General features: G+C 42.9%; 1 protein-coding gene across 4 annotated transcripts; it reads right to left on the bottom strand.

Moving 5' to 3' along the window:
• Nucleotides 1–8,232: 8,232 nt before the first annotated feature.
• On the bottom strand, nucleotides 8,233–57,806 carry P4HA1 (prolyl 4-hydroxylase subunit alpha 1). Of its 4 annotated transcripts, none has more exons than XM_087702669.1 (14): nucleotides 57,662–57,806; nucleotides 55,473–55,569; nucleotides 54,147–54,298; nucleotides 49,559–49,696; nucleotides 43,815–44,057; nucleotides 42,352–42,560; nucleotides 39,460–39,636; nucleotides 36,172–36,242; nucleotides 25,009–25,108; nucleotides 22,760–22,813; nucleotides 18,161–18,226; nucleotides 14,615–14,683; nucleotides 11,062–11,158; nucleotides 8,233–9,312 (listed from the first exon to the last, which is right to left on the bottom strand). In XM_087702669.1, exons 1-14 carry the CDS (start codon nucleotides 57,747–57,749, stop codon nucleotides 9,245–9,247), a joined length of 1,629 nt encoding a protein of 542 aa, XP_087558795.1. In that variant the 5' UTR covers nucleotides 57,750–57,806; the 3' UTR covers nucleotides 8,233–9,244. The 4 variants fall into 4 exon arrangements, with proteins under 4 accessions (XP_087558795.1, XP_087558796.1, XP_087558799.1 ...); XM_087702670.1 differs by lacking the exon at nucleotides 36,172–36,242 and adding an exon at nucleotides 33,836–33,906; XM_087702673.1 differs by lacking the exons at nucleotides 8,233–9,312; nucleotides 11,062–11,158; nucleotides 14,615–14,683; ... (1 more) ...; nucleotides 22,760–22,813; nucleotides 36,172–36,242 and adding exons at nucleotides 22,433–22,698; nucleotides 33,836–33,906.
• Nucleotides 57,807–58,243: the final 437 nt, after the last annotated feature.

The raw sequence follows: 58,243 nt of genomic DNA, 5'->3' as shown, positions 1-58,243 counted from the left end.
TTACTACAACAAGCCTTAAGTGCTTCAGTGGCAATTCAAACTGCTGTAGCTTTTAAGATATGCCTAAACTGAATCCACTTTCTTTTATTTAAGAATGAATTTCCCTATACTCAGTGATGTCAGATTGTTATGTGTAAAACTGATCTGTTTATCTGGTTCCTGTTGCTGACCAAAAATACTTGCTTAAGCATTCAATGGTTCTTTGTATTCTTTTTTCAAATATACAGTAGAACCTCTGGTCACGACCATAATTCGTTCCATAACTTTGGTTGCAAACCGATTTGGTCGTGACCCGAACCTAATTTTGGAAAATTGGTGCTTACAAAAAAAAAAAATGGCATGGAAGAGAAAATTGGCTGCGGGGGGAGGGAAAAAATTGTGAATTCTTTTTTGAATTATTTGAACCCGATTTGGTCCTGGTAAGAAGTGTTCGTGACCAGAGGTTCTACTGTATTGTGGTAAGTTGTATTGAAGTGTTTTCAAACTAAGCAGTCTAAATATAAAGAGCATTGGGTCCTATCCAACTAGATACAGTTTAGTGAGCAACGAAGATGATTAGGGGAGGGTAAAACATATGAAGAACGGTTGCAGGAACTGGGCATGGCTAGTCTAGTGAAGATAAGAACAAGGGGAGACAAGATAGGTGGGTTCCAATGTTTAGCAATAGCAATAGCAGTTAGACTTATATACCGCTTCATAGGGCTTTCAGCCCTCTCTAAGCGGTTTACAGAGTCAGCATATTGCCCCCAACAACAATCCGGGTCCTCATTTTACCCACCTCGGAAGGATGGAAGGCTGAGTCAACCCTGAGCCGGTGAGATTTGAACAGCCGAACTGCAGAACTGCAGTCAGCTGAAGTAGCCTGCAGTGCTGCATTTAACCACTGCGCCACCTCGGCTCTTTGAAGGGCTGTCACAGAGAGGAGGGGATGAAGCTATTTTTCAAGGCTCCCAAAAGCCAGAAAAGGAATAATGGATAGAAATTGATGAAGGGGAGATTCAATCTAGAAATAAGGAGAAACTTTGACAGTGAGAACAACCAACCAATGGAACAGAAGTTGCCTTCGGAAGTTGTGGGAGCTTCATCACTGGAGGCTTTCAAGAAGAAACTGGACTGCCATCTGTTAGAAATGGTGTAGGGTCTCCTGCTTGGGTGCGTGGGGTTGGACTAGATGTCTTAAAAGGTCCCTTCCAACTCTTGTTATTCTGCAGAGGTATAGAATAGGGGAGGGCCCAACCTCTTGGCTCAACAGTAGTAACTGTGAGAGGGATTTAGGTCCAGGGGTGGGATTCAACCGGTTTGGATTGGTTCGGGTGAAGGATGCGCTCAGCGAACCGGTTGTTACACCGGTTGAATCCCACCACTGTTTAGGTGTCCTAGTGGATCACTGCTTACGTGTGAGTCAGCAGTGTGCCAAAAAAGCTCTAGACTACATCAACAGAGAGATAACATCAAGATCGCGGGAAGTGATAATATTGCTTTATATTGCACTGATGAGACGACACTCAGAACGTGGCATGACAAAACCGCGCTCGACTAAAGCGCACCCGATTAAACCGCGTCGCTGATGTAATCAACAGGGCGACAACAGCGAGTGCGGAAAAAGAAGGGCGCTTTAAATAGCGCTTTGAAAGCAAGCTGATTCAAGTTAAGGTAAGGGTTAGGTTTAGGGTTAGGTTAAGGGTTAGGTTTAGGGTTAGGTTAAGGGTTAGGATTAGGTTTAGGGTTAGGTTAAGGGTTAGGTTTAAGGTTAGGGTTAGGTTTAGGGTTAGGTTTAGGATTAGGTTTAGGGGGGTTAGGTTTAGGGGTTAATTTTAGGTTTAGCATTTACAGCGTGCTTTTTTCTCCGCGCTGTTGTCGTGTTGTGATGACATCAGCTATGCGGTTTCATCGAGCGCCCTTTAGTCGAACGCGGTTTTGTGGTGGAACCCACTTAGAATACTGTGTCTAATTCTGGTCACAACACAAAAAGATGTTGAGGCCCTAGAAATAGTACCGAGAAGAGCAACAAAGATGATAAGGGGCCAGGAGGCTAAATCATACAATGAACGACTAAGGGAACTAGGTACTGTTGAGCAGTGGTCCCCAACCTTTTTATCGCCGCGGACCAGTCAGCCTTTGATAATTTTACCATGGCGTTGTTCGCGACGACACATTGTCGCAGGTACACGTCAGCTTTGGGCCACACGTGCGTACCTGCGCGGGGCTCTCTTCCCTGGAGCCTTTGCGCACGGCCCAGGAGCTTTTGCGCACGGCCCAAGAGCCTTTGCGCTGCAGCGATCATGGCCCCTGGCCGCTGCAGCGATCATGGCCCCCGGCCGCTGCAGCGATCATGGCCCCCGGCCGCTGCAGCGATCATGGCCCCCGGACGCTGCAGCGATCATGGCCCCCGGACGCTGCGCGGCCCGGTGCCAGGTGCTCCACGGCCCGGCACCGGTCCGCGGACCGGGGGTTGGGGACCACTGCTGTTGAGGATTCAGTAAATCCTCCACTTACGACCGGGAGGCCAGCAACAGTCTAGGTTGCGCCCTGATTGGCTGAGGCGCAGCATAGCCTGTTGCTAGCCAGCCGAGCCAACCTGATTGGCCAGGGTACTGCGTCAGCAGTTGCTAGACGCTCCTAGGCCTCCCATTGGTCCTTCTATTCAAACTAGTGTATATAAATACCTTGGCGCGGAAAAGTTACTTTTGAATCGCTGTCATCTTCTCTTGAATAAATCTGTTGCTGTTGTTGAAGTCCTGGCTCTCAGTTCCACCACAAAACCGCGTTCGATTAAACCGTGCTTGACGAAACCGCGTAGCTGACGTCATCACAGCGCGACAACAGCGTGGAGAAAAAAGCACGCTGTAAACGCTAAACCTAAAATTAACCCCTAAACCTAAACCTAACCCCCCTAAACCTAATCCTAAACCTAACCCTAAACCTAACCCTTAACCTAACCCTAAACCTAAACCTAACCCTTAACCTAACCCTAACCCTAAACCTAACCCTAACCCTTAACCTAACCCTAACCCTAAACCTAACCCTAACCCTTAACCTAACCCTAAACCTAACCCTAAACCTAACCCTTACCTTAACTTGAATCGGCTTGCTTTCAAAGCGCTATTTAAAGCGCCCTTCTTTCTCCACGCTCGCTGTTGTCGCCCTGTTGATGACGTCAGCAACATGGTTTAATCGGGCGCGGCTTAGTCGAGCGCGGTTTTGTCGTGCCACGCTGGCTCTCGTGTCGTCTCTACCCTCGATCCATTAAAGGTACGTTTAGCCTAATGAAGAGTGGCTCAGGGAGACATGACAGCAGACGTATGACTGGTCCTTGCACTTATGACCAATGTAGCATTACCATGGTCATGTGATTAAATTCAGGCACTGTAATCATGATGGTGACAGTGTCCCAAGATCATGTGATTGCTATTTGCAATCCTCTCAGCCAGCTTCCAAAGAAAGCAAAATCAATTAGGAAAGCCAGATTTGCTTTATAACCGCATGATTCACTTAGTAACTGCAGTGATTTGCTTAACAACTGTGGCAAAAAAGATCATGGAACCGGGCGCGGGTCACTTAACAAACACCTTGCCGAGCAATAGAAATTCTGAACCTCACTGTGGTTATAAATTGAGGACTACCCACAGACTGCAAATATATAGAAAACTCCAGAAAATAAGATAAGGGATGTCTGCAATGTCATGAATTGTTTTCCAATTCAGTGTCATGAATTTAAGTTTTATTATAATATAATGAAGTTTTATAAAGTTACCATTTTATAAAGCCTTGGTAAGACCACATCTGCAATACTGCATCCAGTTTTGGCCATCACATTACAAAAAAGATGTCGAGAAAGAAGTTCAGAGAAGAGCAACTAAGATGATCAAAGGCCTGGAGGCTAAAACATATGAAGAATGGTTGCAGGATTTGGGTTTAATTAGTCTAGAGAAAAGAAGGACCAGAGTAGACATGATAGCAATATTCCAGAATTTGAGAGGCTGCCACAAAGGGGAGGAGTCAACGTGTTTTCCAAAGCACCAGAGGGGAGGTCAAGAAACAATGGATGGAAACTAATCAAGGAGAGAAGTAACCTGGAATTGAGAAGGAACTTCGGACATTCCTAACCAATGGAATAGCTTGCCCTCAGACCTTCTGGGTGTTTCATCACTGGAGGTTTTAAAGAAGAGACTGGACAGTCACTTGTCTGAAATGGTATAGGAACTCCTTCTTGAGCAGGGGGCTGGACTAGAAGACCTCCAAGGTCCCTTCCAGCTCTATTCTGATTCTAAATGATTCTGAAGTTCCCTTCTCCCAATCCCTAAATCAGCTGTGCACTAAAAAAAAAAAAGAGGACACAAATAGCTTGGGTTGGGGTAGGGTGACCTAGGTAAATACCTTTTATTTTAGAAACAGGAACAAAAATGAGCACTTGCTTGAAACACATGGAGATAGAACCAGCAGGAGGAATCGTGAAAACATTTGACTCAGTGACATTTTTGGGCATTATTTGAATTGCAAAAGGTGGGAGAACTCACTTTCATGGCTAAAATCCATCTGATGTGTTGCCTTCAGACATCTGCAGGAGGTGGTAAAAATATGTCAAGATAGCTGTTCTGACCCGTGACCCGTCAAAACTGCAGTCGACAAAAGCGCGCTCGACGAAAGCGCGTACCTGACGTCATCAGCAGCGCGACGAAAAAAATTAAAAATAAATTAAATTGAAATTAAAATAAAATTAAAGCAAGCCGATTCACATAAAGGTAAGGGTTAGGTTTAGGTTTAGGGTTAGGTTAAGGGTTAGGGTTAGGTTTAGGGTTAGGTTAAGGGTTAGGGTTAGGTTTAGCGTTAAGGGTTAGCGTTAGGTTAAGGGTTAGGTTTAGGGTTAGGTTTGGGGGGGGTTAGGGTAAGGTTTTTGCTTTAATTTTAAATTTACCACTCACAGCACGATGTTTTCGTCGCGCTGTGATGACGTCACGTACGCGCTTTGGTCGAGCGCGCTTTTGTGGTGGAACCGTTCTGACCTAGGCTTCACAGAATCACAAAGCAGACTCCTTGTCCCAACAAAACCCCTTTTTATTAAGCTGAGGTGAATTCCTCTCATACACATCCAGCAAAGTCCCAGCAATCAGTCTTTCAAGGGTGAATTTACAATTGCAGACCTTATCAGGTTTGGAGAGCTGCCAGGCTGATATCTTCCAAATGCAATGCTGTACAAGAAAATACTTGGCAAGGAGTCTCTGAGAGTCAAGAACAAATCTTCACACTAATTGTCTCCTGCAAATTCCATTCCTCTTTCGCTCCTCTTTATTCCCTATGGGAGGGGGCCATCCTCCTGTGCCTTTACTCCCAAGTCGGCTCTTGTTGAGTGGTGGGATTCAATTTTTTTTACTGCTGGTTCTGTGGACATGGCTTGATGGGCATGGCATGGCTTGGTGGATGTGGCAGGGGAAGGATACTGCAAAATCTCCATTCCCTCCCGATCAGTTGGAACTCAGAGGCAGAGAATAGATGGGGGCAGGGCAGGGGTGGGTTTCTCGCCCCGTTCCAACCGGTTCGGTTGGAATGGAACCGGCGGCGTCCTCGTGCACGCACGCAGCGCATGCATGCGTACTAGCATCTGTGCGATGCTCCAGCTGCTCCTGGAGGATCGCGCAGGCGCTATATGCGTCCTGCGCATGCGTGGAAGCGCAGAACTCGTCAAAACCGGGTAAGGAACGCGGCCGGGCGGGTGGGCCCTTCGCCGTTCCCGGAAGTTACTTACTTCCGGGTTCGCCGACCAACCGGTTCGCGGGGACCGCCGCAAACCGGTTGAAACCCACCCCTGGGGCAGGGCCAATCAGAGCTGGTATTAATCGGTTCTCTGAACTACTCAAAAGTTCTGGTACCGGTTCTCCAGAACTGGTCAGAACCTATTGAATACCACCTCTGCTCTTGTTCCTTAACTGTTCCCTTCTCCTGGAAGCTCTGGGCATGTGCACACTGGGAACAGGCTCCAGCTGTCCTTCTGCCCCACTGATCTCCAACTCCAAAGGCAGCTGACAACTGACAGACAGCCCTTGGCCCCATCTCTGCCTCTGACGCAGAGCCCTCACCAGAGCCTTCCCCAGACTCCAGGACTGGCCCATGTTCCTCCCCAACCTCCTCACTGTCGGACTCTGCTGCCAGCTCCGCTGGCGGGCCACAATAGCAGCCATGACTGCACAAGTGCCATCTTGACTTTTTTTAACAGCCTGTTTTCAATACCTCTGTTGCTCTTTTACCTGATCTGGCTGTTTTTCAAATACGAAAATGCAGCAGCATTAATGGATACAAGAGCCGAGGTGGCGCAGTGGTTAGGGTGCAGTACTGCAGGCCACTTCAGCTGACTGTGATCTGCAGTTCAGCGGTTCAAATCTCACCGGCTCAAGGTCGACTCAGCCTTCCATCCTTCCGAGGTGGGTGAAATGAGGACCCAAACTGTGGGGGCAAGTTGCTAACTCAATTTGCTAAAAAATTTGTAAACTGCTTAGAGAGGGCTGAAAGCCCTATTAAGCGGTATAGAAGTCTAATAAATAAATAAATAAACAAACAAACAAACAAATAAATAAATAAAGTTCATTTTTCCTTCAAACTTAGCTCAACACCGAATGATTTTGCTAAAAAAATGCAGCCTGTAGCGATTTGGGAAACAAGTCTGTCCTGTTACAGAGCCAAAACAATGATTTAGAGAGAGCCGAGGTGGCGCAGTGGTTAAATGCAGCATTGCAGGCTACTTCAGCTGACTGCAGTTCTGCAGTTCGGCTGTTCAAATCTTACCGGCTCAGGGTTGACTCAGCCTTCCATCCTTCCGAGGTGGGTAAAATGAGGACCCGGATTGTTGTTGGGGGCAATATGCCGACTCTGTAAACCGCTTAGAGAGGGCTGAAAGCCCCATGAAGCGGTATATAAGTCTAACTGCTATTGCTATTTACTGCTCTCAGAGGAATCCTGGATTAAGCTGGGAAGCTTCATAACTAAATAGGCTCATGTGAAGCAAGAGGTCCTTTTCAGTGGATTCTAGCACAGCAGCTCCTTCTGCTTGGAAATACTGAATTTAGCAACTAATGAATATCAATGTACCTGAAGTTATTAATCATCCCTCTTTACTGAAATGTAACTCTTAAGAAAGATTAAGGGAGCTAAAAACTCTTCGTTGAGGCCACTACAAAAATATTAAACAAAGCCTGAAATATAAAACTAGAGAAGCTTGTTGTATAGGTATAAGCAGCGGTGGGCAGCTGGGAGTTTGGGTGAACCTCTAGCTAAGATTTTGTGCAGTTCAGAGAACCCTCAAATCCCACCCTCCCCTCCCCGGATTCCCCACACGGCCCATTTTAGATGCAGGCAAGTGCAGGGCGTGCGCGAAGGCTTGGGGAGGGTGCAAAATGGGCCTACCAGAAATTTGGGAAGACCAGAAAAGGGCCCATTTCCATCCTCCAGAGCACGGGAGGCTGTTTTCGCCCTCCCGGAAGCGCGGGGAAAGCTTCTGGAGTCTGAGGGCAAAAACACCCCCCCTCCCTGCCACGGCGCAGGACGCTGACCAGGCCACCGCCCACCCAGCAACCGGGCAGAGAACTCCTTGCTAAAATTTTTGAAGCCTACCCCTGTATATAAGCCATTGGTGGCACAGTAGTTAGAACGCACGATTGCAGGCTAACTCTGCCCATTGCCAGAAGTTTGATCCTGGCCAGCTCAGCCTTCCCTCCTTCCGAGGTCAGTAAAATGGGACCCATTTTTGTTGGGGGCAATATGTTGACTGTGTAAATTGCTTAAGAGAGGGCTGTAAAGCACTATCGAATGGTATATAAGGGTTCCACCACAAATGCGCGTACGACAAAAGCGCGTGTGACTAAACCGCGGTGACAAAACCGCGCCATCAAAACCGCGGAGATGAATGAGCGCTGAAGCGCGCTGACAACAGCGCGCCGACAGAAGCGCGCTGTAACATAACCCTAAAAATAACCCTAAACCTAACCCTAAACCTTACCTTAACTTAAATCGCGCTTCTGTCGGCGCGCTGTTGTCGGCGCGCTGTTGTCGGCGCGCTTTTGGCATCGCGGTTATGTCTTGCCACGGTATATAAGTGCTATTGCGATATGTACGTTTTTCAGAATTATTTGTACTTAGCATTTCTGACACCATCCTGTATGAAGAGAAACTTTGTTTAACAATTTCTATCAGAGACAACGCATCCCTGAGGCTCACAACATAAATCATTCTCCACGCCGCGAAGAACTTTCAAAAAGATTTTGTATTATAAATATATTGTCTTTTTCACAAAGCCCCTCCATTGGAAAATAAGTTTGGTATTGTTGGTAAGGGGAGTACGCATTTTCTTATACATATGGTTTCATACAAATTCAGACTCGGTAGATAAGGCACAGTGCTCTATGTTTAAGTAAGAACTGATCTTGTCTCCATGCCTTCGCGGGGTAAAATTGTTCTTCCTTACAGAATAAAAGCAGCAGTACATTTAAAATTACAATCTTGAATCACAGTGAAATTTAAAAAGAAGAGCCGTACTTAGACACACACACAAAAGTCATTTTCTACAACCTGCCTTCAAACAGCATCCTCCGGCATACTCAGACAAAGCACAACTGCAGTTCTGTTCAAGCCTTTTATATGTGGACAGTTGCTGGCACATTTCTTGGAATTAGCTCAATTTATTTGTGAGGCATAAGGGGGAAAAAACTATACTGGGAGGGAGAATTTGTTTCTGAAGTTTTTTGGCACTTGAAAAAACCGGACAATCAGGAGTGAAGGTCCAGAAAACACAACTGGCTAGTAGAAATTTTGAAGTCAATCAACTCTGGTTTATGACCCTTAGCCCCAGTTCTACAGAAGTGTTCGGGCATTTGAAACCAAAGAAACAAGTAGAAGTGATATATAACACCTTACCATCCAAGCAAAGCACTTGCCAGATGATGAAAAGTTCATATATCCATTCTGCTTCCTTCCCAAGCTTGGTGTCTCTGCAGAACATTTTTAGCCATGGCATCTTACGGTTGTTAGAAATGAAATATATCGTTCAATTAAAAAAAACATTTAAATGGATATATCTGCAAAATATATAGATGTATATATATTTTGTCTGTAGATAAAATATTTCATGTAGACGAAAGAGTGATTGGCACTGGAGACAAAAGTTGGAGTGGAATATTAGTGTAAACTATCACTGTTAATCAAGGCAATGAGAAAGGGGGAAATAATTTGGACTAAAAAAATAAAAAGGGGACTGATATCATTCAAACTCTAAGGCACACCGTCTTCGAAACTCTTGCCCACGTTCATGGATCCATTTATTGGACACTATAAAAAAAGAAGAAAGGAAGTATTGGTTAGCTCATAAAACTTTCATCCTGCCTTCCCTTCAGAAGCTCAAGACAATGTACACAGCATTTGTTCCTCCAATTTGTCCCCACAGCAGGGCTGTCAAACTCCTGGGCCATGGGCTGGATGTGTCATGCACTGACCACGCCCATGCCCGATTTAGCGAAGGGGGGGGGGAAAGTCCTGATATGTTCAGCAACCACCAAAAGGGTAGGTTGGGCTGAAAGACAACAACAGATCCTGAATTAGCGAGTGAGATTTCATGGACGAGGGTGAAGATGAACCTATTTCTCCCCATTTCTCAACCAAAACCCTAACCGGTGATTTACACCTGGTTATATTTAATGATCAATCCACCTATAGAAGTGTCACATAAACTGTAGCACATAGAGAAGGGAGGGAGGGAGAAAGGAAAGGGAAAGGAAAGGAAGATGGAAGGGAGAAAAAAGGAAGGAGAGAGGGTAGGAAGGGGAAGAGGAAGAGCAGGAGTAGGAGAAAGGTACGGGAAGAAGGAAGGGGAAGGAGAGGAGGAAGGAGGAAAGTAGAGAAGGGAGGGAGGGAGAAAGGAAAGGGAAAGGAAAGGAAGATGGAAGGGAGAAAAAAGGAAGGAGAGAGGGTAGGAAGGGAAAGAGGAAGAGCAGGAGCAAAGGAGAGGAAAGGGAAGAAGGAAGGGAAAGGAGAGCAGGAAGGAAGAAAGTAGAGAAGGGAGGGAGGGAGAAAAGAAAGGGAAAATAAGGTGGTGTTACAACAGGAGGAAGGGATGGTAAACAAAGCAACCCAAACTGTATATTATAACCTATTAAATCAAATAATAAATGTATAAGAATGATAAATGTTAAAATACCTGTAACCAAACGGCATGCTGTATGTGATGATGGTTTTTTTGTGTGTGTGGTTTTTTTTTAATTGTTGTGTGTATGTGTTGTCTATGTAGTAAATATATGTATATGTGTGTGTGTGTGTGTGTATTCATATATATATATATATATATATATATATATATATATATATATATATATATATATATATATATATATATTTATATATATATATATATATATATACGTGACCCGTCAAAAGCGCGGACGACAAAAGCGCGATCGACAAAATCGCGCCTTTGACGTCATCACAGCGCGACGAAAAAGATCGAAAAATTCAAATAAAAATTAATAAAAATTAAATTAAAGCAAGCCGATTCACATAAAGGTAAGGGTTAGGTTTAGGGTTAGGGTTAGGGTTAGGTTAAGGGTTAGGGTTAGCTTTAGAGCGTTAGCGTTAGTGTTAAGGTTAGGTTAAGGGTTAGCGTTAGGTTTTTCGTTACTTTAACGGTTAGGTTTAGGGTTAGGTTTAGGGTTAGGTTAAGAGTTAGGTTTAGGGTTAGGTTTAGGGTTAGGTTTGGGGGGCTTAGGGTAAGGTTTTCGCTTTATTTTTACATTTTTCAAAATTTTTCGTCGCGCTGTGATGACGTCACAGCGCGCTTTTGTCGAGCGCGATTTTGTCCTACGCGCTTTTGTGGTGGAACCATATATATATATATATATATATATATATATATATATATATATATATATATATATATATATATATATATATATATATATATATATATATATATATATATATATATATATATATATATATATATATATATATATTCATATATATATGAATCCTCCCATACAGGATTTAAAAGCAATTAAAATCTTATCTTTCAAATTTCATACATACCCCATTTGTTACCAACTAATACCGGACATGCGGCGTGCCGGGTACTGTAGTCACCTTCCCCGCTTGGGAAAAGATTGTACCAAAATACCGCTGTCCCCTAGTAAAACATAAAGTAACAGCAAGTTATTTTGGGGGATTAACTTTTGAAAAATACAATACTAAAGAGGAAATATTGTAAATGTATAAATATTCTCCAAGTGCCGGAGAGGATGGGGCAAAGCACACTCCATCACCCCTGCCTGCGTTGGTTTCTAATATTTCTCAAATGCTACATTTCAGAGGATGAGCAAGATATAGGGAGTTCTCAGTTAACAACAATAATTGGAACTGGAATTTCCTTCGCTAAGTGAGGAGATGCAACATCATGTGACAGAACTGCTTAGCACTGGCAATCCTGACACTTCCTAGTGCCGTTGTTAAACGAATCCCACCCAGACATTAGTTGAGGATCCACCAAGACCACTTCCACTCACCCTGCCAGGACAAATTACCAGAGTATAAAAAGAGAGCAAACCCCATCCCCAATCGGCACTGATGAGGTTACCTAGTTTGATAGTGAAATGTCTGCAAGAAAGCAACCAGGTTAAGAGGATCAAGGACCTCTCATTTCAATCCTGAGCTACAAAGCAACCAGGTTCAGAGGATCAAGGACCTCTCATTTCAATCCTGAGCCAAGGTGGCGCAGTGGTTAAATGCAGCACTGCAGGCTACTGCTAGATCAGCAGGTCAGCGGTTCAAATCTCACCGGCTCAGGGTTGACTCAGCCTTCCATCCTTCCGAGGTGGGTAAAATGAGGACCCAGATTGTTGGGGGCAATATGCTGACTCTCTGTAAACCGCTTAGAGAGGCCTGAAAGGCCTATGAAGCGGTATATAAGTCTACTGCTATTGCTATATTCTCCTCTGTGAGGATCAACGCCAATACAAGCCATTCCTGGTTTGGTCCATCCCAGCTGTGAGGCTCAATAAGGCAAGAATCTGCCATCATTTCAACTCCTCTGACCCACTTTATCTTCCACCCCCTCCACCTCTCCCCTTTTCGCCATCCTGAACTCCACTGCCTCTGACAGTGAAGATCCAGGTGATCTTCACTGTCTTCTTCCTCATGTTCTGACCGAGGCTTCCCAAGAGTATGAAGCAAACTCCTGGTCCCAACAAAAAATCCTTTTTTATTAATTTACTGTGAATTCTGCTCATTCACATCCAGCAAAGTCTTTCAAGGGGGAATTTACAGTCACAGACCTTATCTGGCTTGGAGAGCTGCCAGGCTGATGATATCTGCAAAACTTGGCAAGGAGCCTCCGAGAGTCACGGACCAATTAAGCGAACTAATTGTCTCCTTCAAACTCCACTCCCCTTTTGCTCCTCTTTTATTTCCTCTGGGAGGAGCCATTCATCGCTCACCTGCGGCCTTACTCCCAAGTCGACCCCTGTTCTTTAGCTGTTCCCTTCGTCTGGCAACACTGTGCACACTGGGAACAGGCTCCAGCTGTTCATCTGCCTCACTGATGTCTGACTCTGAAGGCAGCTGATAACTGTCAGATGCCCCTGGCTCCATCTCTGCCTCCGACACAGAGCCCTCATCAGAACCTTCTCCAGACTCCAGGACTGGCCCATGTTCCTCCCCAACCTCCTCACTGTCCGAATCTGCTGCCAGCTCCACTGGCGCTGGCGGGCTACAACACCTCCTACTGCTGAAGAGGCACATCTGGCTCGGACCTGTGCAAGGCAGTTGCAGGCTGAGCCAGGTCTTCTTCCCAAGGACACTTGTGACCTTGTTTAAATAATGTGTAGCTTACTCTTGAGGCTTTGGAAGTGGAGCATAGCGCCGTGATGGCAAACCTATGGCACATGTGCCAGAGCCGTGACCCGTCAAAACCGCGCTCGACTAAGCCGCGCCCGATTAAACCGCGTCGCTGACGTCATCAACAGGGCGACAACAGCCAGCGCGGAGAAAGAAGGGCGCTTTAAATAGCGCTTTGAAAGCAAGCCGATTCAACTTAAGGTAAGGGTTAGCTTTAGGGTTAGCTTTAGGGTTAGGTTAAGGGTTAGGGTTAGGTTTAGGTTAAGGGTTAGGGTTAGGTTTAGGGTTAGGTTAAGGGTTAGGATTAGGTTTAGGGTTAGGTTAAGGGTTAGGTTAAGGGTTAGGTTTAGGGTGAGGTTTAGGGTTAGGTTTAGGATTAGGTTTAGGGGGGTTAGGTTTAGGTTTAGGTGTTAATTTTAGGTTTAGGGTTTACAGCGTGCTTCTGTCTCCGCGCTGTTGTCGCCCTGTTGATGACGTCAGCTACGCGGTTTAGTCGGACGCGGTTTAGTCGAGCGCGGTTTTGTGGTGGAACCGCCAGAGCTGCCACGCAACACCCTCTCTGATGACACATGAGTCGCCCCAATTCAGCTCTGCAAACAGTTGATACCACCTTAGTTGGCTTCATAAGAAGATATAAAGAATTCCTTGAGCCAATATATGATAAGAAAACAAAATGGAATGAATGGATGGATGGCCTGGTCTTTTCTTATCTTTCCTCTAAAAGTGTTACTTCCAAAACCCAACTCTTATTTTTCTGCCAGCAAAAATGAAAAGATACCAGAACTTTGATGAGGTACATAGAGCCGAGGTGGCGCAGTAGTTAAATGCAGCACTGCAGGCTACTTCAGCTAACTGCAGTTCTGCAGTTCGGCTGTTCAAATCTCACCAGCTCAGGGTTGACTCAGCCTTCCATCCTTCCGAGGTGGGTAAAATGAGGACCCGGATTGTTGTTGGGGGCAATATGCTGACTCTGTAAACCGCTTAGAGAGGGCTGAAAGCCCTATGAAGCGGTATATATGTCTAACTGCTATTGCTATTTATTTATTTCTTTCCTTTCTTTTCTTTCTTTTCTTTCTTTTCTTTCTTTCTTTCTTTCTTTCTTTCTTTCTTTCTTTCTTTCTTCCTTCCTTCCTTCCTTCCTTCCTTCTTTCTTTCTTGAGCCAAGGTGGCGCAGTGGTTAAATGCAGCACTGCAGGCTACGTCAGCTGACTGCAGTTCTGCAGTTCGGCTGTTCAAATCTCACCGGCTCAGGGTTGACTCAGCCTTCCATCCTTCCGAGGTGGGTGAAATGAGGACCCAGATTGTTGTTGGGGGCAATATGCTGACCGCTTAGAGAGGGCTGAAAGCCCTATGAAGCAGTATATAAGTCTAACTGCTATTGCTATTTCTTTCTTTCTTTCTTTCTTTCTTCCTTCCTTCCTTCCTTCCTTCTTTCCTTCCTTCCTTCCTTTCTTTCTTGTGCCGAGGTGGCGCAGTGGTTAAATGCAGCACTGCAGGCTATTTCAGCTGACTGCAGTTCTGCAGTTCGGCTGTTCAAATCTCACCGGCTCAGGGTTGACTCAGCCTTCCATCCTTCCGAGGTGGGTAAAATGAGGACCCGGATTGTTGTTGGGGGCGATATGGTGACTCTGTAAACCGCTTAGAGAGGGCTGAAAGCCCCATGAAGCGGTATATAAGTCTAACTGCTATTGCTATTGCTACATGGAGAGAATGGCCCGATGGTCACTTTACATGCACACCTTCTGCTTACCTTCTTTGGCCAAACACTGGCTCCGACTTCAGGGAATACAGTTGCTCCTCCCGCTGCCACGTCACTCATCTGAAAAGGAGAAAAAGTGACTATCCATTCACAACTCTCTTCGAACCCTAGCTGAAAAGCAATCCCACAGATCCCATCAATCAAACCGATAAAGCAAGGTAAAATTTTGACGGCACCAAAATTATTTATGCTAATTGGTATTGGATCTGGGTACTTGAGAGACCGCCTACTGCCAATCACCTCCACTAGGCCAATAAGATCCCATAGATTAGGCCTCCTCCGAATCCCATCAGCCGGTCAATGTCGACTGGCAACTACCCGGAGGAGAGCCTTCTCGGTGGCTGCTCCGACCCTATGGAACGAACTCCCCGTGGACATTCGTACCCTCACCACCCTCCAGACCTTCCGCAAAGCCCTTAAAACCTGGCTGTCCCGACAGGCCTGGGGCTAAAGACTTTAACCCCACCCGAATAGTATGACTGTTGTGCTTTTTTAACGATGTAATGTCTTTATGTGTGTATTTTGTTTTGTTCTTCCCTCCCCCTGGATTGTGAGCCGCCCTGAGTCCCCTCAGGGAAAAGGGCGGCATATAAATAAAGTAAATCCTAAATCCTAATTGAAAGAAAGCAATAATTGAAGATGGCAAAAGGCTGCTTTGGGAAAATAGTAAATATAACTCAGTAACACAGAGGTACACATATATGCTGATCGTATGAATGCTGATGGAACCATATTGTTAGGTTGTGGACAAGGGAAATGCTTTTAGGATCATGGTGGAAAACTGAAAGAAAAAAATTTGTCCTGTGGATATTTGCTCTGAAAAAAGACAAATTCCATGTTGGGAAAATCAGGAAGAAGAAAAAAATGAGAAAGTAAAAAAACCAGCAACATCACCATGTCTTCATAAAGCTTACAATATAACCTTATTTGGTTCATTTTGTGCTTTTTTGTGATATAACCTTGAAAAGGGCCAGAAAAGAATTTTAAAAAGTAATTGGATTGGATTTGGATTGGATTTATTTCATTTATATGCCACCCTTTTCCCCGAAGGGGACTCAGGGCGGCTCACAAATCAGTCAGGGAAGGGGGTACAGACAGGGAATAAAAGACGAACATAACAATACAATTTAAAACACACAACAACCATACCATTCGAGGAGGGGGGGCAAAAACTCTTTAGCCCCAGGCCTGTCGGAACAGCCAGGTTTTAAGGGCTTTGTGGAAGGCCTGGAGGGTGGTGAGGGTTCGAATCCCCACGGGGAGTTCGTTCCAGAGGGTCGGAGCAGCCACAGAGAAGGCTCTCCTCCGGGTAGTCGCCAGTCGGCATTGGCCGGCGGATGGAATTCAGAGGAGGCCTAATCTGTGGGATCTGATCGGTCTATTGGAGGTAATTAATCATCCCAAGCAACACAATAACAAGGAAAAACTCCATCCAGAGTTACACTGGGATAAGACAGGTGGCCAATAAATGTAATAAAAAATAAAATAAAAAGTGAACACAGGTGAACATAAGGGATATGACAGTTATAAAGAAAGCCAGTTAAGAGGTATTTCCTCTCATTTTCTCAGAACTAGAACTGAGATCTTCCAGTGAAGGTGAACAATGGGAAATTTAGGATAGGATAAAAGAAATGTGTATGACCCCTTCTTATGAATACCTCCACTATCAACGCTTTGGAACATCTTGGCCCACAAGTCGAGATCCACTCCCACCTTCTGACCTTCCATAAGGACCTGAAGATCTGGCTCTGCCAATTGGCTTGGGACCCCAATGGGAGTACCGTATTTTTCCGTGTATAAGACACTACTTTTTTGTTTAAAATGTTTACTTGAAAATGGAAGGGTGTCTTATACACTGGAGGCCGAGAGGAAAAGGTGTGGCCCATCCCATTCCTCCAGCTCTGCCAGACGAGCCTCTACCTTATATGCAGTTCTATCATTCATCTCTATTGTAGTTGTTTCCTGTATCGCGTTGCTCTCTAGGTTTCACCTCTATTTTTCCTGTGATGCATTTCCTGTTCTTGCTTTTTATTTATTTATTTATTTTATTTTATCAATTTCATATATACATTCACAATTATATGATCTCATAACTGTTATTAATAATATGTATTTATAACAATTTTCCCTACTGTTGACAATATACTTGAAGATTGCTTTTTTATCATCCCATAGATCCATCTTATCTTACAACGGTCCTACTTCTTCTTCCCTCCCTCCCTCTTTCCTTCCCTCGTTTCTTCTCTCCTACTCCCCTTCCTTCCCTCCCTCCTTCCCTCGTTCCTTCCTTCCCTCCTTTCTTTTCTCCTTCTCTCCTTCCTTTCCCCCTTCTCTCCTCCTTCCTTCCCCCTTCCTTCCCTCCTTCCTTCCCTCCTTTCTTCTCTCCTTCCTTCCCTCCTTCCTTCCCTCCCTCCTTCCTACCCCCCTTTCTTCTCTTTCTTCTCTCCTTCCTTCCTTCCTCCTCTCCTTTCCCTTCTCTCCTTCCCCTTCCTCCCCTTTACCCTTCCCCTGTTCATTTCCTGTTCTTGTATTACTCACTCTCTAATAAGATGTCTTCTACACAGTGATGGCTTGTAGTGTGCTTACTTACTCTACATAAAACATGGGGGTGTCCTACACATGGTGGCATCTTATAGATGGAAAAATACAAGGTAACATGCTGGAAGTGGTTGGATTAAGAGAAAACCTCCCCCCCACCCACCCATGCATCTTGCTCCCTTCCTTCCCATCTTTTTAATTTAATATTTACTGTTATGAAAAAATATTTATTCTTCTTGGTTTTACTGGCTTTCATTGCTGTAAGTTGCCCGGAGTCGCCTTGAACTGAAATGGGCGGCAAACGAATCTTACGATTTTCAATATTTATTTGAAGGGGGAAAAATACAAGAGGAAGAAGAAATCTTTTGCTCATGGCTCCTTGATGGGTTTTCCCAGAAGCATTTTGGTTGGGCACCACGATAACAGAATAATGGCTTAATTGGCAGCACAATGGTAAATTAATGTTTCGATGTACAAAGTTCTAAATCTTCAATTAAAAGTCACAGCTGAAGTACTGTACTGTGAAAACTGGTTTGTCTGCTTGACAGACTTCAGGGAAGCGTTCTAATTTAGAGGTGACAATCTTAATTTAATGTGCCAATTCTCTGACTTAGAATATGTCCAGCGGTATAGTCTGGTACACACACAGCACTGAAGGGGACAATCTTTGATTTGATCAAGCACATATATTATATTCTTACTGGATATTTATGATAAGGGATATCTAGCTAAGGACACTGTTTTATAAAAATTGGTTCATTCCATTCACCTTTAAAAACATAACTCATGATGTACAATACAGAATGTTTCTCCCAAACGGCCGTGTGTAATACAAAACATTTGACCTTCTAGGCTGCCATAACAAATCAGAACACCACCAACACACACACACACAACCCCTCTGTTGTGTTCTTCAGCAACTGATATTTTCTTTCCCACTGAGACAAATTCCTTGACTGCATTGTAAGTGTGGACATCCTAACATCTTATCTTACTTACGTAGAATAGCCACGTAGCAATTCTATTGCCGGTCCCCAGTTCTTTAAAGGCATCGGGTTCATCTTTCTGTGTTCAAAGACATAGATGGTATTAGAAGTAAAACAACAATGGCACCCAGAGGAAACATTTTCAAATATAACTCTTTTTGGAATGTCTCAAAAGCAAGAAAAAACTGTGGCAGGGTTTTCTCCTTGAAGTTAACATTGTTTTATTCGGGTTTTATCTGAATAGCTGGGTTACGTAGCTAGTCCACAAAATTCTTAAGATGCAAAGCAGGTTGTTATCCCTCTACCTTATGTGCAAGGGGAAATCTGCAACACTTACTTGTTGAAAACTCCCTTCTTTTTGGAATGGATAAGAGAGCCTATGCTCATGAAATTGATCAACAACATTTTTTTGAAACCTACCCAGGGTTGGCCTTCAAATAATTTAGCAAGGGGTTCTCTGCCTGGTTACTGGGTGGGTATGGCCTAGTCGGCTTCCTGCACCACGGGGGGGGGGGGGGAGGATTGCCCTCCCTGGCCTCCAGAGGCTTTTCTCGTGCCTCTGGGTGGGCAAAAACGGTTCCACCACAAAACCGCGGTCGATTAAAGCGCGCTCGACGAAACTGCGTACCTGACGTCATCACAGCGTGACGAAAAAAGCACGCTGTGAGCTGTAAAGCTAAAATTAACACGTAAACCTAAACCTAACCCCCCAAAACCTAACCCTAAACCTAACCCTAAACCTAACCCTTAACCTAACCGTAAACCTAACCCTTAACCTAACGCTAAACCTAACGCTAACCCTTAACCTAACCCTAACCCTAAACCTAACCCTTACCTTAACGTGAATCGGCTTGCTTTAAAAGCGCTTTTTAAAGCACCCTTTTTTCTCCACGGTCGTATTTGTCGCGCTGATGATGACGTCAGGTACGCGCTTTAATCGGGCGCGCTTTAGTGGACCGCGGTTTTGTTGTGCCACGGGCAAAAACGGCCTCCCCAGGTTCCAGAAGCCCTCTGAACTTCCGGTAGGCCTGTTTTTCGCCCCCCCCCCCAAGCCTCCCCGTGCACTCTGCACTTACCTGCCTCCAAAATGGGCCACGTGGGGACTCCTAGGAGGGGAAGGGTAGGCAGGGCCAGCCAGGAGCGGGATTTGGGGGCTTTCCGAACTGCCCAGAATCTTAGCTACAGGTTCTCACAAACCCCTAAGAACCCCCCCCCCAGCAGCCCATCTCTGAACCTACCCCAACAATGCCAAGATATGTAGTCACATGCTATCCATTTATGTTGTCTTTGTAACAGGTCACTGTCATGCAAAGCTTCACTATTTTGCAATCTCCTAAAATTGCAGCTCTTTTGAGCCAACATGTTATGAATGCCTGCAACACATCAGGGATAATAGGATCTACCAGATCCTATTTTTCCTATTTTACAAGATCTGATGTGTTTTGGGAAATTCATTATGCAGTTGCCCTTTAATCTTCTGTTGACATTTTTAAAGCCAGTTCCATTGCTTGAATTGATCTGGATGTACAGTGGAACTTGAAAGATTAATGGTGATATAAAGTCTATTGTAAGGTACTACGATTCCAACGCCACAGGCATTACTGAACAAATTCTTCTCTAAAGCACGTGGGTTTTTCCAAATAGTCCATAAACAATCAATCATCAGTAAACAGAACAGACTTATGTAAATCTCTTTATGCCCAGCTTCCAGAGTGCTACAGTTCCTACAAAACGAAGTCTCGCACATCTAAAAATAATGTTTTAAAAATCCAGACAAGAAGGGATTGTATGCTGTCCACTAGCTGCAATTCAAATCAACCAAACAGCTAAATTATACTTGTCAGTTTAACCGTGTTCTGCCAATGCAAACAGAATGTCTTTCATCCTAGAATTACAAGATAAACCTTTTCTTGCTGGTAAACTTAATTACTTTCACATGCAGATGTTTAAAATAGTTTTAAGCATTGCAGTGCTTCCTCCATACTATTAAGTACCGCAAGTTTCTTCCCTGTGCGTAATTTAAATCGGGAGATTTTATCTTTAAATGTCTAGGGACAATCTCACCAGCAGGAAACGCTTTTCTATGAATAGAAAAGATCTGTCTTTTCCAGGAAAAGATCTTCTTTAGAAGCCCTCCTTCCAGGTGTAGAGAAGCATTTGAGTGGTGGCTTATTAGATTGACTTACAAGCAGTAAGCAGTGACCATTTAAATTTACGATGGCACTGAAAAAGTGACGTAAGATTATTTTTCTCCCTTGCAACCGTTATGGCATTCTCACGGTCACATGATCAAAATTTAGACGCTTAGCAACTGGCATGCATTTTATGACGGTTGCAGTGTCCCAGGGTCATCTTTTGTGACCTTCTGACTAGCAAAGTCAATGGGGAAGCCAGATGTACTTAGCAATCGTATTACTAATTTAACAACTGCAGTGATTCACTTCACTGTGTGCGGCAAGAAAGGTTATAAAACAGCAATAGCACTTAGACTTATATACCGCTTTATAGTACTTTACTCTAAGTCAGTGTTTCTCAACCTTGGCGACTTTAAGTCCTGTGGACCCATTAGATCACACAGGGTTGGCCTCCTCCGGGTTCCATCTACCAGCCAATGCCAACTGGCTACCACCCGGGGGAGGGCCTTCTCTGTGGCAGCTCCGGCCCTCTGGAACGAACTCCCCGCAGAGATTCGGACCCTCACCTCTCTCCAGGCCTTCCGAAAAGCCGTTAAAACCTGGCTGTGTCGGCAGGCCTGGGGTTGATGAGTTCCCTTCCCCTCTCGATCTGTGTGGCTGTTGGCTATTTTTAAATGCTTGTATTTGTATTTGTAGCTCTGCTGGCTGGGGGATTCTGGGAGTTGAAGTCCACAGGACTTAAAGTCGCCACGGTTGAGAAACACTGCTCTAAGTGGTTTACAGAGTCAGCATATTTCCCCCAACAATCTGCGTCCTCATTTTACTGACCTCCGAATGATGGAAGGCTGAGACAATCTTGAGCCTGGTCAAATTAGATCTGCCAATCTGCTGGCAGACAGTGATCAGCAGAATTAGCCAGCAGTATTACACTCTAACCCAGTGTTTCTCAACCTTGGCAACTTGAAGATGTCCGGACTTCAACTCCCAGAATCCCCCAGCCAGGGGAATTCTGGGAGTTGAAGTCCGGACATCTTCAAGTTGCCAAGGTTGAGAAACACTGCTCTAACCACTGTGCCATCATGGCTCAAAATGGGACAAACTCACTTAATAACTGTTTTGTTTAACAGAAAATTTGGGCTTCAACTATAGTCATAAGTCAAGGACTACCTGTATTATCCAGTGATCTCGGGGAGATTTATGTGACACCTGGGCTCTAATATTTTTCAAACCATGTATGTACAGTATGTATTAGCTATTTTTTTAATCTTGTTTCAGAAGCTGGGATATTATTTGATTAACGATGTTGCTGCTGCTGTTATTGCATTTATCTTCTAATTATTTTGCACTGATTTTTCATTTCATGGTTTTCTTTCTTATAAATCACTATTTTATTCTAAGTAGCCCTGATAAGGCCTGTTAGTGGCTGGAATAAAAACGTCATTAAATAAATAAAATATTAAACTGAAATACATTGGGCATGTTATGTAGCATAGTAGAATTTATAACACAACACTATAGAAGTTCACAGGTGCACTGCAAAAATATTAGGACAGAAATTAAAGTTATGCATGAACACAGGTTAATACACTGTTGATTTTGAGAAACACATCAGGGGATTTTAAGCAACAGGGTGAATCAAAGTTTGATCTTGTGTTAAGGCAAGAATTTTTTAAATTACTGTCGGACAGGCTGGTTCAAGAAAAATGTTAATTGAAAATGTTACTTTACACCAATGCTCCATAAATCACCATTTGAATTTATCCACGTTTGATTAAAAGATAGTTCACTAAGAAAAAATATAAACAGGCATTGAAATGCAGATATACTGAATTTCAAAATCATTCTATTATTAGTTTTTGGATCAGCGCAACACTTTAAACCAGGGGTACAAACTGTGAGCTTTTTAATGAGCTAAATTTGACAAAGTTAATATAATTAAAAAACAAAAGCTGACCATTGCTGTCTCTATGCCACTGATATAATATCAAGCTTTATCACTATTCCCAATGATTCAGCAATCTTTTTCTTAAAGCACTTTCTATGAAGTGACACTTTTAACTCTTTCCTTAAGGCAGTGGTTCCAAAACTTGGCAACTTTAAGACTTGTGGACTTCAACTCCCAGAATTCTCCAGCCAGAGTTGAAGTCCACAAGTCTTAAAGTTGCCAAATTTGGGAACCACTGCCTTAAGGGTTCACTGCAACTATCTTTTTATCGTTCAAATGGTGGTTTAGAAAGCTTTATCCATTCAGATGGATTAGATCACTCCAAAGCCCAAATTTAATACATATATAAGACACTTTGGACAGCATCCCAAAAGCCTAAAATCCGCAAACTTTTCCTTCACCCATCATTTTACTTGCCCGAGCAAAGTCATAGTGAGGCTCATATTGTCCTCCAACTCCATAATTTGCTACCTGGAAAAAAAAGAAAGAAACACAGCACATATGAAGGAGCCCACGATGAGGAAAGACTTACCCTTCCAAAATCAAAATGAGGCTCGTACTGGCCTCCTACTCCGTAATTGGCTACCTACAGTAGAAGAAGCACAAACATCCTGTGAAAGATCTAAGACGGGATCTCATACGCTTGATTCATTTCTAAGGGGAAATCTGGCTAAAAAGACAGTAGAACAATTTAAGTCTTCAGAGTCTCCCTAAAGCAGGGGTGTGAAACTCAAGACCCGTGGGTCACATCCGGGCTGCGATGTGGTTAGATCTGGCCCGTGGGGCCGTCCTCGAAAATGTATCAGGCCAGCGTGGCTTCGGCCCGGTCTACCCAATGCGAAGAGGAAACATCAGGCCCGCGTGGCTTAGGCCCAGTCTACCCAATGCAAAAAGGAAACATGGCAGCAGTTTGGGGGGTGGCCTCAAGCTGGCCCCACCCACCCAGTTGGCCCCACCCAGTCGGCCATGCCCACCCGGCCCACAGAGGTCAACCATAGCCCTGATGCAGCCCTCAATGAAATTGAGTTTGACACCCCTGCCCTAAAGGCATGTCCAGCTAGTCCTCGACTTATGACCACAATTTAGCCCAATTTCCATTGCTAAGCCAGACAGCTGTTAAGCGAGTTTTGCCTCATTTTGCAACCATTCTTGCCTTAGTTGCTAAATGAATCACTGCACTTAAGTTAGTAACATGGCTGTTCAATAAATTTGTCTTTCCCATTGACGTTTCTTTGTCAGAAAGTCACAAAAGGGGATCAATGACCTCGGGATAGTGCAGTAGTCATGAATACAGGCCAAGCATATGGATTTTGATCATGTGACCATGAGGATGGCGCAACGGTTGAAAGTGTGAAAAGGAGACATAGGTTGCACCTTTTTTTTGCAACTTTGGTCACTAAACGAATGGTTGTAAGTCAAGGACTACCTGTGTGGGCAATTGGAAAAACTAAAGCAGGAACTATTGCAGACTTGCAAATAACATTTAATGCATTAAGTGTTACTGAAACATATCTGAACGTATTATTTCAGCAGCCCTCACAGGTGCAAAGTTAAAAAGTATTGGAATGCTTGATATGGAAGGGTTTTTTTTAATGCTTTCAATTTCATTCAACGTAAAGTGAAAGTTTATCTACTTTGTTCATTTTCAAGTTTCAAGTTTATTAGAATTAGTATGCCGCCCCCTCCCATAGGGACTCTGGGCGGCTCACAACAGACAAGAAACATTTAAAATTTAAAAAATAGAAATAAAAAAAATAAAAAATACAGTATTAAAATTCACATCACCCATTCCATCTAAGCGGGGCTGGATATCAATCAACAGCCCCAGGCCTGATAATTTTGTATCTGATAATTTTAATGTTTTTAAACATTTTATTCTGAAAGCCACCCAAAGTCATTTGACACAACATGAGTGATAAATAAATCAATCAAATAAAACAAATACATTCTGAGCTAGGTTTGATTATATGTTTAAGAGTTGGGCATCAACTACATTCTCTATTTTTAAAAAAATGAAAAAAAAATCAGAAGGAAAGTTTGAGAAGGTTAAATAATGAGCTTGTGCTACTTTGCCTTCTTTTTCCTCTAAGAAAAAAACAGAACAACAAAACAAAACTGATGAGTGACCATAGGATTGTCTAATACAGTGGTTCCCAAACTTGGCAACTTTAAGACTTGTGGACTTCAACTCCCAGAATTCTCCAGCCAGCAGAGCTCCAGAGCTGGCTGGAGAATTCTGGGAGTTGAAGTCCACAAGTCTTAAAGTTGCCAAGTTTGGGAACCACTGGTCTAATAGGATTAGAATTTAGCAGTTTACCTGTGATGAATATCATATATTTAGACCAGGGGTAGTCAACCTTTTTATACCTACCGCCCACTTTTGTATCTCTGTTAGTAGTAAAATTTTCTAACCGCCCACCGGTTCCACAGTAATGGTGATTTTATGAAAACCTAATGAAAATGTTTTTAAATAATGCTATGAATTTTTTTAAAAAAAGTCAATTAAATTTTTAAAAAGGAAAGTGCTTCAGTATCGGGCAAAATCCCTACCATGAAAGCTGGAACGCCCACAAATGGGCAATAGGGACCAGGTTGACAACCACTGATTTAGACAATGCCGATAAAATACAAGACTAGAGCTGTATCACAATGAAGACAAGATCCTCAAATTTACAAAAAGTGTGGAGATTTGGCACGTGGCTCTTTGTTGTTCAATCCTTCTTGAGGCCATCATGCTAACCTGGTCGGTCACATACTTCCCCACTCCCACCCCAAACTCACCTGGAGTTCCTCAGCTGTTGAAACATCCAACCCTGTCAGATCTTGTATCCTTTTATTGATACGCGCCACTACAGGGTTTTCATATCCAGAGAGCCAAGCACTAAAAATGAAATTAAGAGTATTGTTTATGAACAGTAAGATCTGAGTATTAATTTTTTTTTATTTTAGTATATTTTATTTTCATTTTCATACACTCACATGTATACCCCATACAGTATTAAACAGTAATTGCATCAATTCCTCTTGTCGACAATGCCCCAGAAAATAAAAGCCCAATATACCTCTTCCATCCTCCATACACCTCTTTCTTCCACCACCCTCCAACTTTCTATCTTCCCTCCATCATCCCCCTCTACCCTACTTCCCCTCGCCCTCTACCACTCCTCTCTCCAGATCCGCTCCCCCCCTTCCCTTTCGCCTTCCCCCCCACCCTCTCTCCCATCCCTCTCTACCCATCTTTCTTCTTTCCTACTCCTCCTCCCCTCTGTGTATTTCCACTATATGTTAATGTATTTGGCTTATCCTATTTTAAAAGAAAAATTAGAGAAAAACAGTATACATGTGAAGTCACATTGCATTGAGAACTAACACTTCGTGTCTAGCCTAATGTATATCCCTCCCTCCCTCCCCCCCTCCCCCCCGACCCCCCTCCTCCTTCCCCCCCCCCCCGACTTCCCAGAACCCGTACACGGTATAGATTTTTAACAAACACACTCTAAGATCTATTGAGAAAAAAAGAAATAAAGAAATTAATAACATCTCTACATTGATCTTAGCTTCTTCTTGTTAAGCTAACTTTAAACAATTTAAATCATTCCTGATCTTAAGCATAGGCTAACTGGAATTTCTTGGTCCCGTATTTATTTTGTATATAGTCAATCCATTTTTTTCCAGTCTCGTTTATATCTCTCATTTGAGTGATCTTTAATATTAATTTTCATGACCAATCACAAACTAATTTTAATTGTGCAAAGTTGTCGATAAAACTTAAACCTAAATGTAATTTACAAGAAATATTTTTAAGTCCACACACTGTTTCTGCATGTAATGTAATTCAGACTTGTTTTAGCCAGAGCACATCCATGATTAATTTTAAAAAAAAGAATCTGCTTAGTTAAACTTCAGATAGTATCATATCTACTACAGTGCAACAGGATTTTATAGACCTTTAGGAACATTATATTCTGTGAGGAATGTATTATTTCCTGCATAAGATTTCTGGGGTAATGTAAGTGAAGTAAATTAGTGAACTCAGAGTCTCTTATGTTGTATGTGTCAGAAAAAATACGAATTCTATGAATCAAACTTTTCTTCCCTTTCTTTGGTGCATCATATAGGTAGTCCTCAACATACGACCAGAACTGAGCCCAGAATGTCTGTTGTTAAGTGAATTTTGCCCCATTTTTTGACCTTTCTTGCCCCAGTTGTTAAGTGAATCACGGCAGTTGTTACGTTAGTGACATGGTTGTTAAGTGAATCTGGCTTCCCCATTGACTTTCGCTTGTGAGAAGGTCGCAGAAAGGGACCACAGGACTAAGGGACACTGTAAGCATCGTAAATGCGAGTCAGAATCCGAATGTAAATGATGTGACCATGGGACTGTTGCAATGGTCATAAGAGTGAAAAATGGTCACATTTTTTTGGTGTCGTAATTTCAAACGGTCACTAAACAAACTGTTGCAAGTTGAGGACTACCTGTATTCTGGGGTGCACATTTCAAAGAAGACTGAATGACCCAAAGCTGCAAGAGAACCCAGGATTGCTGTCAGAGTGCGCAGTGCGACTACTATTTTGGGACAACCCAGGAGCAAAACAGAGTACACAGAGGTTTTGTCTTTCTAACAGAGGTTTATATACAAGACGTATGTATGTATGTATGTATGTATGTATGTATGTATGTATGTATGTATGTATGTATGTATGTATGTATGTATTAGGCAAATATGAGGCAATCAATCAATCTTCAACTGTACACAGGGAACCACAATGGAGACAGAACAGGAGGAGAGAGGGATGCCCTCACATGGCCTCCCTTATATATACAGCTTCTTAAAGTGGCAGTAACCCTACTGACAAATCCTCATGTCATCTCGGTTTACACCCTTACAGCAGCTGGTCAGCTTTTAAATTGTCATTACCCTGATAATTACTTTTAAAAATCATCAATGACCACGGAAGGATTTGAGAAATCCTGTGCATTCTGCTGGATTGGAAGGACTGAAGTTATGCATTTACTCCAGCAGATTTGCTATCTTCCTTTTTACAGGAACACAACAAATCCCTAATCAAGAGCAGCAGATCACGAACCAACAGAGATGACAGAATCTTCAAGAGTATGGAGGAAATACAGCTGAACATTTGCCAGATATAGAATGATTTTTTTTAAAAAAAAAAACTTGGTTAATGCACTTGTTAGTATATTGCTGGCATACTGTTAGTGTTGCAGATCGTTAGCACTGTATATGAAACAAAGCAGATAAAAAAAGAATGTCTCATCTCAAAATAAGATGAAATTACATCAAGCGTTATCAGGAAGAGTTATCTCCCAAAGAGGGAAATTACGTTTACAGCAACGAAGGTGTTAATAGTAAGGAATATGCACCGTGTTTCCCAGAAAATAAGACAGGGTCTTATTTTCTTTTGACCCCCCCCCAAATATGGCCTTGGCCTTATTTTTGGGACATGTCATATTTTCGGGAAAACATGGTAGTACTTCCCATATTTAACTAATGAGCAACTACCCTGTTTTCCCCAAACCCTGTCTTATTTATTTATTGCCACCAAAAATGGCACCAGGTCTTATTTTCAGGGTGAGATGTCATCCACTGACTCATCTCACTTATCCGCATCAACACCACCACCACCCCTGGCCTCTTTGTCACTATCAGAGGCCTTCAAGAACTTCTTTTTTCTGGCAAAACCAGCAAGGCTTTCCTGAAGGCCTCTGCAGCCGATAAAAAAGCTCCGGATTGATCGGGAGTTCTGTTATCGGCTACAGAGGCCTTCAAGAAAATGGGCCAAGGTGTGCAATGCTTTTCTGCAACTGTCCGAAGGTAAGTAGTAGGGAAGCTCCACCCCCCCCCCATCCCCACCCTAGCTTAATTATTACCTGTCTACCCTGGAGTGCGTGGGGTCTTAACTAGGGCTTATTTTGTAAGGGGTAAGGCTTATATTGGGCGCAAATGCAAAAATCAAGCTACGACTTACTTTCCAAGTAGGTCATATTTTGGGAAAAACGAGGTACATGTAGCTGGGACTCCTGGTTGATATTTCATATATTCTGACATTTGACATATCTCCTAGCAACTAAACTAAATAATAATAATAATGTTTTCTCACTCTTCTTCTTACAGAGAACAAAATAAGATAGTAGCTCCGTCAAAAGAGTAATTCTACACTGTTGGGCTTCAGCAACCTACAATTTGTCCAGCCGCAGTGTATTCTCAGAAGTCAATCGGGTTGATTTAGTTAAGATTTGCTCTCAGTACATCTTTACAAGGGTGCAATTCAATGCATGGCCCTGACACAGGGCCACAATGGAACGCAGCCAGAGGTGGGTTCCTACCAGTTCGCACCAGTTCGGTAGAACCGGTTCGTCAAATCTACCGGACTGGTTAGAAGAGGTTCCACCAGTGGACCCGGAAAGCAGGCCACACCTACAGAAGAGGTTCCAAACTTTTTTGAAACCCACCACTGACACACACAGACACACACACACACACACAGACTCACACAGAGAGAGAAAGAGAAAGAAAGGAAGAAAGAAAGAAATAAAAAAAGAAAGAAAGAAAAAATGAGAGATGAAAGAAAAAAAGGAAAAAGGGACAGAGAGACAAAAGGAAGGAAAGAGAGAGAGAGAGAACACATGGCCAGCAAGCCACTCCCACAAGGTCACATGACTGGCAAGCCACTCCCACAAAGGAGGCCACACCCACAGAGTAGGTTCAAAAAAAATTTGAAACCCACCACTGAACGCAGCATTAAGTCAAGCAGAGTCAAAAAAGTCAAAAGCTTTCTAAATTACTCTGGGATGGCGTTTGGCTACTAACCAGCTTTTAGACCAGTATTTCTCATTCTTGGCAGTTTTAAGGTGAGTAGACTTCCGATTCTCAGAATTCCTCCGTGAGTCTTACCGACTGGAGAATTCTGGGAGTTGAAGTCCACCCATCTTAAAGCTGCCAAGATAGATTTAAAAAAAATCATTTTAGGCTCATTTTAAAGTGCCAGTTATTATATTGACAAAGCGCTAAATGACTTGATCATATCTTAAAGCAGGAGTATGGGCCGGATGCGTCACATGTTGGCCACTCCCACCCCTGGTTTAGCGACGGGGGGGGGGAAGTCGTGATACGTCACGTGATGACAATGTGACGCCACAAATTTGACATCCGTCTTAAAGTGTTTTTTTTGTTTGTTTGCCACTCAACTCACCAAAAGGTGATTTATCCCATATGAACCCTTTACATGCTCCCTGTGTGTGCTTGTTTTTTAAATAGTGCTTTTTATTTTATTTTAATACAAACATACCATCTTTCATTAAACAGTGTGTCGTCTGGGTACAAATATTTTGTGCAATAACAATTAAATTTGCAGCCATATTCATTATTTTATCTATTCTTAAGTTAATACTAATACATAACATACTCTTATCTTAACTTATTTAACTTTATTAATACAATTTCCCTATTCACTTCTCTGCTTCCATTTCTAATGTTCGGATTTATTCTCTAACCATTGCTAAAATAACTCCCATATACTATAATAATCAAGAGTCTATCTTTTCTTTAATTGCAAGTGTTAATCTATTCATTAGCTATCCCTATGTGCATTTGGAAGCAGTTCTGATTTCAATCCTGTTTCCATCAGTGAATATCTGGATGTGTTTCAACACATTCTTGATTACGCTTCTTAAAAAGGAAGCCCCCCCCCCTCCTACTAGATTATTGGCTCCAATTACTCAGTACGGCTTGGACCTACATTGCCTCATAAATTATGAGGTTCTCTTGCAAGCCAACTTAAATATTTTTTGGCTAAAAAGCAAGCAAAGAATTAGTGAATACATCAATTTATTGCATTGCTTCTCTGTGGTAGTAAATGTCACCTTCCTTCCCATCTTATTGTTATTGTAAAATGTACTCTTTGTTTTACAGTACTGAATCTTACAGTTTAATCTTAAATGCCTGTCTTATTTTGACTTTATTTCATCAATTTTATATCCATTTCTTCTTCAGGGAACTTGAAATCGCAACACATTTCATTTTAGTCCAAATTATTCCAAGGTAAAATTATTTGTATTGGTTGCATCGCTTCAAAAAGTAATGCTAGCTAAAGACTATTGTGGTGTTATGAATATGAATAGTACAACTGAAAAGTTTTAAATTCAAAGGCCAATGTAAATGGTTACAACGGTGGAGGTGGTTGATTAACAACAGATAGTACCTTCCCCCACTCTGCCCCTGCATGGAATTAGATTTTCATGATTGGTTTTAATTTATTTATGTTTTAATGCAGATAGATAGATAGATAGATAGATAGATAGATAGGTAGGTAAGTAGGTAGGTAGGTAGGTAGGTAGGTAGGTAGGTAGGTAGGTAGGTAGGTAGGTAGGTAGATAGATAGATAGATAGATAGATAGATAGATAGATAGATAGATAGATAGATAGATAGATAGATAGATAGATAGATAGATGGATGATAGATAGATGATAGATAGATAGATAGATAGATAGATAGATAGATAGATAGATAGATAGATAGATGATAGATAGATGATAGATAGATGATAGATAGATAGATAGATGAGATAGATAGATGATAGATAGATAGATAGATGATAGATAGATGATAGATAGATAGATGATAGATAGGTAGGTAGGTAGGTAGGTAGGTAGGTAGGTAGGTAGGTAGGTAGATAGATAGATAGATAGATAGATAGATAGATAGATAGATAGATAGATAGATAGATAGATAGATAGATGATAGATAGATAGATGATAGATAGATGATAGATAGATAGATGATAGATAGATGATAGATAGATAGATAGATAGATGAGATAGATAGATGATAGATAGATAGATGATAGATAGATGATAGATAGATAGATAGATGATAGATAGATAGATGATAGATAGATAGATAGATGATAGATAGATAGATGATAGATAGATGATAGATAGATAGATGATAGATAGATAGATAGATAGATAGATAGATAGATAGATAGATAGATAGATAGATAGATAGATTTTATGATTGTAAGATGCCCAGAGTTACTGTGATAAGATAAGATAGGTGGGCAATAGATTTTATAAAAAAATAAAAAAATATGTTTCTGAAGTTATTACTATTTCAAATGAACTCATTCATCAGACATGTACATCGTTCTCTCTCACTGCACTAATCAATGTTAATTTTTAATTTTTTTCAAGATTCCACAATTCTCTCTTGTGGAAAAAAAGTTTTACTTAAAGAGAAGTTGAGAATTTCGACAGAGAAGTGGATTCTTAGAAGTTACACATCCTTAATAGCATCTCGCAGAGGGTAGGGCTAGACTGATCAAATTATTTTAGTACAGCACTTGGCTTGGCTCAAAACCCTGGGCCAGTTTATACAATCTGCCTGCCACATATTTCAGAATGAACAGTAGTCCTGTCATTGAAAAGGGCATACCGTAATATGGAAAGTGTTAAGGAGGAAAAAGTTACTGGAATGTCTGGGCAGAGAAAATGGTCCTTCTCTTTAAAATACAAGGCAGAGTTATTTTGATTCCTAGTACCAGGCCTTGAAACCGGGCCGCGGGAGAGATGGGTAAGCGCGCGCGCTCGAAGCTCCACTTGCGCAATCAGAGGGTGCGTGCACTCGCAGCTCCATTGGCATGAATAGAGCTTCATGTACAAGCACCCTCTGCTCCCACATGAAGCTTCATTGCCACTCACACACCCTTCCCTCACCCCCCAAGCTGGAAAAGTTGGGTACCACTGTCCTTGTAAATGCTTTTTTTTAAAAAAACAACAACAAGGAATTGTTCTGACATCCTTGTTAGTTCTGCCAATGCAGTGTCTGCTTTGGAAAATTTTAGCTTTCAGAAGAGAAAAGAATAGAATAGTTGGAAGGGACCTTGGAGGTCTTCCAGTCCAACCCCCTGCTTAGCCAGGAAACCCTATAGCATTTCAGGCAAATGGTTATGCAATCTCATCTTAAATCTTCCAGTACTGGAGCATTTACAACTTTTGGAGGCAAGTTGTTCCACTGATTAATTGTTCTAACTGTCAGGAAATTTCTCCTTATTTCTAGGTTGCTTCTGTCCTTGATTAGTTTCCATCCATTACTTCTTGTCCTGCCCCCAGGTGCTTTGGAGAATAGTTTGACTCCCTCTTCTTTATGGCAACCCCTGAGGTATTGGAACACTGCTATCATGTCACCCCATGTCCTTCTTTTCATCAAACTAGACATACCCAATTTCAGCAACTGTTCTTTATATCTTTTAGCTTCTGGTCCCCTAATCATCTTTGTTGCTCTTCTCTACATTTTTTTCAAGAGTCTCAATGTCTTTTTTACATCATGGCGATATAGGTGTAAGTTTCCCCAATGTATGTAGTATTTCACAGAAGGACAAAGAAAATCCACACTGAAACTTAACAGTAAAAAAAATCATGCTCCACACTCAGGGGCTTATTAAAAATACTTTCTTGCAAATATTCTGCGACTGTATTTTTTAAAAGGGCAGCTGAGGAGTACATACAATATATTATGTGCATTCTCTATTTAAAAATAGGTGCTGAACTAGGAATTTCAAGCTATCATGATCACACGCGGCTTCCTGCTTGTTATGCGCATCTTAAGGAGTCTTAAAATAAAGATAGATATTGAGACACCATGGGAAAAAGCAAACAGATGCAGCCACTCTAGTACAGGCACCAGGTTAGGAAATTCACACATTGTTTTTAAGATGAAATAATGCAACGTGCTAGTATTATTACGATCATGCAGAATAGTAGTACACAGAATGCACCAACTGGCTTAAAAAGCACTAAAGCTTCCCTGATTTCAATGAAAGAGAGTGAAGGACATGCTTCAACAACTTAATTTGGGTTAGCACGCACATCTAAAAGTATCCTTTTTTAAAAACATTCCAAACTTAGCAATGTAGCAATAGCAGTAGCAGTTAGACTTATATACCGCTTCATAGGGCTTTCAGCCCTCTCTAAGCGGTTTACAGAGTCAGCATATTGCCCCCAACAACAACAATCCGGGTCCTCATTTTACCCACCTCGGAAGGATGGAAGGCTGAGTCAACCCTGAGCCGGTGAGATTTGAACAGCCGAACTGCCGAACTGCAGTCAGCTGAAGTAGCCTGCAGTGCTGCATTTAACCACTGCGCCACCTCGGCTCTAGAATGTGTTCTAAGGCTGCGTCTACTAATCAGGCAAAGGAACCCCAGTCCCATCCTTTGACACCAACTGCCGATGGACATACACCAGGGGTGAGTTTCAACCGGTTCGCGGCGGTCCCTGCGAACCGGTTGGTCGGCGAACCCGGAAGTAAGTAACTTCCGGGAACAGCGAAGGGCCCACTCACCCGCCCGCGCTTCTTACCCGGTTTTGACGAGTTCTGCGCTTCCACGCATGCGCAGGATGCATACAGCGCCTGTGCGATCCTCCAGGAGCAGCTGGAGCATCGCACAGACGCTAGTACGCATGCGTGCACCGTGCGCGTGCACGAGGACGCCGCCGGCCCCGTTCCAACCGAACCGGTTGGAACGGGGCGAGAAACCCACCCCTGACATACATCCTGTAGTAGTTCAGACGTACCCATCTCCTCTTACCTCTTAGAGACTCTGTAATGTGCTGTGGTCAGTTTCCCGGTCTGAGGGTCATGCACAGTAGCTCGGGTCAGCTACAAAAAAATAAAAAAAAGAGAAAGGACAAGGGCTTACTTTAGAAGCAAGCGTCTGGGCCAAGCCACAGGTAATTGGGAGGGTTCTGATTGGTCAAGAGAGAATGCAATGTTCAGATCAGCAGTATCCGCTGTATTTCTTGGTCTCAATTTCATTCATTTGGTTTAATCAAATTTGGTTCGGTTGTCCTTTCACTTTTTCTTCCCCAAATGGAAAGCTTATGCAAGCCACTTGTATCTGCCGAGTTTCACAGAGAAATTTCTCAGGAACCCAGAAGTTAAAAGGGCTCTTCATCCCTTCTACTGCTTCCAGTTATTCTTTCTTTGAAAAAAAATATATGTATTGATGGGTTACATGCTTAAACTTTATCAAAGTTAGGGCGTTCCAACAATTGACAGACTGCTGCATTTATAGGGACGCACTATAAATATTTGTAAATGTTGCATTTGCCACGAAGAAAAAAGTGGTTAAAAAAGCAGGGGATGCATTAAAGTGAAATAAATAAAAGGAATAAATTAACAAAATCAAAAAAAAGTTTCTGAACACAGCACACAACACGTTTCGCCTCTACAACAATATCTGATAGGAACCACTACGAGAGCTGGATTTTAGCCAGAGAAATTGGAAATTCCCAGTAAAAGAGACATGTGTTGGAGTTCCACACAGGAGATCCAATTATTTTTAAGTTTTTAAAATTATTCAAATTGTGTATAAACATGTGGGGACTCCCCATTTTCAGCAGTCAGAGAAAGGTTCCCCTCGCACATATGTGCCAGTTGACTCTAGGACAGTGTTTCTCAATGCTGGCTGGGGAATTCTGGGAGTTGAAGTCCAGACATCCTCAAGTGGCCAAGGTTGAGAAACACTGCTCTAGGAGGTGGTGCTCATCTCTGTTTCAAAGCCGAAGAACCAGTGCTCTCCGAAGACGTCTCCGTGGTCATGTGGCCGGCATGACTAAACGCCAAAGGCACACAGAACACTGATACCTTCCCACCAAAAGTGGTCCCTATTTTTTCACTTGCATTTTTACGTGCTTTCGAACTGCTAGGTTGGCAAAAGCTGGGATGAGTAACGGGAGCTCACTTCATTACATGGCACTAGGGATTCGAACCGCCGGCTTTTCTGATCAACAAGCTCAGCATCTTAGCCACTGAGCCCCCGCGTCCCTTTACAGTCAGATAAGGAACAATGAATAAACAGAAGTAGAATTAAGAGGAAGTCATGAAAGCAAATAGGGTACTTTGAGACTCAAACGTAACTAAAACTATTTTAAACTCCACTTAATAGCATATGTGGCTCCAATAAAACCAAGCAGAAATTAACCATAGGGCGTATTAGTATTGCATATAGAAACAGTGCATATTTCAATATAAAGAATCAATTTGTAGCCTTATCGAGACAAGCTTGGTTTTTGTATATAGGAAGCAAAAAAAATTGCATATTGCTAAATAAATAATCCCGCATACCCACATCATCATGAAAAATAGAATTCCAAAACAAGAAGCAGCTGGATTTTGGGTTCCACCACAAAACCGCGGACGACAAAATCGCGCTCGACGAAAGCACGTACGTGACGTCATCACAGCGCGACGAAAACATCGCGCTGTGATCGATAAATGTAAAAATAAAGCAAAAACCTTACCCTAACCCCCCCAAACCTAACCCTAAACCTAACCCTAAACCTAACCCTTAACCTAACCCTAAATCTAACCCTAAACCTAACCCTTAACCTAACGCTAAACCTAACGCTAACCCTTAACCTAACGCTAAACGTAACCCTAATGCTCTAAACCTAACCCTAACCCTTAACCTAACCCTAACCCTAACCCTAACCCTTACCTTTATGTGAATCGGCTTGCTTTAATTTTATTTTTATTTCAATTTTTAATTTTTTTCGTCGCGCTGTGATGACGTCAAATGCGCGCTTTCGTCGAGCACGCTTTTGTGGACCGCGGTTTTGACGGGTCACGGGATTTTGAGGGGGAAACTTTCAAACCACAAGGCAGAAAGCAACATGAAAATCTCTTTGTCAATTTACACTAAGGATCCAATATCAAAACATACTTTAAATAAGCAAAGTGGGACAAAACTTCTGGTTACAAGAAGCATCTGAGAAACTCAGCAGTAACAAAGTGTTCAAATCTCTGTGAATAGCACAAATGTCCAGAAAAGTTTTAAACCAAGGTTTTGTTTTTTTTCCTGGTCACTCTTCTACACAAAAGTTCTCGTCACAAAGACGGAAGGTATGGCAAGTAAACTCTTACCTTTTGCTAATTCTGTAATGTGCAGTCTCCAAGACTCCCGTTACGGGGTTTGAAATGGTGGCTCGCCTCAGCTGTGAAGCGAACCAATCAGAACAGTCGCATTACAACGTACACATTGCATCACATTTATCTGACCATTCAGAATCCGGGGGAGGAACCCCAATTTCCGTAGGGTTCTTTTCCATTAAGGAACAAACACCGCCACCACCGTACAAGAAACGTGGAACACGAAACAATTTAAGAATGTCAAAAATAATAATATTTAAGCATAATACTGAATGTATTTTTTTGCCAAACCAATGCTATATTTTTGAATATAGGGTTAGAAATCAATCTAGGCTTCTTACTAGGCCTCCTCCGAATTCCATCAGCCGGCCAGTGTCGACTGGCGACTACCCGGAGGAGAGCCTTCTCTGTGGCTGCTCCAACCCTCTGGAACGAACTCCCCGTGGAGATTCGTACCCTCACCACCCTCCAGGCCTTCCGCACAGCCCTTAAAACTTGGCTGTTCCGACAGGCCTGGGGCTAAAGACTCGCTGCCCCACTTCGAATGGTATGATTGTTGTGCTTTTAACTATGTATGGTTTTATGTTGTTTGTAACTTTGTTTGTTTCTCCCTCCCTTTGAGTTGTGAGCCGCCCTGAGTCCCTTTAGGGAAAAGGGCGGCATACAAATAAATTAAAATGAAAATGAAATGAAATCTTTGCAAGCTGCAAGCATTATACTATCATTCTGAACTGGGAAAGTGTTAAGAGTGCATGTAAGCACCCTACACATTACTTACCTTCCTGATGACCCAAAAAATAAAAATTAGGGATTATTGGGAAAAGTGGCCCGCCAGCGGCCAGCAGAGCTGGCAGCAGATTGGGACAGCGAGGAGGTTGGGGAGGAACATAGGCCAGTCCTGGAGGCTGGGGCAAACTCAGAGGAGGGCTCTGCGTCGGGGGCAGAGATGGGGCCAAGGCCGTTTGGCAGTTCTCAGCTGCCTTCGGAGCTAAACAGCAGTGAGGCAGAAGAACAGTTGGCGCCTGTTCCCAGTGTGCGCACGCACAGAGCTGCCAGAATAAAAGAACAGCTCAGAAATCGGGGTTGACTTGGGAGTAAAGCCACAGGAGGATGGTTTCAGGTGTGAAGATCTGTCCGTGTAACTCAGAGACTCTGTGCCAAGTCTTTCCTTGCACAACACTGCGTCTGGAAAATATTGACATGGCAGCTTTCCAAGCTAGATAAGGTCTGTGGTGATAAATTCACCATCGAAAGACTGTTTACTGAATGTGAATGGGTGGAATTCACATTCATTTAATAAAAAAGAGTTTTTTTGGGACCAGAAGTCTGCTTTGTGCTTTTGGGGGAAGCCTTGGTCAGCACAGATTAAAAGCACTTTGAATCCTCAGAGTGGCATTGCCCAAGCCAGCACAGACACAAAACTGGTAGTCCTTGACTTACAACCACAATTGAGCCAAAAATTTCTGTTGCCAAGCAAGATATTTCTTAAGTGAATTTTGTCCCATTTTACAACCTTTCCTGCCACTGTTGTTACCTAATACGGTTGTTAAGTGAATCTGATTTCCCCATTCGACTTTGCTTGTTAGAAGGTTCATATCACCTCAGGACACTGCAATTGTCATAAATATGAGTGAATTGCCAAGTGTCCAAATTTTGATCGTGCAACTATAGGGACGCCACAACGGCGTCTTAAGTGTGAAAAACAGTCCTAAGTCATTTTATCGGTACCATTGTAACTTTGAACCGTCACCAAACAAATGGTTGTAAGTTGAGGACTACATGTAGCGGCCTGAACAAAGAAAGAGAAACACCAGAAGATGATTGCTGAAGAAAGACAATTTTGGGATTTAGTTATAAAAGAATTCCTATTTGATAAAAGCAGAAAAACTTTAATCTCAACTTTTCAATTAAGAACTATAAATCCAAGCTTCCTTAAACTTTTACTAAACCAGAATCTCTCTCTTTTTTAAAAAAAAAAAATGCCTTGATACAGAATGGACCAATTGGACATAACATTCTAGTACAGCGTTTCTCAACCTTGGCGACTTTAAGTCCTGTGGACTTGAACTCCCAGAATTCCCCCAGCCAGCTCTGCTGGCTGGGGGGATTCTGGGAGTTGAAGTCCACGGGACTTAAAGTCGCCAAGGTTGAGAAACACTGTTCTAGTAACTTGCTGCATGATTTAATCCTACAGAAATAAGACTATACACTACTATACAGAAAGAATCAAGTAGATACCATATTTTTTGGACTATAAGAGACAGTTTTTTGTCTCCCAAAAGGGGGTGAAAATGGCTGTGTGTCTTATAGACCAAATATTGCCAAAGGCCCGCACATCTGCTGGCCATTTTTGGGCCTCCGCATGACCCTTTCTCAGGTCTTTTTTTGGCCTGTTCTGGAGGCTTTTATGCCCATTTCTGAAGCTTTTTTTGAGGCTTTTCTTGGCTCGTTTTTGGGGGGGGGGATTGGCCTGTTTTTGAGGCTTTTTCGCCCTGTTTTTTCGGGTATTCTTGGCCCATTTTTGAGGCTTTTTGGGGGCCTGTTTTTCCAAAAGAAATGGACTGAAAAAACGGGCCTCAAAAAGCCTCAAAAATGGGCCAACAAAAGCTTCAAAGATGGGACAAAAAAGCCTCAAAACATACGAAAAAAGCCCCCAAAACGGACCAAAAAGCCCCTAAACGGGTCAAAGATGTTTCAAAAATGGGTAGAAAAAAGGCTGGAAAAGGGCTGAAAAAGGGGGCCAAAAATGAGGCGCGCAAAGGGCAAAACCCTTTTAAAAATGGTTTTCCTCTTCTAAATTTAGTTTCGCCTTATAAGTCAGGTGTGTCTTATAATCTGAAAAACACGGTAATTATCTGTCATTAGAATTATAGCTGAATCTACTATTAGAATTTGTCTTGACAAAGACAAAGTGTTAAAAAAAAATAAAGTACCATTCGTACTATTAAAAAATAGTACAAATGGTACTATTTGTCAGTTCGCCTGCCTTAAAAGAATTCTTAAGCTTTTCATTACTATTTTTAAAACAAGCTCCCAAAACAGGGCATGCCTACATTTTATTCGACATAATCGTTGGATAAGCAACAATGGTTTCAAGGATCAGAACTATTTGTCAATCTGTTCCGCTCCTTTGCTACTTCAGAAATAAAATGCAGATGCCATTAAGACTGCAAGAGGCTATTTAGCAAGGCCCCAAGAAAGCTGCAATCAGGAAGCAAGTATCAGGGTGAGAATCATTGGTGGCCTTGTTCAAAAGATTGTGGACAATTTAAGATTCTTTACCCTTGGTTTTGAAAGCTCTTTGACTTTTACTATTTCTTCGTCAGAGATAATGTCAAGAAAGCGGACAATCCGAGGGCGATCCCACTCATCTTCTTGTTTGACAGGTCCCAGGATGTAATACGGGTTTCTGTGCCCATCGGAATAACGGCAAAACAGCTTCTTTTCTTTCCTTGGAGTCTAAATGGTTGAAATGAAGGGCAAGCATTAGTACCTCAATGCATTATTTGACATCCACAAATATTCTGTAATGTTGGTATTGTGACCTCTAGACTGGACTACTGCAACGTGCTCTACATGGGGCAGCCCTTGAAGAGCATTCGGAGACTTCAGCTTGTCCAGAATGCAGCCGCGCGAGCGGTCGTGGGTGCACCTCGGTTCACCCATGTAACACCTATCCTCCGCGAGCTGCACTGGCTGCCTATTGGTCTTCGGATACGCTTCAAGGCGCTAGTCGTCACTTATAAAGCCCTTCATGGTATTGGACCTGGGTACTTGAGAGACCGCCTGCTGCCAATTACCTCCAATAGACCGATCAGATCCCACAGACTAGGCCTCCTCCGAATTCCATCCGCCGGCCAATGCCGACTGGCGACTACCCGGAGGAGAGCCTTCTCTGTGGCTGCTCCGACCCTCTGGAACGAGCTCCCTGTGGAGATTCGAACCCTCACCACCCTCCAGGCCTTCCGCAAAGCCCTTAAAACCTGGCTGTTCCGACAGGCCTGGGGCTAAAGAGCTGTTGCCCCCCGCCTCGAATGGTATGACTGTTGTGTGTTTTTAAATTATGTATTGTTATGTTTCGTCTTTTTTATTTCCTGTTTGTACCCCCCTTCCCTGATTTGAATTGTGAGCCGCCCTGAGTCCCCTTCGGGGAAAAGGGCGGCATATAAATGTAATAAAATCCAAATCCAAATCCATACAAGGGAGAAGCCAAAAGTGCATTTTTTTAAAGGCAACTGGACGGACTTTCTTTGTTTTCTCCTTCAAGATGTTTTGCTTCTCATCCCAGAAGCTTCTTCAGTTCTGATCGAATGGTGGGGAATAGAAGGATTTATTGTCACTGCAGACATCTGGTCATTATCCGAGTGTCGTTGAGGCGACTTGGAGGCTTATCTGTGCACACAGGGTCACCTGAATAGTGCAAAAGGGTATGGAACTTTCTTGGAAGTGCTGACAGATCCTTTTAAAAAGGCACCTTTAGGACAACTATCACCTGCATGATTGAGAATCTCAATAGACATACCCACCTTTCCCCAAAAATAAGACCTGGTCTTTTGGGGGGAGGATTTCCAAAATAAGCATTAGGGCTTATTTTGGAGGAAATACAATATCAGAGTGATTGTCCCTGGAGACGGTGGGATAGGGTGGGTGGGCAGCTGCGGGAAGATCATCTTCACATCTCTCAGCTTATCTGTGGCCCGCGCAGCGCATGTCTAGATCCATGGCACGACAAAACCGCGCTCGTCAAAATAGCGGTGATAAAACCGCGTAGCTAAAGCCGCGACGTCATCACCACGCGTCATCACCGCCGCGACAACAGCACGGCGACAGAAGGGCGCTTTAAAACAGCGTGGCGGCAGAAAGCCGATTTAAATTAAGGTAAGGGTTAGGATTAGGTTTAGGGGTTTGCTTTAGGGTTAGGTTTAGGTTTAGGGTTACATTAGGGTTAGGTTTAGGGTTAGGTTTAGGGTGCTGAGTGCTTTGGATGGCACGGATTTGCCCTCCGCGGTTATGTCATCGCGGTAGGGTCGCATTTTTCCTTAGTGCTTCGGACGGCGCGGATTTGCCCTCCGCACTTATGTCGGCGCGGATAAGGGCTTCGCGGTTTTGTGGTGGAACCGTCTAGATCACATTCCACCCCCTGCCTCTGCCTGCTGCTTGGACAGGTAATCAACTCACCTGTGCTGCACAGGATGTGGCTGAACACCATCTGCTCTCATGCCCTCGCCGCCTCCAGTGCTGGCCACATCCCACTGATGACAACCGTAACTAGACCTTATTTTTGAAATAGGCTTACGGGTGTCAAACTTACGGCGTCACGTTGCCATCACGTGACGTATCACGATTTTTTTTTCCCTTTGTGGACTTGGGGTGGGCATGGCCTGCGCATGATGCATCCAACCCGCCAGTTTGATACCCGTTATATTAGGAGCATGCTAAAAAAAAAAAAACAGGCTAGGGTTTATTTTTTGGGTAGGTCTTATTTTCATTTTAAGGGATGTGGTGGCTCAGTGGTTAAGACGCTAAGCTTGTCGATCAAAAAGGTTGGCAGTTTGGGTTCAAATCCCTAGCTCCACATGGGGGGGTGAGCTCCCATTACTTGTCCCAGCTTCTGCCAACCTAGCAGTTCGGAAGCATGTAAAAATGCAAGTAGAAAAATAGGGACCCCCTTTGGTGGGAAGGTAACACCATTCTGTGCGCCTTTGGCATTTAGTCATGCTGGCCACATGACCACTGAGACGTCTTCGGACAGCGCTGGCTCTTCGGCTTTGAAACGGAGATGAGCACTTCCCGCTAGAGCAGTGTTTCTCAACCTTGGCAACTTGAAGATGTCGGACTTCAGCTCCCAGAATTCCCCAGCCAGCAAATGCTGGGGAATTCTGGGAGTTGAAGTCCGGACATCTTCAAGTTGCCAAGGTTGAGAAACACTGCCCTAGAGTCAGGAACGACTAGCACATATGTGTGAACCTTTACCTTAAGTCAATGTTATTGCCCAGAGAACCTCTTCCATCAGTCATGCTAAAATGAATGGGACTGAATGGTAACCCCACTGCTGGAAAATTGAGTGAAGGAATATGAAAGCTCCTGTATTTGTCAGCTGTTTATTCTTCAGAATATGTGCAAGGGGAACTTTTACCTTATTTTCAGGGAAACACGGGAAAAGGGAGAACGTACCATTTTCAGACCTTCACCACGGCATAATTGTTCGTATTTCTGCCTCTCGGGCAGATAATCTTTGAGGGGCCCTCTTTTTTGAGTCTTCACTTTTTTCCCAGCCTGCCCGTCTGTGTTGGCCAAAGATCCATTGGCTTCTTTTTCTTTTTCTTTAATCATGATGTATTCAAAGTATTTCAAATTTCCATTTGCTCTCTGATGCTCGGGATCTGTTGGAAAAGCAGGTAGAGGACTGGTTAACTCCATGGGAGGGGGGGGGAAGCTAAGAGCCGAGGTGGCGCAGTGGTTAGGGTGCAGTACTGCAGGCCACTTCAGCTGAACTGTTATCTGCAGTTCAGCGGTTCTAATCTCACCGGCTCAAGGTTGACTCAGCCTTCCATCCTTCCGAGGTGGGTGAAATGAGGACCCAGACTGTGGGGGCGATATGCTGACTCTGTAAACCGCTTAGAGAGGGCTGAAAGCCCTATGAAGCGCTCTACATGGGGCAGCCTTTGAAGAGTATTCGGAGACTACAACTCGTCCAGAATGCAGCCGCGCGAGCGATTGTGGGTGCACCTCGGCACACCCACGTTACACCTATCCTCCGCGAGCTGCACTGGCTACCGATCGGTCTCCGGATACGCTTCAAAGTGCTAGTCGTAACTTATAAAGCCCTTCATGGTATTGGACCTGGGTACTTGAGAGACCGCCTGCTGCCAATTACCTCCCATAGACCCGTTAGATCGTACAGGGTCGGCCTCATCCAGGTTCCATCTACCAGCCAATGTCATCTGGCTACCACCCGGGGGAGGGCCTTCTCTGTAGCAGCTCTGGCCCTTTGGAATGAACTCCACGCGGAGATTCGGACCCTCACCTCTCTCCAGGCCTTCCGGAAAGCTGTCAAAACCTGGCTGTGCCGGCAGGCCTGGGGGTGATGAGTTCCCTCCCCTCTCGACTTGTATGATTGTGTGACCCTTGCGTATTTTAATTATTTGTATTCGTTTTATGTTCCCCTTTTCCCCCCCCTTTTTGAATTGTTCGCCGCTCTGAGTCCTCCCGGAGAAGGGCGGCATATAAATAATAAAATTCATATAAGTCTAACTGCTATTGCTAACTGCTATTGCTATTGCTATTTTTAAGAGATGTTGTCCTTTGGTTTGAGTTCAGTTGACGTTAAGATCCGATGAAATCTGTATACGTCAGCATCTAATCCACTTGTGTCAGCTGGAATGTATCTCTATCTTCATATATAAATATCCAAATCACAGACGCAAATGGCATGTAAAGTGATTGGGGGCGGAGGGGCAGGGGGTTAATGCTTCCTAAACACATTTGTAGTTACTGGGATTCCCAGCAGTATTCTGTCTTTCACTCCACTGCATTAATTAGTTTGAAAAGCCTGTACATCCAAGTGGAAAATGTCCGAGGGAGGAAAAATAGCTAAAGCAGTGCAAACATGCCGAATAGAAGCAAGATTAACCTACCCAATTCAAGTAACCGTTTGGTGAGCATCATTGCTTGGTCCAAGTCGCCCTGCTGGTATATAGCATAACTCAAATAATCTAGAACAGAGACTTTGCTGATCACAGAAGAAACTTCTCCCTCATCCAACTGTTTCAGAGCTTGCTCCATCCACAATTCAGTGTGATAGTAGTCGGCTTCAGTATAGGCAATTTTTCCCAACTCAAAGCAATCTTCGGCAGTTAGAAATACCTTATGTTTCACTCCTAGTGGGGAAAAGAACCAGCAACAGCTGTTAAAAACCCCTTGAAATTGTGGGGGGTTTGTATTTACAGTTCCCCCCCCCGCAGCGCATTGTTTAATTCTTACATCCTTGCTGATAAAACTAGATGGACTACTAGAGTTATTTAAGTGTATTCTCAAATGAAAGAAACAAAATGTCAAAAAGTATGACATTTATGTGGTTACTTACGAAGCACATCTAAATTATATTAAAGTAACCAAAATATTTGTGGGTTAAGGTGGTTCAGTGGCTAAAAGGCGGAGCTTCTCAATCAGAAAGGTCGGCAGTTTGGCGGTTCGAATCCCCAGTGAGCTCCCATTATTTGTCCCAGCTTCTGCCAACCTAGCAGTTCAAAAGCATGTAAAAGTGCAAGTAGAAAAATAGGGACCACCTTTGGTGGGAAGGGAACAGTGTTATCTGTAACAACTGGCAACATGACCACGGAGATGTCTCTGGACAGCGCTAGCTCCTCGGCTTTGAAACGGAGATGAGCACTGCTCCCTGGAGTCAGGAACCACTAGCACATATGTGCAAGGGAAGCCTTTACGTTTGCCAATTACCTCCACTAGACCGATTAGATCCCACAGATTAGGCCTCCTCCGAATTCCATCCGCCGGCCAGTGTCGACTGGCGACTACCCGGAGGAGAGCCTTCTCTGTGGCTGCTCCGACCCTCTGGAACGAACTCCCCGTGGAGATTCGAACCCTCACCACCCTCCAGGCCTTCCACAAAGCCCTTAAAACCTGGCTGTTCCGACAGGCCTGGGGCTAAAGAACCGTTGCCCCTGTCTCGAATGGTATGACTGTTGTGTGTTTTAAACCATGCATTGTTTTGTGTCATTTTTTAAATTTTGTCTATATCCCCCTTTCCCTGGTTTGAGTTGTGAGCCGCCCTGAGTCCCCTTCGGGGGGAAAGGGCGGCATATAAATAAAATTTTAAAAAAAAATCAAAAAATCAACATGTTTGGAAATTGAAAGTCAAAAAAATTGACACAATTTCTCTATTGAAATTTTTTTCATTTTGAAAAGATTGCACTAAGCTGGATATCCTATAGTATAGGTAGTTCTCGACTTACAACCACAATTGAGCCCAAAGTATTTGTTGGGAAGTGAAACATTTGTTAAGTGAATTTTGCCCCATTTTATGAGCTTTTGTGCCACAGCTGTTAAGTGAATCACTGCAGTTGTTATGTTAGTAACACGATTGTTAGTGCACTTGATCCTAAATGTCATAGATTTGGTGGGAGAATAATCCTGACCAACACAACTCAATGTGTGTGTTTTCCTCTGTTAGTTTCTTTTTAAATAAATGTTATTTTGTTTGTACAAACTTCATATCTTTGCAACACAGTACATTTTTTACCTATCTGTTGTGTCTGTTTTATCTATACCAATAAATCTTTTATAACTATGACTTCATATATTTGTGCGTTTACATTATTTCATACACTTTTTTCATTCTATATATAATATTCTGTATGTTCTATCTATAGCAGTTTTTACTACATTTATGTCATTTTGTATAATATATAATATAGTAAATCTTTTATAACTATGACTTGATATATTTGTGCATTTACATGATTTCATACTTTTTTTTCATTCTATATGTAATATTTTATATATTCTATGTGTAACAGATTTTACTAAATTTACGTCATTTTGTGTAATATTTATTTGCTATAATCTATCTCATATTTCAATCTTTTAATCCTTTTCCGGTTTTGTAGTTGTCTATTGTTTTGTTGATCTTTCTTCCTTTCTTTTTTGCCTTTCCTGCTTTCCCCCTCCTTTCCTCTAGCCAATTGTACAATAAATCCCATACGGAGTAGTATTCAGATTCCTCTTTCTCTTTTAATTCTTTCGTGAGCTTATCCATCTCTGCACATTCCAATAATTTTTTAATTACATTTTCTTCTGCTGGTACATAATTATTTTTCCAGTTTTGTGCAAATGTAATTCTCGCTGCCGTAACGATGTGTAAAATTAAGTATCTAGTATTTTTTTTTCATAATTTCCTTTTATAATCCCTAACAAAAATAATTCGGGTTTTAATGCAGTTTGATGTGTAGTAATCTCCTCTAGCCAATCTTTTATTTTTTCCCAATACTTTTTCGCAACTGTTCACGTCCGCCACATATGGTAACCCTCTGTTAGTTTCAATCACCTTCCCCGCTCCCAATATAATGATCCTAAGCCCGTGATGGCCAACCTGTGTTATGCAGCGCCTTCTCTGTGGGATGCTCCTGGATCCACAGCTGACTTTAGAACATCACCTGTCGGCTGTGACCAGGGGGACATTTGCCCAGGTTCGCCTGGTGCACCAGTTGCGCCCCTACCTGAACTGGGAGGCACTCGCAACCGTCACTCACGCCTTCGTGACCTCAAGACTGGACTACTGCAATGCGCTCTACATGGGGCAGCCTTTGAAGAGTATTCGGAGACTTCAACTCGTCCAGAATGCAGCCGCACGAGCGACTGTGGGTGCACCTCGGTACACCCACGTTACACCTATCCTCCGCGAGCTGCACTGGCTACCGATCGGTCTCCGGATATGCTTCAAAGTGCTAGTCGTAACATATAAAGACCTTCATGGTATTGGACCTGGGTACTTGAGAGACCGCCTGCTGCCAATTACCTCCCAAAGACCCGTCAGATCTCAGAGGGTCGGCCTCCTCCGGGTTCCGTCCACCAGCCAATGCCATCTGGCTACTACCCGGGGAGGGCCTTCTCTGTAGCAGCTCCGGCCCTTTGGAATGAACTCCTCGCGGAGATCCGGACCCTCATCACTCTCCAGGCCTTCCGGAAAGCCGTCAAAACCTGGCTGTGCCGGCAGGCCTGGGGTTGATGAGTTCCCCTCCCCTCTCGACTGGTATGGCTGTGTGATTTTTGTGTATTTTAATTATGTGTACTATTGTTTATGTTCCCTTTCCCCTTTGAGTTGTTTGCCACCCTGAGTCCCTCCTAGAGAAGGGCGGCATACAAATAAACCAAACCAAAACTAAACTAAACTAAACTAATGCACGCTATTGTCAGCTGCTCTTCCAGATGGTCTTCACGTGAGCCTGCTGAACCCAGAAGAGAACAGCTGGCCAGTGCACATGCACATCGGACGTACTGTCCATCGTGAATGTGCACGACGGAAACCGGAAGAGCAGCTGGCCACTGTCCAGCTACTCTCTTCCGGGTTCTGGTGCTCCAGCGTGTACACGTTTTGGAACTCAGTACCGAAGAGGTTAGCCATCACTGTCCTAAGCCTTTTTTCAAAAATGATATTTTTTTTAAAGCAAAAAGTATGCCAAGAAATAAGAAATCTTGAAATAAAAACCTTTAAGAGATTCAATCTTTTAAAATGACAAATACACAGAGATGTATTTACACTATACACTGCTCTGAAAAAGAGAGTAATATACAATGGAATTCCCATCTCAGCTTTAGTTATTGACAGCAGCAAGACTAAAGTTAAAAAAAGAACCAAAGATGCACAGAACAAAACTTCTGTATCACAAGAGACTAACCAGAAATAACTAATACTAAAAAATAATAATCAATGATAGCTATGACATTAACCCAAATGTATTTTAGTTTTTATACATTTTGATGCCCAGAGTTTTTCTTAGTTATAGAATAAGTTCACACGGGAGATCCTTTGGTCCCACACATGAAAACTGCCTGTAGGGTACCTGTCATTATTGTTTCTAAGTAAAACTGTTTTTTTTTTTAAATGGAGAAGGCATAATTGTATATTTTCTTTTTTATTATTATTATTATTCCTTTCTTCTCTTCTTCTTTCTACTTTTACTGCAGTGATCAGTTTGCAAAACACACAAAGAGAGAAAAGTGTATTTAAAATCAGAACATCTTAGAAGAAAAGGAGAATAAGCTATGAGACTTGTTTTGATCTTCCCTATAGCTTTTAATCTATACGTACATATAAAAGCCAAGTACCACTCACTTATCACGAAATCTCCAGAAATGTAAATCCTATAAACTTGAAATTTAGCATATGTATGTTCCTCTTGGCTTCTAGGTGCATGCTAAAAAAGAATTTTTCAAAATGACCATCAGATCATTAGTATTTCTTATACAGTAATTAACACACTCTGATGCTAAGGAGTTCTACTCCCCCTCCCCACCTGAAAAGAACTCTGTTCCAACTGCCAGTTGCCTTATATTAACACCCTCTGATGCTAAGGAGTACTCTTCCCCCTTCCCACCTGAAAAGAACTCTGTTCCAACTGCCAGTTGTTTCTCATTCCATCACCTAGAAGCCAAGAGGAACATACATGCCACATTTCAAGTTTATAGGATTTACAGTTCTGGAGATTTCGTGACCAGTGAGTGGTACTTGGCATTTATATGTTTCAGTTCAAACTGGCAGACGTTCCACTCCTTCACTCAGGAGCGTTCTGGGCAGTGGTGGGTTTCAAAAATTGTTCGAACCTACTCTGTGGGTGTGGCCTCCTTTGTGGGAGTGGCTTGTCACCCATGTGACCGGATGGGTGTGGCTTGCCGCCCATGTGACCGGATATGAAGATGCCGACAACACTTTGTCAGAACCACCTTAAATTACCTCACACACAGCACTGGCATGCATAAGAATATGATGTCAACTTCTTTTTTAAAAGGCATCTTTGGTTTGCGTTAAAACAACTTCAACACACGCAATGTTCTGATTGCACCACAAACGCAGTAGTCATCCTTACCTTTCACAGAGGCACTGAGTTTTATAAATAGGAGCATGATAGTGTAGAATAATCATATCCAAGGACCAGTGGGGAGTTTCAAAAAATTTTGGAACCTCTTCTGTAGGTGTGGCCTGCTTTCCGGGGTCCACTGGTGGAACCTCTTCTAACTGGTTCGCTAGATTTGACGAACCGGTTCTACCGAATAGGTGCAAACTGGTAGGAACCCACCTCTGGGTCTGGGTCTCCTTACAGTACTAAATGTCAGTACCTCACCAAAATGTCTATGCCTTTCACCTATGGAACTGCTTCCGGACTCAAGGCAGCGGGAGAGTTATTCCCTTATGTGTTTTAATCATCGACCACCACTGAGTCAACAAATTGTGAACCAAATTTCTCCTGCATTGCCTGATCACATAGTTTCTAGCCCTCTGGAATGAACTCCCCGCAGGGATTCGGACCCTCACCTCTCTCCAGGCCTTCCGAAAAGCCGTCAAAACCTGGCTTTGCCGGCAGGCCTGGGGGTGATGAGTTCCCTCTCCTCTCGACATGTATGGTTGTGCGACTGTTGCTTATTTTTACTATTTGTATTTCGTTTTTATGTTCCCCTTTTTCCCCTTTTGAATTGTTCGCCGCCCTGAGTCCTCCCGGAGAAGGGCGGCATATAAATAATAAAATTCAATTCAATTTTGTTGCCAAGCACGGGTATCCAGCCAGTCACATATAAATGTGCTGTGTCCCTCTGAAAGAAAACATTAGGGAAGCATTTTGCTTCTTTAGCATGCTGGTATCTTACATACCTGGAAGATTTCCCCTTGAGATCGTGTCAGTATCCAACTTATATGTATCCTGCAGTCGCAAGAGAGCTTTGCCAGCCCCAGTCTGATCTTCATCATCGGGGAAAACCAGCCGTTGAACTGTCATGTTGGATATAAACCCTAAAAATAATTTTTAAAGGGTTTAAAAAGCATTAAATAAAAGCATTTAAAATAACGATAAAACAAACCAGACAAATTATATGATTAGTGGTGGATTATCAATGGGCAGTTAAGAGTCGGCCTAATCTTGCATACAGTATAACAGTGATGATTAGGGGAGTGGAGGCTAAAGCATACGAAGAACGGTTGCAGAAACTGTTGCATGGCTAATCTAGTGAAGAGAAGACCCAGGGGAGACATGATAGCAGTCTTCTAATATGTGAGGAGCTGCCACAGAGAGGAGGGGGGTCAAGCTATTTTTCAAAGCACCTGAAGGCCAGACAAGGAATAATGGATGGAAACTGACCAAGGAGAGATTCAACCTAAAAATAAGGACAAATTTTCTGACAGCGAGAACAATCAACCAATGGAACAGCTTGCCTTAAAAAGTTGTGGGAGCTTCATCACTGGAGGCTTTCAATTGGCAATTGGCAATTTAATAAATTTATATGCCGCCCAATCCCGTAGGATTCTTCAAGAAGAGATTGAACTGCCATTCATCAGAAATGGTGTAGGATCTCCTGCTTGGATGGGGGGTTGGACTAGATGACCTACAAGGTCCCTTCCAACTCTATTAATCTAATCTAAAAAAACTACATCAAACTCACCTGACCACAATATTATAAATAGAAGAGATCCATTTTTTTCCGGGGTATTTTATCAGGTGAGATGTTACAAAGTGGGTGTGTGAATCCTTATAGAAGATAGAGTATAGTAGGACTTGAGCTGTAGTTTCGATAGCCCCTTCTCTACAGGGGCACAACATCAGATCACGTGGCATTTTTTTTCCTATCAGCCCTTCAAAACTGCCGCAAGAATTGCATTATAATACTCTCAGCTCCTATGCACGGATCACAATTCCAAACCGATCTCTCACCCGCCTGCCTTTGTCTCCCCATCTTTGCTCATAATTTATCCTCCTCTTCCTCCTCTCAGCTGCTTCCAGACTGATGACTGGCTCACGGATGCTTTAGGGATGACTAAACCTGGATCCAGTCCCAGATTTTTTTTGAAAGGGGTGGGGGGATAATGTGAACGTCTGCAGCCTTCTTGTTACACATCGCCTTCTTTTTGATAATGGAAATGATATTCAGTTTGTAAGCAAAATAGGTTACGGGCGAAATGCGTACTTTACGTAACTGCGATAAGGCTTAAAAGTATTGTTACGGTTCGGTAACCATTTCTTTGACTATTGCTGGAATACACAAGAGTATTATAAATTTATATGGATGTGTAAAATTGATCGTTTCAACGACAGAACAGAATGACAGAGTTGGAAGGGACATTGGAGATCTTCTAGTCTAACCCCTGTAGCCATGATGGAGAATCTATGGCACGCATGTCACAGGTGGCATGCAGAGCCCTCTCCGGGCACGCTAGCCATCGCCCCAGCCCAGCTCCACCATGCATGCGTACATGCCTCCCACTGGTCAGCTGGTCTTTGGGTCTCTGCTGCCTATGCAGAGGGAGGGTCAGGGTGCATGTAGCAATAGCAATAGCAATAGCAGTTAGACTTATATACCGCTTCATAGGGCTTTCAGCCCTCTCTAAGCGGTTTACAGAGTCAGCATATCGCCCCCACAGTCTGGGTCCTCATTTCACCCACCTCGGAAGGATGGAAGGCTGAGTTAACCTTGAGCCGGTGAGATTAGAACCGCTGAACTGCAGATAACAGTCAGCTGTAGTGGCCTTCAGTACTGCACCCTAACCATTGCACCACCTCGGCATGTGTGTGTGGGGGTGTTCGCATTGCATTTTGGGGCGTCGCGCAGCACCCTCATGCCCTGTTTTGGCTTCTAGGTTGGTGCAGGAGGCCTTCAAGGCACAAAACAGGGTGCAAGCGGGTGCACACGGGCCCCCCCACAAGGCGTGTTTTGGCTTCCAGCTTGGCGCAGGCAGCCTTACAGACCCAAAGCCTCCTGCACCAACCTGGAAGGCAAAAATGGGTAGGGTGCATGCACGGGGGTGGCAGGGAGCTCACGGGTGGGGTTACATGCGCACCCACAGAGGGCGGGCCACATATAGGTATGTGCGCACAGATGGGGGTCATACACACATTGCATTAATCGTGCAGATGCGCTTCACGCTATTGTGCACTCTTTCAGCATGCAACAACAGAAAGGGTAGCCATCACTGCTCAATGGCTGTCCAGTCTTTTCTTGAAAAGCTCCAGTGGTGAAACCCCCACAACTAAAGCCCTTCATGGTATTGGACCTGGGTACTTGAGAGACCGCCTGCTGCCAATCACCTCCACTAGACCGATTAGATCCCACAGATTAGGCCTCCTCCGAATTCCATCCGCCGGCCAGTGCCGACTGGTGACTACCCGGAGGAGAGCCTTCTCTGTGGCTGCTCCGACCCTCTGGAAGGAACTCCCCGTGGAGATTCGAACCCTCACCACCCTCCAGGCCTTCCGCACAGCCCTTAAAACCTGGCTGTTCCGACAGGCCTGGGGCTAAAGAGCTGTTGCCCCCGTCTCGAATGGTATGACTGTTGTGTGTTTTTAAATTATGTATTGTTATGTTTCGTCTTTCATTTTCTGTCTGTACCCCCCTTCCCTGATTTGAATTGTGAGCTGCCCTGAGTCCCCTTCGGGGGAAAAGGGCAGCATATAAATATAATAAAATAAAATCAATCAAATAAAATCAACTATTGGAGGCAAGGCGTTCCATTGATTAATTGTTCATTCTTCTCACGGATATGAAATTTCTGCTTAATTTGAGGTTGAATCTCTCTTTCATAAGCTCCTAAAAAGAAAAAAAAAAGCTTCCCTCCACCATATCAATGTGATTCTCTTGTGGGGCTGTTTCCGCAGTTTTTAGGAAGCAATTCTTGAAGAATTAGAAGCCCAAGTCAGGAAAAAAAAGAACAGACTATTTCATGATTCTCAGAAAACAGTATGGTTTAGATATCCTTGTATATTTTATGTAACCTTACGAGCCACCTTTGCTTTCACTGGAATTTCTGGCTTCTATCTTTAATAAATACGTATAAAGAAACACAATTTCCCTTCATTTGGAAAAGAAAAGAAAATTTTATGAGTTCTTTTTCCTCCCTGGGGAAGGGGAGGTTTTTACAAGAATTTAGAACGAGTTCTTTTAAACAAATCTAAAGCCATTCTGTTCCCCACCTCCCAAGATTATATAAGCTATTATCTATACTTTGGGCTGTTCATAACATTGTTGTTTACATTTGCTGCCTTAAATTTAAATATTTATTTAGTTATGGGACTTTGCCTAAAGCATTAGATTACTAAACATATAACTATAATCAAGTATATACAAAACATGGGTTCCAAAGCAAACTGGAATATCCCGTGTATTTCCCAAAAGGGAGCAATGAATCCAAGATAGTTTTTGTATTTCCAAAAATGTAATCTTCAGAACTATGGCTTGAGCCCCAGAAACTACATTTGGCTCAAACAAGTCACTTCTGAAAATATACGAAGTACATACAGTGTGTACTTTACATACAGTAGTGGCCAAAATTGTGGAAACCTTTTGGGAAAAGTGTATTTTTGAGGTTGGATGGCTAATAACACCACTTTGTGTGTGTGTGTGTGTGTGTGTGTGTTGTATTTGTGCTGATAAATAAATAAAGGCACAAATACAACACAAATGTAACAAAGGCAACAGTAAAAATATTGGGTTTCTGTCTGGATGGTCTCTTGTGACGAGCCGATAGACAGAGAATGGAAGCAGTAGACTATATATATAGTTTCAGCACAAATAAAAAACAAATGTAACAAAAAGGCAACAGTAAAAATATTGGGTTTCTGCCTGGATGGTCTCTTGTGACGAGCCGAAGGACAGAGAGTGGAAGTGTGACCTTCCTCCCATATTTGGGCATACCGGGGGTTGTAAAAGAAATCTAATATATATATAAGATAATTTAATCAAGAATGTAATGCACCAAAGTTTGTTCAATTATCTGTATTCTATGAAAGGTTTTTTTAATATATCAATGGTTAACACATCTGCCTAAGAGGCAATAGAGCACAGGTTCAATTCCCAGCAAGGGTATGGCTAGCTGATGAGAGCTAAATAGCTTGAAATAGATCTATACTAGTCTCCCTTTATTTATTTATCAGCATAAATATAACAAATATATGCTGGCTGGGGAATTCTGGGAGTTGAAGTCCGGACATCTTCAAGTTGCCAAGGTTGAGAAACACTGCTCTAGTCACTTCCAGTCAGAAGTATCCATTACCCTGGCACTTAAGCAACATATAAAGAAATAGTTGCGCTGCTTAGATTGGAAGATCTAATGCCAAATTAGTTTTTATAGTTAAGCATACTTGAGACTTCTCCCAGTGAATTCCTCCCCCTAAGGCATGAATTGAAATCCAGACTTCCTTGGCTACTCAGTGTAGTTAATGATTAATTGCTTCGAAGGATTTCAAGAGCCCTACCAGCAGACATGTCCTTCAAGACCAAATTCTCAAGCTCATTCCACTCAGTGTTCAGTCGTTTCATCAACTTGAACGCATTCACTGGGTGTCCCAAAAATCCCTCCGGGTCTTTGGTCGCAGTATCTGTCAGCTTATCCAACCTCTCAGCCCACCTAAGCACAGGAAATAAAAAGCTTTAGTTAAGATTGTTAAGCCAACACTCTGAATAACATGAACACTTACACACAAAGACACAGACATAATCGTGAGGCATACATTTTTGAGTTGGCTCTTAATAAAATTAATATTCTTTCCTCTGTATCGATTATCCAACCTTTAAAATGTGCACAAAGAACTCATTACTGTAGCACGCTCTACATGGGGCTGCCCTTGAAGAGTGTTCGAAGACTTCAGCTGGTCCAGAACGCAGCCGCGCGAGCGATTGTGGGTGCACCCAGGTACACCCACGTTACACCTATCCTCCGCGAGCTGCACTGGCTACCCATTAGTCTCCGGGCTCGCTTCAAGGTGCTAGTTGTTACTTATAAAGCCCTACATGGCATCGGACCTGGGTACCTGAGAGACCGCCTCCTGCCGATTACCTCCCAAAGACCGATCAGATCACACAGACTAGGCCTTCTTCGGATTCCATCTGCCAGCCAATGTCGGCTGGCGACTCCCCGGGGGAGAGCCTTCTCTGTTGCAGCTCCGGCCCTCTGGAACGAGCTCCCCTTGGAGATCCGGACCCTTACTACTCTCCCGGCCTTCTGCAAAGCCACTAAGTCCTGGCTGCTCCAGCAGGCCAGGAGGCTGTTGAAGTATTCAGCCCCACGGTAACTATGAATGTTGTGTATTTTAAGTTGTTGTTTTGTCTATTTATCCCCTTCCCCTTTTTATTGTAAGCCGCCCGGAGTCCTTCGGGAGTGGGCGGCATACAAGACCAATAAGCTATAACTACAACTATAACTAAGGCAGCGAACATATGGAATACAGCTTCCTCTTCCTATTTTTAATCACAAAACAGCCATGAATTAATTAGCATACCAGGTTTTTTTTTTCATTTTGGCTGGTAGAACACCGCTAAACCATCGTCTTTTAACGACCCCATAATCCCTTGCAGGGTGGGGTTTGGGCAACTGAATGGAGCTAGCAGAGTGTTTTAATGGCCGGATGTTCTTCCTGTCGCCAATGCAGAGTTTTATTCAGCAGATAAACTCTCAGTGCGCCCAGAGGATCGAACTCACAACCTCCTGATTGTGAGGCGAGAGCGTCACCTCTAGGCCACCGCGCCACTCATCACCATTAGGTAGAACACTGCTAAATATTAGCATTCAAAGAATTACATACTGCCTTAATTGTTCCAACTTGCTTTCTTCTGCCTTGATGTAGTCCTTCAGTGATATCACCAGGTCCTTTTCTGTATGAATCAAGTCTGTCATATGACCTGAAAGACAGATCAATAGAATCAGTATGTTCATGAACATTGCGATGAAATTCTAACAGCTTTAGAACAAACATTACAAAACTTTTAACAGTTTTAAGAGCCAAGTCCAAATATGTAAATGTGCAGTTACTTTCTCGCAGATTTTCTGGGGTGGGGGTGGGGGGAAATATCATGAGCATTTTTATCGTCGCAATGGAAGCATTAAATTAATCTTTCCCATTTTGTTAAGTAAGAAGACTGTTACCAGAATAAATTACAACTAAATGCAAGCTGCAAGGCAGTGATCTATTTTGCCACTCATGTCTGGCAAATACAGCAAAAATAATTTCATACTGACCTGCTAGCAATAGCAGTTAGACTTATATACCGCTTCATAGGGCTTTCAGCCCTCTCTAAACGGTTTACAGAGTCAGCATATTGCCCCCAACAACAATCCGGGTCCTCATTTTACCCACCTCGGAAGGATGGAAGGCTGAGTCAACCCTGAGCCGGTGAGATTTGAACAGCCGAACTGCAGAACTGCAGTCAGCTGAAGTAGCCTGCAGTGCTGCATTTAACCACTGCGCCACCTCGGCTCTGTTGAAATTAAATTACCCCGGTTTACTGTCCAAGATTTTGAATGCACAAACTAAGTTTCTCAGTGGCAGTTTTATAGCAGATTAACCTCTACTCATAGTTTTGCAGCTGTTATTCTCTGTTTGCTTTTTGTAGTTCAAATTGTCATTTCATAGTCAAGTCAATAAAATATGACTTAGAATTTCATACAGATTGGGAAGCAGATGGCTAAAACCTTACTTTTTACTCTTTGCAGCCTCGTACTCGTTCAAGTTAAGTCTAGATATTAAGACTGCAATGCCTGCAGGTATACCAAGAAAGCACAAAATACTATACTATAAAGCCACCAGCCACGTATCTAATTTAACATTTGCTATCCAAATTGAACACAGATGGATTACGTTTAATGTTTTTATAAGTTTAAATGACAAGGCAACTGACATGTATATTTATTGAACTGCGATAAAGTAGAGTCACGTCAATTGTTCTAATGTAAATAATATATCTAAAGTAAATGTTGACATAATATTCTTTTTTCCCCCCCATAAGCAGAGTGGATGCCAGAAATACCATGAAGCAGAATAGGATATGTACAAACAGGAAGAAAAAAAGATAAAGATTATTTTTGTAATTTACTGATCGTGGGTTGAAATAAAAGTACTTATAGACCAAATGCTTCCTGCATTTATTTATAATAATCAGATTATATGCCCAGACATTTTTCTGGACACTGCAAGAACACTACCATATATTCAACTAATTCAGAAATCTCACCAACAGTTCTTAACAGATATTCTTAGGTAGTTCTCCCTTTACCAATAAGAAGCAGTACCCTGTTTCCCCGAAAATAAGACCTCCCCGGATAATAAACCCGATCGGGCTTTTGAGCGCATGCACTAAAATAAGCCCTCCCTCAAAATATTGCAACACAGAAGCAGCCATGAGGTGACCCCATTCACCGCCTCCTTCACCTCAAAAATAAGAGCTCCCTGAAAATAAGGCCAAGTGCTTATTTCGGGGATCAAAAGAAAATAAGACCCTGTAACACGGTACTAAAATATAACCAATACAATTCATGTAAACTGGTAATAGTATTTCCAATATATTTTTACTTCTTCTTGAGAGCTTAATAGCAATAGCAGTAGACTTATATACCGCTTCATAGGGCTTTCAGCCCTCTCTAAACGGTTTACAGAGAGTCAGCATATTGCCCCCAACAATCTGGGTCCTCATTTTACCCACCTCGGAAGGATGGAAGGCTGAGTCAACCCTGAGCCGGTGAGATTTGAACCGCTGAACTGCTGATCTAGCAGTAGCCTGCAGTGCTGCATTTAACCACTGTGCCACCTTGGCTCTTTCTCTTTAAACCCATGGCATGTTATTATTTGCTGGTATTTTTATATAACACTTAAATTTTGTGACTGATCATGTTCTAGCCTCCAGCAGATGGATAACTAATAATCCAAGCAATTAATTTACTACACTTTTGGTGCTGTCATTGCTTAATCAATTAGAAATGCTTAAAAACATCACTTACCAATTGAAGTGAAGAAATCTGTATGAGCGTGAGAAGAAGGTAGTAGAAGCCAAAGGACCAGAAGATACCACTCCCTTGCGGTCACCATAGTTTCACTATTGATTTGCCTTCACACACCTACAAATATAATTTTAATACAATTATGAAGAAAGGTTCATTTCTCAATTATCCAAACTATTTGCCCTGTAGATTTTCATTCTGCAAACTACATACATCCCAATATTTATCCTGGCACGACTTCCTACTTCCTCCTTCAATAATGAAAGAAGAGAATATAAAGGCCCTTTTCATAAAACTTTGATGTTTAAGATTAGGACAGGTTAAGTATTTTTCGACCTATAAGACGCATCTTTTTCCTTCAAAGAAGAGTGTGAAAATCTGGGTGCATCTTATACACTGAACGCAGCATTTCTGGCCTCCCGAAACCCCCCCCCCCTTTCACCAAAATCCCTGTGCATAACCTTTAGGAGGTTTCCAGAGTATTCCTGGGGGCTAGGGAGGGCAGAAATGAGTGAAAAATGGGCTACTTTTTGCTCGTTTTTGCCCCCCCCCCCCGACCCGAGGAGCACTTTGTAGGCCTCT

Source organism: Thamnophis sirtalis, unplaced genomic scaffold (assembly GCF_051295495.1).
Source record: "Thamnophis sirtalis isolate CommonGarterSnake01/CBP01778 unplaced genomic scaffold, rThaSir2_p1.2 scaffold_15, whole genome shotgun sequence".
NCBI lineage: Eukaryota > Metazoa > Chordata > Lepidosauria > Squamata > Natricidae > Thamnophis > Thamnophis sirtalis.
The sequence above is the reverse complement of the archived record's forward strand: the minus strand, read 5'-3'. Positions and strand labels throughout refer to the sequence as shown.

Bases quoted from the DNA above. Each gene is read 5' to 3' on its own strand.
- P4HA1 (XM_087702669.1), bottom strand. From the start codon at position 57,749: ATGGTGACCGCAAGGGAGTGGTATCTTCTGGTCCTTTGGCTTCTACTA. The intron at 39,637-42,351 runs GTACGTTCTCCC...TCAACCATTTAG, and splicing joins GTGGTGAAGGTCTGAAAATG to ACTCCAAGGAAAGAAAAGAA. The intron at 36,243-39,459 runs GTAAAGAATCTT...TTCGCTTCACAG, and splicing joins AAGAGCTTTCAAAACCAAGG to CTGAGGCGAGCCACCATTTC.